Source organism: Natrix helvetica (assembly GCF_964273705.1).
Source record: "Natrix helvetica genome assembly, chromosome: 1".
In the NCBI taxonomy this organism is placed as follows: Eukaryota; Metazoa; Chordata; class Lepidosauria; order Squamata; family Natricidae; genus Natrix; species Natrix helvetica.
The window spans coordinates 344,166,980-344,231,593 of NC_138548.1; the positions used below are offsets into that span (position 1 = coordinate 344,166,980).

At 44.0% G+C, this 64,614-nt stretch overlaps 4 protein-coding genes across 4 annotated transcripts; all 4 read right to left on the reverse strand.

Annotated features, from left to right (window-relative positions):
- Positions 1-11,187: 11,187 nt before the first annotated feature.
- Positions 11,188-24,361, reverse strand: LOC309384155 (uncharacterized protein; the record flags this gene model as incomplete). Its single annotated transcript, XM_081937359.1, has 3 exons — positions 11,188-12,135; positions 18,506-18,757; positions 23,705-24,361. 3 exons carry the CDS (start codon positions 24,359-24,361, stop codon positions 11,188-11,190), a joined length of 1,857 nt encoding a protein of 618 aa, XP_081793485.1.
- A 14,100-nt stretch (positions 24,362-38,461) lies between these two features.
- LOC309384157 (olfactory receptor 2G3-like) lies at positions 38,462-39,406 on the reverse strand (the record flags this gene model as incomplete). The annotated part of the gene is made up of 1 exon (XM_081937363.1): positions 38,462-39,406. One exon carries the CDS (start codon positions 39,404-39,406, stop codon positions 38,462-38,464), a length of 945 nt encoding a protein of 314 aa, XP_081793489.1.
- Positions 39,407-49,600: 10,194 nt separating this feature from the next.
- Positions 49,601-50,530, reverse strand: LOC309383514 (olfactory receptor 2G3-like; the record flags this gene model as incomplete). Its single annotated transcript, XM_081936159.1, has 1 exon — positions 49,601-50,530. One exon carries the CDS (start codon positions 50,528-50,530, stop codon positions 49,601-49,603), a length of 930 nt encoding a protein of 309 aa, XP_081792285.1.
- Positions 50,531-63,566: 13,036 nt separating this feature from the next.
- On the reverse strand, positions 63,567-64,511 carry LOC309383508 (olfactory receptor 2G3-like; the record flags this gene model as incomplete). Its single annotated transcript, XM_081936146.1, has 1 exon — positions 63,567-64,511. One exon carries the CDS (start codon positions 64,509-64,511, stop codon positions 63,567-63,569), a length of 945 nt encoding a protein of 314 aa, XP_081792272.1.
- Positions 64,512-64,614: the final 103 nt, after the last annotated feature.

Consider the following 64,614-nt stretch of genomic DNA (forward strand, 5'->3'; position numbering starts at 1 on the left):
CCAAAAAAGAGCTTCAGGCACCATTGCCACCCTATTCTTTGTGCCAGCCATGCACGCACAATCCATTGCCTGCTCCTGCTACACCAGAAGAACCGGTTGGCCAGTGACAGTGGTGGGACTGAACAGAAGCTCTTTTTTGGCACATTCAAGAAGAGGAGGTCAGTGGTTTGCGGTGCAAGAAGCCTGCAGCCGCTGCTGCCGGCTCACTTCCAGCTTGCAAAGATGCGGTGGCTGGGAGGCTTCTTGCGCCGGAAACTACCAAAAACTACAGGCCAAAAAAGAGGCCTGAAGTCCCGTTGCTGCCATCAGCACCCTGTTCGTTGCGCCAGCTGAGCATATGCCCCTATTGCCTGCTGGTGCACATGCGCAGCCACACTCCACTGCCAGACCCGGCCAGGAGAATGGTCTGCTGTGCCAGAGGGACAGTGTTGCAACGGAGTTACTTGGAAGGCAGCCGGACTGTGGTGTCCCTTTAAGATACTTTGATGTGGTGGGGAGGGGGGGACCAAAAGGGACAGGCCACAGGAGCTGCCTTTTCTGCCAGTTCTTGGTAGGTGTGGCTTGGTGGGTGTGGCTTGGTGGAGGGGGCATCTTGTGACTGAGTGGGCATGGCCAACTTGATGTCACTCACATCGAATTGGCCACTCCCATTCAGTCACATGACCGCCACCAAGCCACGCCCACCAAGCCTCGCCCACAGAACCGGTACTAAAAAAAATGGAATCCCACCCCAGTGATCATGATTCTATCCCTCTGTTAATGTAACCTAAGAAAATGCACGTGAAAATAAATAGATCACCAACACAACATGCAAGGCTATAAAGAAGTGATATGGAAAGAATTGTGGCTTGACTGAGCAGCAAATATAGCTTGCGACATGAATCTGTGATCCAGAAATATAGTTAAACTTGGTCATACCTAACTGTTGTGGCCCAGCAGGAGCCGCTGCCGCTGCCACCAGACTCCGAGAGTGAGGGTTCCTATGAGTCGGCTCAAGAGGAGGTGGGGGACCCTGGACAGGGTTCCGACGCTGAGCAGGGATCGGAGAGTCTGGTCGGCCACCAGGAGGCGCCTGAGGCATGGAGCAGCGGTGAGAGCCAGAGGAGGGGGGCTCCCAATGCCATGCCTTGGAGCAGTGGGGAGGAGTCAGGAGACAGTGAGTCAGAGCTGAACAGGGAGTTCCTGGACGCTCGTTATCGCCGCGCTTATAGACGCAAGGAGCGTGGGCGTAATTATCGGCGGTAAGAGCTCTCAGCTGCTGATCAGGAGGCTCCTCTCCAGGTTACAAAAGGGTTGACTGTGCATACGCCCTTTGCAGCAGTCAACAGAGGACTTATGCCAGAAGTTCTAGTCTGGAATTCTAGCAAGCTGGATAGCTGCTTTCGTGTTTTGTTTTTGTGAGTTTTGTCTTGGTGGTTTACTGCCACGGAACCTTCTGTTTGTTTGTGCAATAAACTTTGTTACCTGGTACTGTTCCGGAGTGTGTTCTGTGTGGGCAAAGGAGGAAGGGGGGTCAGAACAGCTAACTATATCTTTTAGCGCTTCAATCCTCAGTGAATTACTATGTGAGAGGAGAATATAGTAAAAATGTTTTTGCTATCCAGATATTTGAACAGAATTCTTTGTACAGGATTGAACAAAATACGTTTCTTCTTACAAATCTTTCTATCTTGAGTAAGAGTCTAAGAAGTACAAAGGGAATGAAATAAATCAAATCCTCAATATAGTCATAGAACAAAGTTGAAACACCAATAAAATATGTAACCTGTTTGGATGTTAAAACCTAACAAAATCAACTCTGCTTTTGTGAAGCTATAGTTTGATTTAGAGTACCATTGTCAGCGTTCCAGATAACCTCCAAAATTAAATTAGAGTCCAAGGCAACATGCAGCTCGAAGTTCCAATTTATTAAGAGAGCCATCTTGGCACATCTGAGGGAAAACCCAAATCTGAAGCTTCTTCCGTTTCCCCCTCAAAGTTAAAGTTCAAGATCTTGCCCCCATACCCACAAGTCCATCACATGATCCAATCTTCTACTGCCATGCTGGCAGTTCCATCCATCCAGTTCCAGTCAGGTGCAGAGGTGCTGAGACAAAAGATGACCTTGGCAATCTAGAAAGGAATTTTATTTTTGCTACATCACATTCTACTCCTTACTATCCCCCCTCCCAACTCCCCACTAATGAAACAGCATAGTAGAAACAAGTGTGGCAGGCCAAAGATGCAAAAGGAACATGGCTGCAGGCCTGACAACCATTAATAATGTAATAAAAAAAACCAGCAAGCTTTTGATTGAGTCTACCACCTGCTGATTTCTTTATGGCTTTATTTCTGTTAGGGCAGGTGTTCCCACCTAATTTGATTCTTCTCATCGAAAAGCAGCCATTCATGTGAATTTCCCCTAATGCCTTCTCCATTTATCTTTTTCTCACTTCTTTCTTTAAATGTTTCCAAGGAACATCTTGCTTTCCCTTGCAAATTCTGTCTCCCCCTTTTCTCTCTTATGTTCTTATTTTCATCTTTAAAAAAAATTTCTGATGTCCCTTCCACCTTACATGTAAAAAATTCTCTGAACAAATGATATAAGACAGTGATGGCAAACCTATGACACGCGTGCCACAGGTGGCACGCGGAGCCATTTGTCAGGGCACGTGAGGCGCTGCCCCGTCAGCTGGCCAGCGCCCATGCGCGCGCTGGCCAGCTGAGTTCACCCTTTTTTAAAGCCATTTTTCACCCTCCCCAGGCTCCAGAGGCTTTATAGGAGCCTGGAGAGGGCGAAAAGAGCCTTCCCTGCCTCCCTGGAGGCCTTCCAGAGGCTTCATGATGCCTCCGGAGGGCTTCCGAGGGGGCTGTTTTTCGCCCTCCCCATGCTCCTATAAAGCCTCTGGAGCCTGGGGAGGACGAAAAAAGCATGCAAAAATGGGAGGGGCGCCTGTAGTATGCGCATGCACACTGGGGGGGTTGCACATTGCATTATGGGTGCGGCACTCCTGCAAACGACCCCCCTGCGCTCCTCCCGCTTATGGCACGCGAGCCAAAAAAGGTTCGCCATCGCTGATATAAGAGAACAGTATTGTAGTAAGCCTTAGCCCAGAAAAAAATTATAGGGAGAAAATTTTCATGAGAAACCATCTATGAAAGTACAGATCACATTGCATGTTGAAAGTACAGATTACAAATTGGAAAAAAAATATTCATATACAAAATACGCAATTAGGATGTAATGTAATGCAATAACATCATAACATAACAATAATAATTATATATGTAAGGGTTGAACTAGATAACCCATGACCCAATTAAAAACAAACAAACACAATTATGGGTTGTATACCAGACCCAGATCAGCACTTTCTTTATTGCTCATTCAGGGACTCAGTAAACTTCTCTATGTGTGGCCTCAAGATGATAAAACCAAGCTGGCCAGACTAAAACATTTTTGAAAAAACATTAATACTATATATTTAACCTCTGTCCTTTTTAGTCACTTCAATTACTTCTGCAACTTATAGTCGCATCCCACCCTAAGATACTGTATTTTCAATATTCCTCTGTCTTGGGAAGAAGCAGCTTCTTTCCCTCCATATTAAGTTTGTACTGAGGCTAGGAATATCTTTGATGCACCCATTTTGGAATGTGAAGGTCTACAGCTGTGTTTTTGTCTTACTGTTTGGATGAGACAGTAAGTAGATTTGTTCTAGAAGGCAGGGGACTGACCTTATGACTTCATTATCCATGGTTCAGCTCTGGATAGATGGAAGATTTCAACATTACAGAATAAAATGAGCATCTCTCGTACAAGATAAGAGGAGGAAGAATCTCCTGGGCTATCTCTGCACTGTGAAAGAGAGGAAGAGAAGCAAGCAAGCAAAAAAAGAAAGGAAAAGGAAAAAAGATAGTTGTAGAAGGATGCAGACTAATGTGGTGAGATGAGGGCAGTGATTTGATTTATTTGATTTATAGACCGCCCCCTCTCCCCGAAGGGACTCGGGGCGGTGTACAGACATCTCATTAAAAACCGTATACAAAAATAAATACCCTTAAGTTCCCATAAAATCGAATTAAACAATAGGCTGTACAAAGTGATAAAAATTAAAAACAACCTAAAAAGTGATGGGAAAATGAGAACTGGAAAGCTTGCTGAGAATGCAGTGGAAGAGTAAATGGTTAATCCAATATATTGAATTAATGAATAATTCCACTTTTGTGCATCTCCATCAGAGATCAGAGTATTAAGGTCTATATTGTGGTATTCTGTAGCCAGATGTAGGTTTTATGTCCTATTATCAGCATAGAGAATTCTCATACAACATGTTTCTAGTTGACATTCACTTATGCAATAAACTATTTTGTTGCTGGAGTATTTGTGACTTAAGCCATGAGATGCTGAAAACTCAGTGCCATTGGATTTGGACCCCAAAGAATAGAGTCCACCAATTCAGCATGAACTGAGTTTACTGGGGGAAAGATTCAAGGCACCAGAGGGTGGCCACAATATCACTTGGATCACCAAGAGTGGAAATATAGAGTTTGGTGTTATCAGCGTATTGTATATATCTCAACCTATGGTGATGGATGATCTTACCCAGTGGTTTCATATAGATTTGTGATGGAGAAACTATGGAGCCCTCTCTGCAGGCACATGAGCCAGTGCCCAGCTCAGCTCCACTGTGCATGGGTGCATGCCTCCTGCTGGCGAGCTGATTTTCAGATCTCTGCCGCGCATGCGGGAGAACCCGTTTGCATGCGTGGGGGATCGGAGGGACTGCGCGTGCATGTTGGGGGGAGCGTGTGGGGTACAGCTCCACCCATGGCTTGTTTTGGTCCAGGAGGCTTCAGGGAGGCCTGCTAGGCCCAGAACGGGGAGTGTGTGTGTCGCAAATGCATGCACAGGGTGGCAGAATGTGTGGAGGGGGGTGTTGTGTGCACATTGCATTATGGGTGTAGGCACGGATGTGTGCCCCAGTCAAATACGCATGCCAAGAAGGTGTCTTGTCCTGTTTGAGGAGAGCTTCGGGGAGATGATTGTCCTTCTTGGGGCTTGCAGGCGGTGCCCTATCCCATTGTTGGTTCCAGGTCCAGCTATGAGAACTTCCTGGGACCTCGGGGATACCCTTGAGCTGCGATATCCTGCCTTGTAGCCGGAACGTCGTGAGTGAAATGGGGTGGTTGGTGGTGAAAGGGGAATGGAGAGCGTTGGCGGCTGCTGGCATGGATGTGGTCAGCGGCTGCGGAGGGACGCCCGGCCTGGGCTCTCTGCAGCCAGTGTGGGTGTGGTCGTTGGTAGCGAGGGGATGCCCGGCCTGAGGTCTCTGCAGCTGGCGTAGGTGTGGTCGGCAGCAGTGGTGGCGTGACGCCCAGCCTGGGGTCTCTGCAGCTGCCGATCCCCACGCTGTTGTGTGATCCCGGTTGCTCCCCCCCTCCACCTTGCTTATGGACATGATAAATTGGATCAGCGGGGAGTGGCTGAGGCAGCTGGCATGGATATTGACGCGAGCAGAAGATGGCTTCGGTAGTTGGCGTGAGCGCAGTTGGAGTGGGGAAGTCCTTTGTTGTGGCTCCCTCCGGTATCACCGCCGTTGCCTGGGCCACCGTACTGTGCCATTTGGCCATTAGCCCCTCCTCCTGTGACACTATGGACTGGGTCAATGGAGTGCGGCCCTGGCAATGGATATGAGTGCGGCTGGCGGGGACAGAGCTTAGCTGTGGGAGTCGTTGAGGTTGGAGCAGCCACCGCTGCCACCGCTCTCCTCACCGCTGCCATCACTGGCCGTTTCATCACCTCGCAATCTATCATCCGCTGTGATTTTGACAGCTGGCCGTTACTCTTACATATTGTCCTTAACACTGACCATTTCTATGATGGACATAAGCTTCCCGCTACCCCCTTGAACACTGTCAGCTGCCCCCCCCATGGACATGTCATCTCCTCGTTCCATCACTCCATGATGTCATCCCGTTTGATTGATGCCACACTCTCCTCTATGTTATACTGCGACAGAACTTTACTCCCTTCGGGAACTCCCCCTTTCCCGGTGATGGCCTTCTTGCCTATCAAGGCGCTTCCTTAATGATGGATCTTGGGATCCCGAGAGGTGGCATGTGAAGAAGAGATTTCTTAGCGGTTTTTTACAGGGTTTTTTAAATCAAATTTAAAGGGGTGGGGTGGGGGGTTGATTCTGATGGCTCTGACAGGCTTGGGGACGAGTCTGCCAGGGCACAGGCCACAGCTAACTAATGGGCACGGGTCGGGAGTGCTGAGAAGGGTTGGGATTCCGGTGGAGACATTAAGCCATTCCATTGAGGGGTTCACCATCTCTACTGTTTGTGGGAGAGGCAGATATGGTGGGGGCCGAGGGCCAAATTATGTTCAGGGGACGTGGGTTCGCTGTTTAAGAGCGATCGCGCGTTCCGACCCTCATCGTCCTTCTCTCACCCCCGGTTGCTCGGGATTACAGGACCCTGGTCTCCGGCTGGTGTCGCTTAATGCCAGGTCTGTGGTACATAAGGCTCCCCTCATTTACGACCTAATACAAGAGGGTAGAGCGGACCTGGCGTGCATTACAGAGATCTGGTTGGGCCATGAGGGGGGTGTTCCCCTTCGTGAACTATGCCCACCAGGCTTCTGGGCCTTTCACCAGCCGAGAGCCCAGGGCAGGGGCGGTGGTGGTGGTGGCGGTGGTTATTAGGGAAAGTCTTGGACCTCAGGAGGTCACTGTGCCTCAGATAGGCGGGTGTGAGTCCCTTTTTGTGAAATGTGGTCTTGGAGTTCAGGTGGGCCTTTTTGTTATGTACCTGTCTCCCTGCTACATTTCATTAGCCTTGCCGGAGCTGCTAAATGTGTTAGCTGGATTGACGGTTGATTTCCCCAGGCTTATGATCCTGGGGGATTTCAATCTGCCTTCCATTGGTGAGACACCTGAGTCAGCTTGGGAGTTCATGGCTTCCATGACGGCTATGGACCTAACTCAGTTAATTCAAGACCCCACCCATAATAGGGGACACACACTCGACCTGATTTTTGTTTCTGGGCAGTGGATGAATGTTCTAGATTTAGGGGATATTTTTATTCAACTCTTGTCATGGTCAGATCATTTGCTCATCAGGCTTGACTTCCATACTGCTACCCCTCACTGCAGGGAGGCGGAACCGACTAGATGGTTCCGTCCCAGGTGCCTGATGGACCCTGAAAGGTTCCTGATGGAGCTTGGGACTTTTCCTGAATCTCTTGCTCACAACTCGACCGAAGTCCTAGTGGAAGCCTGGGATAGGGCGGCCACTGGGGCTTTGGATCGCGTTGTGCCCTTGCGGCCTCTGACCTGATGTTGATCCCAGGTGGCTCCCTGGTTTACCAAGGAGCTCTGGGAGATGAAACACTGGAAAAGACGCCTAGAGAGTGGTTGGAGGGCCAGCCGGACCGAATCTGATCGAACACTAGTAAGAATTCATATTAAATCCTATTTAGTGGCGATAAAGGTGGCAAAACGGCAACATTTTTCCACTCTTATCGCGTCTGCAGATAACTGCCCAGCCACCCTGTTTAGGGTGACCTGCTCCTCACTCAACCAAGGAACTGGGAAAGACCTCTTGCAGGTTAGGGCTGAAGAATTTGTTCAGTATCGGCAGGATAAAATTTCTCAGATCCGGACAGGCTTGGACTCTGACTGGGTAGATTCGGGCGAGTTGACGGGGATGAATCTTGTGGAGACAATCTGGGATGAGTTTGACCCTGTGACCCCCAAGGGCATGGACAGGATTATGGGGAGACTCAGTGCTGCTGCTTATGTGCTGGACCCGTGTCCCTCTTGGTTAGTTTCGGCTTCCCGGGAAGTGACATGAGGCTGGCTCCAGGCGATTACCAATGCTTCATTGAGAGAGGGGTTCTTTCCCACTGCCTTGAAGGAGGCAGTGGTGAGGCCCCTCCTTAAGAATCCTTCCCTGTACCCAGCTTCTTTAGCCAACTATCGTCCGGTCTCCAACCTTCGCTTTATAGCAAAGGTTAACTTTAACTTTAACTTTTAGTTGATTTCTAGACCGCCCCTCTCCCAGAAGGGACTCGGGGCGGTGTACAGTCATATTAAAAACAGTAAATATACATAATATAAATATAAAATAAATATAGATGTGGCTGGAGGAGGTAGCAATAGTTTACTGTACAATAGTTAAAGTTAGATTTAAAATTTTAAAAATTTAAAAATACATTAAAAAACACCCCTAAAAACTATCCCAGGGTAAAATATTTGCCAGGAGGTATAAATGGGACTATAAATGGGCCAGACCAGCTAATTGGAACAGGTGAGTCTTAAGTTTTTGTCGGAAGGAGCGGAGGTTGGTAGTAGTTCTGATATCGGGGGGGAGGTCATTCCAGAGGGTTGGGCCCATCACAGAGAAGGCTCTACTCCTAGGCGCCGCCCGTTGGCATTGCTTGGTGGATGGCACCCGGAGGAGTCCCTCCCTCTGAGAGCGAATTGGTCGCAGGGATGTATGCGGTAGGATGCGATCCCGCAGGTAACTAGGTCCTGTGCCATGGAGCGCTTTGAAGATGGTAATCAATACCTTGAAACGCACCCGAAAAACCACAGGCAGCCAGTGCAGCTCGCGCAGGAGAGGTGTTATGTGGGAGTACCTAGTACTCCCCATGATAGCCCGCGCGACCGCATTCTGAATTAGCTGTAGTCTTCGGGTGCATCTCAAGGGGAGCCCCATGTAGAGAGCATTGCAGTAGTCCAGACGAGACGCCACCAGCGCATGAGTGACTGTGCGTAAGGCGTCCCGGTCCAATAGGGGGCGCAATTGGCACACCAGGCGAACCTGGTGGAACGCCCCCCTTGCCACGGCTGCCACATGGTCATCCATCGACAGCCGGGCATCTAGGAGGATGCCCAAATTGCACGCCCGTTCCACAGGGGGCAGTTGCTCGCCCCCTATGGCCAGCGATGGAGTCCACTGGTTGAACCGAGGCGCCGGTAACCACAGCCACTCTGTCTTGGAGAGGTTGAGCCTGAATCTGTGGTCCCCCATCCAGACCCGAACGGCTTCCAAACACCGGGACATCATTTCGACAGCCTCGTTGGGGTGGTTTGCGGTGGAAATGTACAGCTGAGTGTCACCAGGTTGTCGAGAGTGTGGTAGCACATCAGCTTCCACAATACCTGGATGAAGCTGTCTACCTGGATCCGTTTCAGTCGGGTTTCAGGCCCGGGTACAGCACGGAGATGGCATTGGTTGCGTTGGTCGATGATCTCTGGCGGGCCCGGGACAGGGGCTGCTCCTCTGTCCTGGTCCTATTAGACCTCTCGGTGGCTTTTGATACCATTGACCATGGTATCCTACTGCGATGACTCGGGGGGTTCGGAGTGGGGGGCACCGTTTTACGGTGGTTCTCCTACCTGCCGGATCGGTCGCAGTTCATGTTGACTGGAGGGCAGGGATCGACCCCAAGGCGCGTCACTTGTGGGGTGCCTCAGGGGTCGGTTCTCTCACCCCGCCTGTTCAACATATATATGAAACCGCTGGGCGAGATCATCTGTGGTTTTGGGGTACAGTATCATCAATATACCCAACTTTTCATCTCTACCCCAAACCACCCAAACGATGCCCTCAACGTGATATCCCAATGCCTGGAGGCTGTGCGGATCTGGATGGGGAGGAACAGGCTCAAGCTCAATTCCTCCATGACTGAGTGGCTGTGGTTTCCGTCATCCCAATTTGTGCAACTTGTTCCATCTTTGATGATACGGGGAGAAATTTTAGCCCCCTCAAAGAGGGTCCATAATCTTGGAGTCCTCTTGTACACGCGGCTTAGTTTAGAAGAACACCTGACGGCTGTGACCAGGGGGACCTTTTACCAGGTTCGCCTGGTACATCAGTTGTGCCCCTTCCTGGATCGGGATGCTCTATGCACAGTCACTCATGCCTTTGTCCTTTCTCACCTGGGCTACCGCAACGTTCTCTACATGGAGCTGCCCTTGAAGAGCACCCGGAGGTTTCAGCTGGTCCAGAATGCAGCCCCGTGGGTTATCATGGGGGTACCCCTTTTAGGTGGCCTGCACTGGTTGCCGGTTGTTTTCTGGGTGCGATTCAAGGTTATTACCTTTAAAGCGCTGCATGGCTTAGGCCCAGGGTACCTGCGAGACCACTTACTGCCACCAGTAGCCTCCCACTGTCCAGTGCGATCCCACAGAGTTGGCCTCTTCAGGGTGCCGTCAGCCAGTGTTGGCTACCGACCCCCAGGGGGAGAGCTTTCTCTGTGGGAGCGCCTTCCCTCTGGAATGAGCTGCCCCCGGAGCTTCGCATAATCCCCAACCTCCGGTCCTTCTGACACGCTCTAAAAAGTTGGCTTTTCCAGCAAGCCGGCCTGGCTTGTTAATTTAATCTAATTTTTAAAATGTTAGTGTAATATTAATTGGGTTTGTTTTTTGGATTGTTTCTAATTTCCTTTTAACTTTTGTAATATGTGTTTTTTAATGTTGTACGCTGCCCTGAGTCCTTTGGGAGAAGGGCGGCATATAAATCCAATAAACGAACAAACAAACAAACAATCGTGCACATGTGCATGCTTTCAGCAAGCGAGGACAAAAAGGCTAGGAACTGAACCAAATATTATATTATAGATTGCTTTCTATATCAAGCCAACTCAGAGTAGTTCATCATAGAAAAACGATTAAAACACATAGTACAAAACTATAATGAAGCATTATAAAAGAAAAACATCCTAATACAGATGTGAATTAAATGTTAGTTCTTCCTTGTTATTCATCGGACAGCTCTATATATCTCTTTGTTTAAACAACTTCAGAAAGAAAGTCCTGATGCATCTGTTTCGGAGTTTATATGCTCTTTAATGTACGGTCTTGTGCACTGCTAGGGCATCTAAACATGTTTCTGTTTTGTTTCTGTTTATTTGGATTTATGTTATAATTTTATTATGAAAAGAGAGAGAGAAAGGAAGGTACGATCAAAACTATTGCAAGCAGTGGCAAGTTGCTAACCGGTTTATACTGGTTTGCTTGCATGCATGCGCAGAATCGTCCAAGTGGGTGGGCGGAGCCTCCCACCGCCACCACGAATGGTTCAGCCGAACCGGGAGCAACCAGGCTGAACTGGGAGCCACCCACCTCTGATTGCAAGACTAACAAAAATTATTCCTGTTGAACCTTCAAATGCAGTTTCCAGTCATGTGTTTGTTTATTTCTTCATCACTAGTCTTTGGAAAGCCTTATGCACTTCTTTGTTCCTCAAAGTATAGATCAGTGGATTAAATGTGGTGGTGACAAAGATATAGAAAAGGGAAAAGATCTTGCCTTGATCATCAGGGGTGTTGGAATGAGGCAGCAGATAACTGAAGATGGCCGTGCCGAACAAGAGCCAGACCACTATCAAGTGGGAGGAACAAGTGTTGAAGGCCTTCTTCCTGCCCTCAGCGGAGCGGATTCTCATCACCGCAGTTGCTATATAGCCATAAGAGATTGTGATGAGACAAACTGGTACTAGGAGGAACATCACACTACCCGCAAGTAACAAAGCCTCATTGAGGGAAGTGTCAACACAAGGCAATTTAATAAAGGAAGGAAGCTCACAAAAGAAATGATCTAACTGATTTCGCCCACACAGTGGAAGTCTAAGAGTCATCACTGTTTGAATTAGTGAATGGCTGAAGCCACTTATCCAGGAGACAGAAGCCAATGTGATACACACAGAGCGGCTCATAATGGTAGTGTACTGCAGTGGATGACTGATAGCGGCATAGCGATCATAGGCCATGACGGACAACAAAATGCACTCCACAGAGCCCAGAGCAAGGGAGATGCAGAGCTCAGCTACACAGGCTCCGTAAGAGATGGTCTTGCTTTTTCTCCAGAAAGTCACCAGCATGCGGGGCCCAATGCTAGTGGTGAAGCAGAGGTCAAGGAAGGAAAGGTTGTTGACGAAGAAATACATGGGAGTGTGGAGCAGTGGATCTAGTCTCGACACCACAATGATGGTTGTGTTGCCTAGGAGGTTCATCAAGTAGCAGACAAGAATAAGGGCAAAGAGCAACATCTCCAAGCGTGGCCGGTCAGCCACTCCCAGCAAGATGAATTCTCCCTGGAAGCTTTGGTTGCTGTTTCCCCACATGGTTTCCATGTTCATTGTCTATATAATTAGAACAAGTAATGTCATAAAAAAGGAATCCAGTACAAAACAGATAGGAAGCCAGCATGGTCCAATGGTTCCCATTTTTGGAGTGAGGCTTGAATGTGGTCTCCAGTAACCTAGATTGATGCTTAATTAATAGACTCTATGGAAATGATTGGAAGACCAGATCCATTGCAGGGGTGGGTTGCTGGTGACATTACTGCCGGTTTGGTGCATGTGCATTTTTGCTCTGTGCTCATGCGCATTTGCCCATAAACACAATTAAAATTGTTCTGCGCATGTGCAGAACTGAAAAACAAGATGGCAGTGTCACCCCCGCCGCCCGGGGAACCAGTTTGGGGGGCATGGCAAGCCTGAGTCGCTGTCGGTTCCAGTGACTCAGGCCGCCAAACCATTACCAGTTCGGCTGAATCAGTAGGAACCCACCACTGATCCATTGGGATCCCTGCATCGGCGGTGGCTGGTGGGGGGCCCCACGCTTCGCTCCAGGCACCTGGGAGCAGTATCGGAGGGCGCGTAAAGCGTCTTCGCAACAGGCTGATCGGAGAATGAAAAAGCAGAAGGAAGCAGCGGCGGTGTGGTCAGGCGCTTACCCCCCTTCACTCCCTTTGTGGATTTGAAAAACTTTTCAGCTTTTTAAAACCTTTACTCTCGGCTAACTTTGGAGGTGCGGCTGGAGGGAGGGGGATTTCCCCCCCCCCCTCGGACAGGCGGCTTGGAACAATTTTGCTCTCAGCCCCAGGGGAAGGAGGAGGGGGGAGAGCCAACCAATGATGCCACACCCTTGCTTAAAGTGACTTTCATTGAACTTAACCCCATAATTTACTGAGGATCTGAGGACTTTGGGAACTTTGAAAACTTTGTTATGCCTCTGAGCCATTAATGGTTTCTCATGCTTAGCGATCAGAGATATTTTCTCCATCACGTGAAACCAAACTCCCTTCTTTAGTTGGCTGAGGGAGACCAGGAGGATGATGTAACACTCAATGCAAAAGAAGCCCTTTCCAGTCAGTTCAATTAGTCTAAGACTAAAACAAACATACAGTATATAAGAGGAAAGAGAGGTAGATTTGATTATTCATAAAATCTCCGCCCTCCATTCAGCAAAGGAAAGAGAGCTGTATGGTCATGACTAGAGGTAGGTTTCACATAATTTTACCACCAGTTTGCCATGCACTGAAACTGTGAGTGTGCATGCATGCGCATGTGCATGGCCTTTTGCACATGCACTTTACTTGCATGCATGGCTTGCACGCATGCACCTGGCTTAGAAAACATGGCTAAATAGGGCCAGCTTAGGGCCAGGGTGAGTGGGCAGCCCACCTGCAGGTTGCCACTACTGGTTTGCCCAAACCAGTCCGAACCGGCTAAATACCACCACTGGTCATGACCTTCAATTCTGGAGGCCGGGGGGGCAGGTCTCAGCAACCCATATGTTTTATTAAGATTTCAGGAATTAAATATACTAAGATTTTGTCAATCAACTTTCATTTCCAACACCATTTCCAAGATATGATCACCTGTCTTATACAAGTAGGTTATCCAGAAGCTTCCTCCAGGTTCTTTATGACAGTGAAAAAAGGGTGTTCCAATTCTGTCCGTTCTGCTGGATCCTCTCCCAACCTGTGAGATATTTATTGATATGTTTATTCACTTATTTGTTGCATTGATGTCCCACAACCTCCCGCAAATTAATAATAAACTACAAATCAAATTAGTTTCTTCAATCTTTCTAGCACGAATATCAGTGCATGCAATGGAAATATATCCATTAAAAAGTGACATTTTACAACAAACAGATACATTCAAAAATAACACTGACAACTTGGAACAGAGACCATCAGACATCAAGACCCAGAAGAACGAAGACATGTATGCTAAGATTGGCGGCTAAGAAGTTTTATTAAAAAATAAAAGCTTGCCTTTGGTGAAGTTGGCTGTAAACAATGAAAAGCCAGATTGTAGCCTATTTCATGAACAATGTTTATTCATTCCAGAAAATATTCAAAACTATTGAAAATATATAAAATATTCAAATGAGTTCTAAAAGCAAAAAATTCTATGCCTTCATAATTTAGAAAAAGTAGTACTCATGATAGGAATATGACAGGTGTGTGTGTGTGTGTGTGTGTGTGTGTGTGTGTGTGTGTAAGAGAGAGAGAGATTGTGCAAGGTCACAAAAAACCCCACATAATATTTTCCACATAGAGAACCCCAGATGGATAAGATATAATTTAGTATGTAATGGACACTGACATCACACAAGGCAGTCAACTTAGCCAGATATAAGCCTTACTGACATTAAGCTTTTTCCTAAAGTCACCCAAATTACATATTAATTCTCCTCACCACCTACAACACCTCAACACTCTTAAATGAAAAGAAGAAGGGATATGAATGTTTATTCATTTCTGAAAAATATTCAAATGAGTTCTAAAATGAAGAGCATCTATGCTTTCATAATTAAGAAAAAAATACTCATTATGGGGTTACATAGAGATACGAAGAAGAGAGATAGAGAGAAACAGACAGTCAGACAGACAGAGACACAGACAGAAAGACAGAGAGAGTCAGAGAGAGAGACAGAAAGAGACAGAAGAGGTAATAGATATATATCCTCTCTCCAACCTCACCTGTGTCTGTGTAAGAGAAATGTTGCTACCTCTTGGCTCATCCAGATATGTTGGCTTGGAGGATCTTGGATGCCTGTATGATCTCAAATAAGAATCTGACTGTGACTCTTTTTCTACTTCTTATAAAGAACCAGCCCCTATTCAAGCAGAAGATGATACATTTTTCAGGTGAAAATAATTATTACTGGAGGATCTCTGAAAAGACTTTCCTATTCCACAGATTAGAGGCTGAAACACTTAGGAAACTAGACAGGAAAGGAACACAGAGTCCAGGGAAGGGAAGAAGACATGAAGTGGGCTAACAGGTATTAAGATTGAGGCAGTGACCAGCATGAAAATTGTAAGACTGAATGGCTTTCTCCTAAGCAAACGGATACAGCATTGCAGTAACATTTCAAGACTATTTTTCACTTGATCCTCTAGGGAAATAAAGATAAAATCAAAGATTAATGCAGCTTTCTGTTTAAAAAATGGAGAGAAATTATAACGGAGAGAAAGAAATAAGAAAGAAAAGGAAACCTTGCAGGTTGAGCATTTGGAGGGCTGAACAGGCAACATCAAAGCAGATGGGCAAAAGAGAAACTAAGGTCTCCTTCCACCCAACTTCAGCCTCAACTCCATCTCTGATCAGCCCACCTTCTTCAGCCCAGCATCTTAGCTCTTCCAAGTCAGCAGCGCTCCAGAAGATTTAAGGATATCCTACAGGCACACAAGCAATAGGCAACCCGAGAAGGCAAAAATGGATCAGGACAGTAGATTTTATAAGCATTTTCAGTAAGGAGAAAGTGGAGAAATGAAGGCATATTCCTGCCTATTTGTCCCCCTGTGGTGAAAGTTGCTATAGAACAAAGTTGTCATAGATTCCCAGGACACCAGGACTCAATATGAACAATTAGCACCAAACTAATCATTCCCCTCATGAGTTCAGTAGAGTCCTTGAAACAGTTTGCAAAGGTTCACCCAGGAAGGCTGGAGAGGGGGAGGAGAGGGGTCAGAAAAATGACAGGAGCAATGATTAAGCAGTGGGAGGAAAAGATCTGCAAAAGTTTGGATCAGCAAACAAAGGAGTAAATATTAAATAGTGCCAGAAAATAGTATTTGCTATTGCAACTGTATGATGAATCAAATTTCTGCACAGCCTTTTGCAGCACAAGACGCTAGATTAAGGATCGTGGGCAACCCACACACACACACACACACACACACACACTAACCCTTCAATTGTTTGCTTCTCTTTTTATTAAAGCTGTACACACACATCTACACTCAATTCTGGATAAAACATTTTAAATGTTTTTGGCCACCACACCCAACCTAGACCAAACCTGATGGGATTGGGGCATTTTTTGTCCCCTTATGGACTTTCCATCCAGTCTACATTCCATTACCACAAATTGTATTCCAAATATTGGCACTGTCATGTTCTGGCAACACAAATGTCAGCCCTGGGCCATCTGGTGGTCCCCACCCACAAGTCCCCACCCACCGGGATGGGAAGGGGCTCCTGCTTTGGACCCCCTGTGTGGTTGCTGTTCTCACCGGACATAAAAGGCTACTGTGGCACACTGGGTGGCTCTTACCAAGAAGTGGGGGCACTTTGAGCTCCACTGTAACAGGATTGATAACTCGTACAATTGGGGAGGGGCCTAGAAACTTCCTATTGGGTACTTTGAGCCTAAGCTATTTTGTGGATAGGTACGCTTGCTCCCCTACTTTAAATGGGACCTGGCCCTACATTTCTTATCAGCTTGAACTTTATAGGCTTCTGCCGAGTTTTACAAGGCCTCCTTGGTATTCTTCCACACCAGCCACATGCTTTCCATCCAGTCGCTCAGGCCGTTGTCTGCAGGGACTTCTCGAGGACACTCAGGTATCAGGACAAATTCAGTTCCAGTCATGATTTGGAAGGGTGTAAACCCAGTACTGCTATGCATTGTGTTGTATTCCATCTCAATGAATTGCCCCAGCTAGTCTGCTGGTAAACATAGCAGCTGTCAGGCCTGCAACCAGGTTCCTTTTGGATCTTTGGCCTGTCACACCTCTATCTACTATGCTGTTTTTGTAGTGGGATAATGGGAGGGGGATAGTAAGGAGTAGGATGTGATGTAACCAAAATAAAATTCCTTTCTAGATTGCCAAGGTCATCCTTTGTCTCAGCACCTCTGCACCTGACCGGAACTGGATGGGTGGAACTGCCAGCGTGGCAGTGGAAGATTGGACCATGTGGTGGACTTGAGGGTGTGAGGGCAAGATCTTGAACTTTCAACAGGGTGTTGAAAACCAAGAAGCTTTCAGATTCAGGTTTTCCCAGATGTGCCAACACGACTCTCTTAATAAATTGGAACTTTAAGCAATACTTTGCCTTGGAATCTGATTTAATTGTGGATGTTATTTGGAACCCTGACTCACCTGTTCCAATTAGCTGGCTTAACTGATTTATAGTCCCATTTTAACCTCCTGGCAAACATCTTATTGGGTAGTTTTTAAGGGTAATTTTAATGTTTATTTGTATTTTAATTTAAATATTGTACAGTCCATATCCTACCTCCTCCGTTTACCAATTTGTATATTTAAGTATTTCTATATTTTGTATTCATACTGTTTTAATATGACTGTACATATAAACTTATAAATTAAAGATTATTATTATTATTATTATTATTATTATTATTATTATTATTATTATTATTATTATTATTATTATTATTATTATTATTATTATACTGTTCCACCATTGAGGTGGTTGTTTTGGCTGCCCCATTAGTAGCAGGGTGGAACTCATTTCCATAGCAGTATCTACAAACAGGTCTTCTCATCAGTAACCCTATAAATTTGGGGTGCTGCCTCCAGTGAACTATAATTAGTGCTCTCGTATACAATAACAGAGTTGGAAGGGACCTTGGAGGTCTTCTAGTCCAACCCCCTGCCTAGGTAGGAAACCCTATACCGTTTCAGACAAATGGCTAGCCAACATCTTTTTAAAGACTTCCAGTGTTGGGGCATTCACAACTTCTGGAGGCAAGCTGTTCCACTGATTAATTGTTCTAACTGTCAGGAAATTCCTCCTCAGTTCTAAGTTGCTTCTCTCCTTGATTAGTTTCACCCATTGCTTCTTGTTCTACCCTCGGGTGCCCTGGAGAATAGTTTGACTCCCTCTTCTTTGTGGCAACCCCTGAGATATTGGAACACTGCTTGTAATACCAGACAAAGATATATTATTCTCCTGAGCATTTTAATAATATATATAGTACATATGTTTATGTAGTTTTTTTTATATTTTATTGCTACTTTTACTTTTTTCATTATTTGCTTACACTGGGCAACAAAGATTGAATGCTGTTGGGAGTATCTCATAGATTTTTTGTGACTAAGCACAAAAATATGCATCCTATCATGGATCATTTTATAAAAATCTAAAAATCACATGGGATCCAAATGTCTGAGATATCAAGAGACATAGTTGATAAAAGATGGAAGTGTGTTGTCCACAATAAGCTAAGTAGATTTCAGAAAGTAAATTCTTACTGTCAGTTTGGGGACTTATATACCCTTTAATTTACAGTCTGGTGTACTGCTATGGTATCTAGATATGATACAATTTTATTATGAATAAAGAGAAAGAGAGGTGCACTCAAAACTGCTGGAAGAATAACAGGCAAAGAGCATTTCTGTTGAATGTTCAAATCCACCTTTGAATTGTGTGCTTATTTCTTCTTTATTAGTTTTTGGAGAGCTTTATGTACCTCTTTGTTTCTTAGACTGTAGATCAATGGGTTAAGCATGGTGGTGACAAACACATAGAAAAAGGAAATCAGCTTGACTTCAACACTGGAGGAAGTAGCGCGAGGCTTCATTAAACTGAAGATGGCTGTGCCGAAGAAGAACCAGACCACCATCAAATGGGAGGAACAGGTGTTGAAGGCCCTCTTCCTGCCCTCAGCTGAGCGGATTCTCATCACTGCAGTTGCTATATAGCCATAAGAGACCTGTTAGATATTAACATATATCGAGATAAGTCTTCCCTCTGGTCCGCTCCTACAGCGGGAAACAGGTATTCCTCTGATTGGTCAATGGGCGTGCCTCATCCCTATAAAAGGGGAACCCTCCGACCACAGAGCAAGCTGGATCACTACTACTACTAATAAAATGAGCTGTTGAGTTACTTCGTGTCCGCAGTCTGTCTCTCGTTGCCCAGATCTAACATTGGCGACGAGGGTGGGATTGAGAGACAGATAGGACGAAGAACGCTACTTCAAGAATCTCCGGATTTGATCCAGCCCAGGAATTCGGCGGAAATTCCGGCAGCCATCTCAGATCACCGCAGCGCGGCAAATTCAAACTGAGAAAATGGCGATGCATGCTCCCCCCGCTCCTTTCGACCCAGCAACCGACGAATGGGAAGCCTTCATGATTCGTTTCGAGTGTTTCCTCGAAGCAAATGAGTACACGGGGATCACCGATGCAAGAAAGAAAAATATCTTCCTCGGCTACTGCGGAAAGGAAGTCTTCAATACGGCCAGAGACCTCACCGCGCCTACTCCAATACAAGCAGTACCATGGGCGACGCTGAAACAAGCCTTGGAAACACATTACGCGCCAAAACCGTCCCGCCATGTCAGCCGCAAAGAATTCAACATGAGGACTCAAAAGGCGGGAGAATCCATTAACCAATTTGTTGCAGCTCTACGAAGAATAGCAGCCCACTGTGAATACAGGGATTTGGAAGAGCATATCTTAGAGCAATTCATCTGTGGGGTAAGAGACATTTCGTTGCAAAAGAAACTGTTAGCCAACCCGAATCTAACCCTACAGTCAGCATTGAACAAAGCAAGAGCGTCGGAATCAGCGGAGAAATCAGCAGTGACCATACAAAGAAGGGTCAACGAAACCCAGCCAGCACCGAGACAAACCAGAGTCCACTACGAAGACGCAAGCCCCGACTACGTGGATCCCGAGTTCGAGGACAGTCACCTAATGCAGAGCAGTCACTGGAGGCCTGGGGGGAAACCCGGATCCCGTTTGCCGCCCTGCGCAAGCTGCGGAGGGAATCACCCCAGGTCTACTTGCAGGTTCAGGAACGTTGTTTGTTCGCACTGCAACAAACTTGGGCACATCGCACGAGTGTGCCGGAGCGGAGTCCCTGCCTCACGGCAGCCACCCATGTACCGCCAACAGAAGCCCAACCCAGGGGCTTGGCGAAATCAAAAAGGGCGCCCAGAGAGAAATCCACAAGTGTTTACCCAGAGAGAAACTCCCCAAAGAGCTGAACGAGCGTATTCCCAGAGAGATTACTCACAAGAAAGTGAGCGAGCGTATCCCCAGAGAGAATTCACACAGAGAGCCGAAAGAGCGTTCTACCAAGACGCTCAACGAGAGTATTTTCAGGATATAGACGATGAGATAGAGTTGACCCAGAGAGAGGAGTTGCGAACGTATCTCACCACGATACATCAGGTCCGCCCTAAGCGGCCCAAAAGGCTGAAAGTCACAGTCCTCTTGGAGGGCTCACCCTGCGAGCTGGAGGTGGACACAGGATCAACCCTGACGATCATTTCATGGGCATCCATGAAACAGGCCATTCCCAGCCTCAGAAAGAGCCAACTGCGCGCTCCTGACGTCCTGCTACGAGACTACCAGGGGAACCAAGTCCCCATCGTGGGCCAAGGCACATTCCACATCCAGTTTAAGGACATCGAAGCCCAGCTGCCCGTGACCATCTCCAGCGCGCCATTGCAGAACCTCCTGGGGCTTGATTGGTTTGAAGCCCTGGGATTAGAAGTCACCGGAATCAACGCCGTGAGAAACAGCAGCGCTGAAAAGATCTTTAAGGAGTTCGAGGATGTGTTCAGCTCCGGTCTTGGTAAGTATGTGGGCAAACCAATATCGTTCAATTTAGATCCAAATGTGGCGCCAATCCGACTTAAACCGAGACGAGTGCCTTTTGCACTCCGCCCAAAAATAGATAAAGAGATAGATAAGTTAGTGGAACAAGGAATCCTTGAGCCGGTAGATCACGCGCGTTGGGAGACACCTATCGTGACCCCAGTTAAGTCAGACGGATCAGTCCGCTTATGCGCAGACTATAAATGCACAATTAATGTCGCGCTACAACAGAGCGCATATCCGGTGCCCGTAGTACAGCACCTATTGCACTCATTGGGGCCAGGAAAGGTTTTCGCTAAGTTAGATATGGCACAAGCTTACCAGCAACTGCCAGTAGATAGCGCCACAGCGGAGGCCCAGACTATAGTGACGCACAGAGGAGCGTTTAAATGCAACCGGCTACAATTCGGCGTAAGTATTGCTCCAGGATTGTTCCAGAGCGTCATGGAACGGCTGTTGCAAGGGATACCGGGAGTCGTCCCATATTTTGACGATATCTTGGTGTCCGCTGCAAACGAGGAGCAACTAAACAAAAGAGTCAGATCTGTTTTGGCCAGAATCAGAGAGAAGGGCCTCCGCCTTAAAAAAGAAAAATGCCAAATTAACGTGCCTAGCGTAGAATTCCTGGGTTATAGAATTGATGGTCAGGGAATTCACCCCACTGAAAAGAAAATTAAGGCAATCCAGGACGCCCCCACACCACGAAATCAAACCGAGTTGCAGGCCTTCCTCGGACTACTTAATTTCTACAGCGTTTTTCTGAGACAGAAGGCGACCGTTGCTGAGCCACTACACCGTCTACTCCAGAGGAACGCACCATGGAGATGGGGACGAGCCGAAGCTGCAGCATTCGCCGGGGTAAAGCGCCTGCTCACCACTGACTCACTACTTGTGCAATACAGTCAAACCCTCCCGCTGGTATTGACCTGCGACGCATCGCCTTTCGGGGTTGGAGCAGTCCTCAGCCACAGGATGCCCGATGGGAAAGAAGCACCCATTGCTTTCTACTCCAGAACTCTTTCATCGGCCGAAAGGAACTACAGCCAAATGGACAGAGAAGCATTGGCTGCCGTTGCAGGTGTGAAACGTTTCCATGAATACCTCTACGGCCGCGATTTTGAACTCATTACTGATCACAAACCGCTGTTAGGACTTTTGGCGGGAAATCGCCCCACTCCGGTCTCCCTTTCTCCACGTATGACCAGGTGGACTGTTTTCCTGGCTGCGTACTCTTACAAGTTAATTCATCGACCGGGCTCCACTCTAGGGCACGCAGATGCGCTCAGCCGTTGCCCATTACCAGACATTTTGCCAGACCCCACTCCAGAAGTACCGGTATTGCTCATTGACTGTTTGGATTCGGGACCGGTTTCTTCTTACGATGTTGCAAGGTTCTCCTCGAAGGACAATTTAATAAAACAAGTGCAAACTTGGGTATGGAGGGGGTGGCCAAAGGGAAATGTGGGCCCGGAATTCAAAATGTTTTGGTCTAAACGGGACGAACTCTCCGTGTTACAGGGATGTTTGTTGTGGGGGGATCGAGTTGTTATTCCTTGTGCTCTACGAAAAAAGGTATTGAATGCTTTACATATGGGTCATCCGGGGATCGTGAGAATGAAAGCGTTAGCGAGAAGTTATGTGTGGTGGCCCAATATGGACAAAGAAATAGAGGAGTGGGTGGCCACTTGCGACCCATGCCAGGAGTCGAGACCAGCACCCCCGGAAGCGCCCGCCACAGAATGGGAGAAACCCAAGGCACCCTGGTCACGCATTCATATTGATTTTGCAGGGCCATTCCAGGGTCAAACCTTCCTCATAGTTGTAGATGCTTATTCTAAATGGTTAGATGTAGTCCTAATGACATCAACCACGGCAGAGGCAGTTATAAAGGTACTTAGGCGGCTTTTCGCCACCCATGGTCTACCAGATCTGTTAGTATCGGACAACGGGCCCCAATTCACGGCCATGCAGTTTGAAACATTTTTAGCAGGGTTGGGAATCAGACACGCCCTCATCGCGCCATTCCATCCAGCGTCCAATGGTCAGGCAGAAAGAATGGTGCGGTTCGCGAAAGAGGCCCTCGCCAGGATGGGCCCGGGGGATTGGCAAACACGCATTGACCATTACCTCCTCATTCAACACATTACCCCGAGCGCAACGACCGGTAGAAGCCCCGCTGAACTACTAATGGGTCGCCGCCTACGGTCTCACCTGGACAGGCTCCACCCGAATTATTCTACCTCGGCTCCCCCAGACTCTACAAGTAAGGTCAGATCTTTTAGAGAAGGAGACACTGTTTATGCTCAAAATTACACAGGGGGGACATTGTGGATACCGGCGAGGGTCATTGGCATCATGGGCCCTCGATCGTATTTGTTAGAGCTTGAAGATGGGCGGAATTGGAGAAGGCACATCGATCAGCTTCGAGGTCGCCTAGCACACTCCAACTTAAGGGATGAGGGCGAAAGTTTCCTGTCCACAGAAAGACAACCGCAGGGAAACTTCATCCCAGGAAACGACGACACCGGCGAGCTAAGCGGGGGACAGGACATCACGCACGCAGCTGAGCAACCCCCCGTCATCACAGCCGCTGAGCAACCCCCCGTCATCGCAGCCGAACAAGATACCAGGGAAAAGAGCATCGAAAACGCAAGACCTCCAGAAACAGAAAAAGCACCCGATCCTGCAACTACTTCAAACCAACAGGAAACCAGTCCTGCAAGTACTTCAACACAACCTGAACTCCGACGTTCCTCCCGAGCAAGACAAACACCCACCTACCTAAAGGACTATGTCACCTACCGCAACGTCCCATCTAGGAGGGGAGGGGTGTTAGATATTAACATATATCGAGATAAGTCTTCCCTCTGGTCCGCTCCTACAGCGGGAAACAGGTATTCCTCTGATTGGTCAATGGGCGTGCCTCATCCCTATAAAAGGGGAACCCTCCGACCACAGAGCAAGCTGGATCACTACTACTACTAATAAAATGAGCTGTTGAGTTACTTCGTGTCCGCAGTCTGTCTCTCGTTGCCCAGATCTAACAAGACCGTGATGAGACTAACTGGTACTATAAGCAAAACCACACTGCCAGAAAGCACCAAAGCCTCATTAAGCAAAGTGTCAACACAAGCCAATTTAAGAAAGGCAGGAAGCTCACAATAAAAATGATCCACTCGATTTTGCCCACACAGTGGAAGCCTAAGACTCATCACTGTATGAATTAGTGAATGACTGAAGCCACTGATCCAGGAGACAGCAGCCATGGTGATACACCGAGAGTGGCTCATAGTGGTAGTGTAGTGCAGTGGATGACAGATGGCGACATAGCGATCATAGGCCATGACAGACAACAAAACACATTCTACGGAGCCCAGAGCAACACCGATGTACAACTCAGCCACACAGGCACCATAAGGGATGGTCTTTCTTGCTCTCCAGAAATTGACCAGCATCTGTGGCCCAATGCTGGTGGTGAAGCAGATGTCAAGGAAGGAAAGGTTGCTGAGGAAGAAATACATGGGGGTATGGAGCCCTGGATCTAGTCTCGACACCACAATGATGGTTGTGTTGCCGAAGAGGGCCATCAAGTAGAATGCCAGGATTAAGGCGAACAGCAACATCTCCAAGCGTGGCTTGTCTCCCACTCCCAGCAAGATGAATTCTCCTTCATAGCTTTGGTTACTATTTTCCCATGAGGTTTCCATGTTCACTGTCTCTACACACTAGAACAAGTAATGACACACAGAAGGAATTCGGTTCAAACAACTGACTGAATCCATCATGATCAACTGATTCACATACTTGAAGTGCTGTTTGAGTACAAGTGACAGTTAGGTAGCCACTGTCAAAGACCCTTAGCCACACTTATACCTCCATTAACCCCCAAAAGGATATTATAATCAGTAATGGTTTTTTCTTACTTTTGCTGCCAGTTCGGAACTGGGAGCACACATGTGCGCACTTGCTTTGCTCGTGCACAGCACTTCTGTGCATGTGCAGAACCTTCTGTGCGTGCACAGAATGTCCATGGTGACATCTGGGTGGGTGGGCGGAGCCTCCCTTGGCTGCCGCTACCAGTGTGCCTGAATCGGGGCGAACCGGCAGAATACCAGCTCTGCACAGAATGCTGTCACCCTCCCACCGAAGTGGAACCTGCTCATCTATTTGCATTTGCATTCTTTTGAACTGCTTGGTGGGCAGGAGCTGGGACAAGGATGGGAGTTCAACCCATCACACAGTGCTTGGTCTCAGACCTCGTCCGTCAGCTTTCCAGCTGACAATCTCAGTGTCTTTAACCACAGAGCCATCATGCCCACCAAAGGATGTAGTTAGGAAGGTGCTAATATTTCCCTTTTCATATCATGAATTTTCTGTATGTATATTTCCTTTCTTTTCTAATGATACAAAACCTGCTCCCCTAATCCTCGTCCAGTTAGGTAGCCACTGTCAAAGACCCTCAGCAACACTTATACCTCCAATAATCCCCAAAAGGATACAATGTAGAACAAAGTGAAACTAGAGTCTTGGACTTTAAGAGAGCTAATTTCAACAAACTTAGAGAGAGCTTGGGAAAAATTCCATGTATGAGAATCTTCAAGTGGAAAACAACTCAAGAAGCTTGGGAAATTTTGAAAAATGAGATTACAAAAGCCCAGTCTAGCACAATACCAATGAAGAAGAAAAATAACAGCTCCCAAAAGAAACCAGCATGGCTGTATAAAGAACTCTCTGACAAATTGAAAGACAAAAAAGATAAGTATAAAAAGTGGAAAGGGGGGGGGGGAACATAACTAAGGCAGAATATCATCAAATAGCCCGAGCATGTAAAGATGAAGTGAGGAAAGCTAAGATTCACAATGAAGAAAGGCTTGCCACAAAAGTAAAAAAATAACAAAAATGCTTCTTCCAACATGTTAAAAACAAGAAAAAAGTTAGGGAAACAATTGGTCCATTTCTGGGAGAAAGTGGCAAGAAGGTGACAAGCAAGAGGGAGAAAGCAGAACTATTTAACTCATTTTTTGCACCTGTCTTTACACAAAGGGATAAAACAGTCCAACCTATCAAAAACAGCATCACAAAAATCAGATTAGGAACACAAGTTGAAATAGGGAAGAAAATGGTAAGTGAGCACCTGTCTACCCTAGACGAGTTTAAATCACCAGGACCGGATGGATTACACCCCAGGGTTCTTGAAGGAACTGGCAGATGAGATCTCAGAACCACTGAACTATATCTTTCAGAGATCCTGGAGCACTGGGGAACTACCAGAGGACTGGAAAAGAGCTGACGTGGTTCCCATCTTCAAAAAAGGGAAAAAAAACAGATCCAGGAAACTACAGGCCTATCAGCCTGACCTCAGTACCAGGAAAGATTCAGGAAAAGACAATCAAGCAACAAATTAGCAAACACCTAGAAATAAACAAAGTAATAGCCAAAAGCCAACATGGGTTTGTCAAAAACAGATCATGCCAGACTAATCTTATTGCATTCTTTGATAATGTGACAAAATTGGTGGACCAGAGGAATGCCATCGATATAGTTTACTTCTAAGCCATTTGTCTTAAACGGTATAAAGTTTCCTGCCTAGGCAGGGGCTTGGACTAGAAGACCTCCAAGGTCCCTTCCAACTCTGCTATTGTATTGTATATCTGTGAATGTAAAACAGAATCCTACTCTGGGCAAACTGAATATTATAGGCAGAAAACCTTAATCTGGCTACAGAAAATTGGGTGGCATGACACAATGAAAAGTCAATGAACATCAAACAGTGCCAGCAGCCTGCCAGAATCCTTTTTCCTGTCCCAGAATGGGTAGGGTCCAATGTTTTGGCTAGGGAAAGACAGAAAACTGCAGCAAAATTTAGTATGTAAGAAAGGAGAAATGCAACAACACTCCAGTCTCCCTGCCCTTTTCTCTTGACTATTCAAAGTCCTTGCCTGTCCAATGTCTAACAAACCTCTCTTTACACTCTTTATGCATTTACATTCATATCTCACCTTCGGTTCAGGAGCTCAAACCCCTTGTACATAGTATCCATTTCTCCAATTAAGTAAATTGACCTGGAAGAGAGGGGGGGCGGAGAGGGAGAGATTTGACAACAAGCACATGGACACAGCTAATAAAATCTTATTTTTCCACATAAGAGAAACCCCACATAATTAAGATAGAGTTGTATCTGTTTGGAGATGGCATTGCACATGGCTCCGTTACTTGTCCCAGCTTCTGCCAACCTAGCACTTCTAAAGCACGTAAAGATGCAAGTAGAAAAATAGGAACCACCTTTGGTGGGAAGGTAACAGCATTCCTTGCGCCTTCAGTGTTTAGTCATGCCGGCCACATGACCACAGCGACATCTTTGGACAGCGCGGGCTCTTTGGCTTTGAAACGGAGATGAGCACCCTAGAGTCAGGAATGACTAGCACATATGTACGAGGGGAATGATTACCTTTTAAAAATCTTACTGACTTCATGCTTATTTAGTGTTGTTGTTGTTGTTAGCTGCGAAGTCTTGTCTGACCCATTGCGACCCCCTGGGTACAGTCTATAGGATTTTCATGGCAAAGATACTGGAGTGGGTTGCCATTTCCTTCTCCAGTGGATCATGTTTTGTCAGAGCTCTCTGCTGTGTCCATTCGTCTTGGGTGGCCCTGGACAGCATAGCTCATACCTTCACTGAGCTATGTAAGCCCTTTCGCCATGAAAAAGCAGTAATCCATGAAGGGGAATTATTTAGTACTTACATATACATTCCCTCACCAACCCTGTACACTTAAACAAAATAAGAGAAGCCAGGTAGATGATTTTAGGCAATTTGTTTACATGTTGGGAAACACTGGAAATATATTAATTAGGAAGGAATTATATGTATCATAAGAATGATTTGATTGTGATTAAATTCTAATTAACTTTTGGGAGTGTCCTTTTCTCTTTTGACATGAATGTATAATTTTTGAAATAAAAAATGGACCCATTTTAATATGAATATTTCTTAGCATATATATTTTGGAGAACATTTCCTATGTACAAGGTTTTACACAATATAATAATTTTCCCTATGCAGATTTTTGAAATATAAATTTTGATACACAAATCCCTTAAAAATGATATCTGTGTATTGTTCTCTCTCTCTCTCTCTCTGTGTGTATGTATGTATGTATACATACATACATACATACATACATACATACATACATACATGGGAAAAGACCGAAATACAACAAAACCAGCATATATATATATATATATATATATATATATATATATATATATATATATATATATATATATATATATATATATATATATACCGTATTTATCGGCGTATAACACGCACAGGCGTATAACACGCACTTTCATTTTAAGAGGGAAATTTCAGGAAAAAAATTTAAATTTCAAATAAAGAACTTTGAAGCAAAATAAGGGTAGCTCAGAACTTTTTTTTATTAATATTATTACCACTTATAAGGTAAATAATGTAAAAGGACAGTAAAAGCAACTATGAACACTGCTGCTTTCACTGCTACTATCTTCCACCCTCCCTTCCTCCTTCCCTTCCTTCCTGCCTCCCTTCCAGTTCCCTCCTTCCTCTTTCCTCCTGCCTGCCTGCCTTCTTTCCCTCCTGCTTATCTATGCTTCCTTCCTTCCTTGCACCTCCCTCCCTTCTGCCTGCCTGCCTTCTTTCCTCTTTCCCTATCCTCCTATCCTTCCTTTCTCCCTCCCTCCTTCCCTGCCTCCCTTCCAGTTCCATCCTTCCCTCCTTCCTTTTTTTATTAACTTTTAGTCGGGAGTCCGGGGAGAGGAGAGACGGCTCATCCATTCTCTCCTCCTCTCACCCACACCCCGCTGTCTAAAGCGCTTCCTTTCGCCCGCCCAAACTCTTCCGCGGGCGAAAGAAAGTGTTTTAGTCGGGTGTCTGGGAGAGGAGAGACGGCTCATCCATTCTCTCCTCCTCTCGCCCACACCCCACTGAGTAGCGCTCCGTGATCCTTTTCTGTGCGCCTGGTGTTTAGATAGATAGCCGGATGTTTAAAACGCCAGGCGCACAGAAAAGCAGCTGCTTTTGGGGCGAAGCGCTCCACGATCCTTTTCTGTGCGCCTGGCGTTTAAAACATCCGGCTATCTATCTAAACGCCAGGCGCACAGAAAAGGATCGCGGAGCGCTTCGCCCCAACAGCAGCTGCTTTTCTGTGCGCCTGGCGTTTAAAACATCCGGCTATCTATCTAAACGGCTGCTTTTGGGGCGAAGCGCTCCGCGATCCTTTTCTCTGCGCCTGGCGTTTAGATAGATAGCCGGATGTTTTAAACGCCAGGCGCACAGAAAAGCAGCTGCTTTTGGGGCGAAGCGCTCCGTGATCCTTTTCTGTGCACCTGGCATATATCGTCTGGCGTATATCGGCGTATAACACGCATACATCATTTGCCCCCTATTTTTCGGGGGGAAAAGTGCGTGTTATATGCCGATAAATACGGTATATATATATATATATATATATATATATATATATATATATATATATGCATGAATCAAATTAACACCTTCCTTATTACTAGCACAAATGTTACTGTTTCTAAAGAAATACGCCCACAAAAATAATATTGTACAATGAACAAATTCAGAAATCATGTTGACAATTTGGATCAGCAGCTAGTAGACAATGATCCACATTTACAACTATTTAGATTTACTGTAGCTTAGGCTCACCTTTGCTGAAGTCAGCTCTAATCAATGAAAACCTAGGTTACAATATATTTCCTGACCAACTTTCACTTACGTCATATATAAATGTGTAACAGGGAAGCAAATGGAGATAACATTGCAACAATAATTTCAGAACAATTTTACCCTTGAGCCTGTAGGGAAAGAAAGCTAAATGCAAAGATGAATGCATTTTTCTGTTTAAAGGAAAAGAGAGATAAATTACAGTGGAGAGACAGCAGCTGGTTGGTTGGTTGGTGTGTGTGTGTGTGTGTGTGTGTGTGTGTGTGTGTGTGTGTTAGGAATCCAAAGAGCTGGAAAAGAGAGAAGTCCAAGTCTCCCTCCACCCAACTCTTCTCAGCTCACCTTCTTCAGACAGGCATTTTGGCTTATCCAGGTCTTCCAAAATATTTAGATTTCATGCAGACACACAATAATCAACCTGAGAAGGCAAGAAATGGAGCAGAATGATTTTCTGGGAGGGAGAGAAGAAAGGGAGGACTATTCCTGGACTGTTTCTCCCCATTTAGTGAAAATTGCTATAAAGTTGTCATTGAATCCCAGTGCACCAGGACTCAAGATGAACAATTAGCGGCAAGCAAGACAATTCTCTCCAGGGTCCAGCAAAAGCCTTTGAAACCATTTGCAAAGGCTCACCCAGGAAGGATAGAGGGAGGGAGGGTGTGTCAGAAAAGTGACAGTAGCAAAGATGCAGGAGTGAGAGGAAGTGATGGCAAAAGTTTGGATTAGCAAAGAAAGTAGTACATTTCAAATAGTGTAATAATAATTTCAAATAGTGCAAGAAATATATGATGCGACAAATTTATGTTCAGCCTTTACAACACAATGCCAGGCAAGGGTGATGGGCTAAAAATACACACAGACAGAAAGACAGAAACACACACACACACAAACAATTAAATTGTTTGCTTCTGTTTTTATTAATGTTATAGCCCACCCTTTTCAGCAGTTAAGAGGTCTATGGCACACCGATTTTGTAAAACCACTGCTGCCTAGGAATCTATTTGGTCTTGGACCTCAACCAGGGTGCCAGCAATTTGGTTTAGGCTTTCTGTAAATTCTTCCGACAGTTGCCTAAACTGAGTGATGGAGTGGGTCATTCCACCCACACCTGTTCCAACTGCTGTCCCTATTCCCAGAATCACTAATAGCGGGATTACGAGCGGCACTTTTTTCTGGACATGTCCCATGAGGGGTACAGAGAGAGCCTGTTCCCCACTTACCACCCCCATTTTGGGGAGTAGGTGTATTAGAGTGCATGTACCAGTCCAATTGGTGGGTAAACATAGATAGGCATTTCTCCCACATAGAAAGAAAACTTCATTTTCTCTTACACATACCCCGATGTTCATGGAGAAGGCATGGGCTCGGAGGTTCCTTTCATTAGTCCAGACCTGTAAGGTTCCTGCAAGTAGCATACCAGTCAGGGGCTGTAATGGAACTTCTTGGTTAGGGTCCATTTGCTTATCCCTGAAACTGGTCCTTCAAAAAGATAGTGGGAACTGGTGTTTTCAGGAGGAAAATGAACACACAATCCCGTAGTGGATTGTATTGAAAGCCAAACGGGAAGTCAGGGTGGCTGGAATAGCTTTGGACACCTTCCAGTAGTCAGATTCCCCTCCCAACGGTTAAAAACGAGTGGAGATGGGAGCGAGAAAGTGACTTTCTGTTGGAAGAACTTGTGAGCAGAGGGAGACACGTTGCGAGTTAATTTCATGTCCACGAGTGCTTTCCTAGGGGCAAGGTACATTTCAGATGGGCATTGTTCCTCTGACAGTGATCCCACAGGAATGCTAGGTTCCTGATAGCATTTGATACACAAGGAGGGTGACCCTATAATTTCTACACCAATGGCTATGGGGCCAACGATGGGGAGACGGCTCATCCTCAGTCTTTCAAGTGCATCATACAGATCACCATGCAGCTGGGCTTCTTCCGTTTTGGTTCCCCATCTACCTCCCTTGTCAAAGACTATTGTAGCTCTGGTTTTTCCCCAAAGATCTGGCTCAACTGGAACAGCATTGTAAGATGAAGGTCCAGCAGACAAACATAACCAGCATTTTTGACCTAGTGCAGGGTCAGACTGATTAATTAAGCTTTGACCTAATTCCAACACTCTTTAACATATAGTTCCCTTTTCTCAATTGTTGCAGAAGCCCATTTTCCCTATGCTCTGCCCTTTTTATAATTCAATAGTAGAGTTGGAAGGGACTTTGGAGGTCTTCTAGTCCAACCCCTGCCTAGGCAGGAAACCCTACACCATTTCAGACAAATGGCTATCCAACATCTTCTTAAAGACTTCCGGTGTTGGGGCATTCACAACTTCTGGAGGCAAGCTGTTCCACTGATTAATTGTTCTAACTGTCAGGAAGTTTCTCCTCAGTTCTAAGTTGCTTCTCTCCTTGATTAGTTTCCACCCATTGCTTCTTGTTCTACCCTCAGGTGCCTTGGAGAATAGTTTGACTCCCTCTTCTTTGTGGCAACCCCTGAGATATTGAAATACTGCTATCATGTCTCCCCTAGTCCTTCTTTCTATTAAACTAGACATACTCAGTTCCTGCAACCGTTCTTCATATGTTTTAGTCTCCAGTCCTCTAATCATCTTTGTTGCTCTTCTCTGCACTCTTTCTAGAGTCTCCACATCTTTTCTACATCGTGGTGACCAAAACTGAATGCAGTATTCCAAGTGTGGCCTTACCCAGGCATTATAAAGTGGTATTAACACTTCATGTGATTTTAATTCTATCCCTCTGTTGATGCAGCCTAGAACTGTGTTGGCTTTTTTGGCAGCTGCTGCACACTGCTGGCTCATATTTAAATGGTTGTCCATTAGGACTCCAAGATCCCTTTCACAGTTACTACTGTTGAACAAGGTACCACCTATTCTGTACCTGTGCATTTCGTTTTTATTGCCTAAATGTAGAACCTTACTCTTTTCACCATTGAATTTCATTTTATTAGATAGTGCCCAATGTTCAAGTTTGTCAAGATCCTTCTGTATCTTTAGCCTATCTTCTGGAGTGTTGGCTATTCCTGCTAGCTTGGTGTCATCTGCAAATTTGATGAGTTCCCCATTTATTCCCTCATCCAAATCATTGATGAAGATGTTGAAGAGTACTGGGCCCAAAACAGAGCCTTGGGGTACTCCACTGCATACCTCCATCCATGTAGATGCAGTTCCATTGAGGACTACATGTTGAGTGCGGTTGGTCAGCCAGTTACGAATCCATCTGGTGGTGATGCTGTCCAACCCACATTCTTCTACTTTATCTAGTAGTAGGTTATGGTCTACCTTATCAAATGCCTTACTGAAGTCCAAGTAAACTATATTGACAGCCTTCCTCTGGTCCACTAATTTTGTCACTAATTTTTTCTTACAGGGTTTGTCAGATAATTGACTTTAGGTGTTGGGATTGGCTTACGATTCTGTCCCCAAGTATAAATGATGCGCCGTTGATGGGAGCAGACCTGTTCCACATCCTGTAACTTGATTCCACTCTGTTCTCCAGGATTTTTAACATCCTCGGATCTTTCTTCAAGAGGAAGGGAGGTTGCTCAAGTATTTTCGCAACGTTAGGAACTATTATTCAGAATGTTATCACTTAGCAAGCCCTTTGCCAATAACAGCCAGAGCCACAAAAAGCTCATAATTGTCCCTCATGCAAAACCTCTCCTAACACAATTCTTTTAGCCTACTGAATCACCAAGTGAGGGAGAAGGCAGGGGTTATATATAATGTGAGGAATGGCAATATCAGCTTTGGGCAATCCATAAAACCAAATCTTATTTGCTAAACATATCACCCACAATCCAAAAACTCCTATTATACTGCAAAGAATCAATTCCCACGGTTCCTCAAACTTAAGTGTCATCAGAAAATTTGCATTTCTCTTTGTCACAGTCAATGATTTTAGCCTCAGCACCTGTCTTCCTCTGGAGGGGGCAATTCCTGAGGGATGAATATGCAATACAACAAATAAGTACATTCAGTAAAGTGAGAGATAGTGCAGTTATAACTATGAATACTTGGCTTGCCATTTCCTGACAGGTGCTCAAACTTTCTAATACATCTTATATCTAATAAATGGAACGTTGTCTTCCTCCTCCAAATCTTCAGCCATACGTCGAGAAGTCAGCTTCCAGGGGATGACTTCAGTAGGGCCTCTTCTGCCCCGTTAGTAGTTTGCCCATTGCTGGTAGGACAGTTTTTTTAGGGGGCATTTCTTTAAGCATATCACTAGAGAATGGGCTTCGTCCCGGTCAGCTTCCCAGTACTCCTCAGCGGCTGGCTTAACATGGGTCCAATGAATCCAAGACTTGGATTCTAAAACTTTTACTGCAAGTGGAGAACAGATGATCACAGTATACGGGCCCTTCCATCTAGGTTTCAAATTCTTCTCCTTTGCAGTGTTTTACCTATAACTATACTTTTCTCCCACCTGTCACCTATTATGACTAGGGATGGTCAGAAATGATGGACTGAGGGACACACAGTATTGCTGGATTTCTTGTATTTACTTATTCAGTTCCCCCACCATCTGACTCACCCATGAGGCCCCTATTTGGCCTAGGTCCCCTACATGGTTTCTCAAATTAGTACTTATAACTGGGGGTCTCCCAAACATCATTTCAAAAGGAGACAATTTAAATCTTTTTCATGGAGTGCTTGCACAGACCAAAGTGCCAGTGGCAATGCATTCATCCATTCAAGGTGAGTTTCAAGACACACTTTGTCCTTGAGTAGGATTCTAATCACTTCAACTCTAGTTGCCTGGAGTTCCTCTGCTTTAGAACATCTGGGGCTCAGTCCCATTCTCATTTCCAATGCTGCATAAGCTGTCATGTCACGGATGGCTCTGCTTTTCCCTTTTCTGCTGGATCCGACCATCCAGCTTGGAGATTGTGCAGATTCCCCATATGAGATCTTTAATTCCCCCGGGCAAGCACATTAGTTGCTCTTTGTTTCTAATACTCCACGAATTGCATGACTAGTAAATATAGTAATTAGCTACCTACAAGTCAATTTATTCGTTTCCTTGATCAGAAGAGCAGTTGCAGCCAGGATTTTAAGGCAATATGCCCCCCCCCCCTTTGCTAAGCTGTGGGGTGTTGCCACTTCCCTTTTCTTGTGTCAAGAAAGATTTCTCAATGTCGGGCAGTCCCTTAAGCTTCAGGCAATGCTTACTTTAAAATCTCAAATGCCTGTTTTGTGCATAACAGAGACAGGCAGGAGCAACCTGATTAACAATGGCATATGTGCTTTTTGCCAGCATGTATCGAGTGATAAAATCAGTGAGTATTTTCTTTCCAAATGACCCCGTGAACATGTAAAAACTCTAAATGCATATTTTCTGTCTGTGTAGACATTAACCATCTTCCTCTTCGCTAACTAGAGGGCTCTTCCTCTGACTGGGCATGGGATTCTAACTACTGACTCCTCCTCGTACATTCTTCTGACAGGTCCCCTGGCCTCTCACTCTTTCTGTCCTTCTTCTCTGAAATTTGAGCCCAATTAATATACGTTTTGTATGCTCATTCCACAAGTTCAGAGATGCCTTTCCTGGCCCTCCTTTTTTGCCTTCTGTAATTTTTTTACCCTTATGTCATCTGCAGAATGACCAATGAAGATCATATTGACCATTTTCTTATTTTCTTCAACCTCAGGATCTAATGTGGTATATTGCCTAAAGGTTTGATAAATGCATTCTAGGAATTCCCCTGGATTTTCATCCTGTTTCTGTTGAATTTAATAGACCTTCCCTAAATTCTTAACTTTTGTTTGAATCCTAACAAAACTAAGGTCCAATAGTTTTACAGCTGAATGGACTAAGGTTCCCAATCTGGTTCCTTCAATAACCATGTCCAGCCTGGATCTTTTGCATGATCCTTCTGCAATGGCTTATTTATGGTTACCTTCACCAGCCTTCTTTTCTCTGGGGTTAATAAAATTTCCATCAGACTTTGTATGTCAGTCCAAGTAGACTGATGAGTTCAGAAAAACAGATGCAAAAAGGACATGCATCTCATCTGGATTTTTTCTCTAAGCAGGAATTTGATGTTTCCAATTATATAAATCAGCCATTGAGAATGGAGCATATATCCATACCTTACGTAGCTCCCCCTCAACTCCTGGCAAAAAAATTCCCTTGGGGGCAATTTGAGTTTTTGTCTCAACTGCTCCTTTGGACCAGGTTTGTGGTCCACTTGATCTGTCCCTTTGGTAACCTTTTTGGTTTTCTTCCTCCTGCCCCATGGGACCTTTTGTTCTTTCTTTCTTTTTTACACAACAAAAACACTTAAACACATCAACAAGGACAAACACACAAGTTAAAGCAATACAGGAACTAAATGTTTCATAGAGACTCTCTTTTTCTTTTTTTCTTCTCTTTCCTCCTTGAGGCTTTTCTGGTAACTTGACTATTATCTCAGGGTTTTTCTAAGAGTGTTGTATACTGTCCACCCAGGACTACACAACTTACAACTCCTCCTCCTCCTCCTCCTCCTCCTCCTCCTCCTCCTCCTCCTCCTCCTCCTCCTTCATTCTGGGGCATTCAGTGTCTTGAATTGCTTGTACAGTCAGGGTGAGGATAAGTTCTCTGCCAGAAACTTTACTTGAATAACTAATGGTGTATGGTGACCTGCATATTCTGGAGGATTATCTTCTGCCATCATCGCTGCACTTCAAACTCCTGCCAGGTATCGAGGACTCAAACCTCTTGAGTCACCATTACTCGCCATATCTCATCGGGGGGGGGGGGGGGTTTGCCTCATTTACATACGGGCATTTTCAGGATCCAAGGGTTCAATTGGAGTATATGTCTTATAAGCCTCAATCAATCTTTGAAAGAAGGCTTCAGGACTTTCTTCTGCTTCTTGTGTTACTAGGGAAGGCTTGGACATATTCACCGGAGGCTCAGCAGCCTGTTCTAAGCCCTGAAGAATCAGTGCCTGATAATCTTGTAGGGAGACCATGTCTTGATAAGGATCCCACCGTGGGTCCTGCCTTGGATACCGTTGGTCTAACGTAGCCTGAAGGCTTCCTCTGGCTGTGGATGTTACCAATGGCACTGCTTAGTCTCTCTCTCTCTTCATCATTAAGGAGAGTGGTCATTAACTGTTCCAAATCCTGCCAGGTAGGGTTGTGGGTCTTGATAGTGACCATAAATAAGTCCACAATCTCTTGAGGTTTGGCTGATAGCGGTCCATAATGCTGTTTCTAGTTCAATAGGTCAGTTGTTGTAAACCGAACATATTGGAACAAAGGCTGAATTTCTGTCTGTCCCTGACTATAACTCTTTGGTCCACTTGGTGGAATGAGGCCAAGGACTGACTTCTGGTTCGGGCAGCAATGGGAGAAGTCCACTGGGGTGCAAGAGAAGGGGATCCACTAGAGGTATTTTCTACTTTGGGCATCTCTCTTTGGTCACTATGTTCGACTGCCCCTTGACTATTGTTATTGCCAGCATTTGGTTGTTGCCTTGAATGACAAAGAGGGGCATATGGAGGGGGACTTTCTTCCTCATAGGGGGCAGTCTTTAAAATAGGTTTCTTTTCAGGGTGAGTCTTTTTAACCTGACATTTGTCATTTCCGCTCGTTCGAGCCGCACAGGCCCTCCTGACTTCCACTCTGCATTAAATGTCGGCCACTCATTCTCACAGGACTTTTTTAAATCCACAGGGTTGGGCTTGGGGTCTCCATAATCTCCACTAAAAGATTTCTTAAAATTTTCAACATGCTCCCTTGCGCCCCTCCCCCAAATCTCTATTCCTAAGACATTGTCATCGACCTGGGGTGCCGGAGTATCACGGTCGCCTTCAGGAACTGCGGTGACTTAACCACCCACACAAATCTAGAGCCTCATTAGAATATGCCAGTTCCCTAATGAAAGGACGCTATCCCGGGCTCAGGGGGGTGATCAAGCCCCCTCTTCCACTCTCAACTGAGTGGGTCTACAATTCCCACAATACTTGTCTGCAGGTGTCTTCTTATCTCAGCCAGCATTGATTGTGCTGGTTCTTGACCGGTCAATGTACTCCGAGTGCCCAGGGAGGGGTCATGAGTCTCCCTACAGAGAAATCTCTGTCGGTGCCGAAAGGTCTGACTAGACGGCCCCTATTGGGCACCCGGTCGGTTCGTGCCGTCCTCAGCGAAATATCACTCCTTACCTCCTGAACTTGGCTTGCCAGAAATGTTGCAGAAAATCAAGAGATAGGACTGCGAGATCAAGATAAGCTTTATTTTGGTCAAAAGGTCCAGACAGAGATAACAATATCTCAGGGGTTGCCACAAAGAAGAGGGAGTCAAACTATTTTCCAAGGCAACTGAGGGTACAATAAGAAGCAATGGGTGGAAGCTAATCAAGGAGAGAAGCAACCTAGAACTGAGAAGAAATTTCCTGACAGAACAATTAATCAGTGGAACAGCTTGCCTCCGGAAGTTGTGAATGCCCCAACACTGGAAGTCTCTAAGAACATGTTGGATAGCCATTTGTCTGAAACGGTATAGGATTTCCTGCCTAGGCAGGGGGTTGGACTAGAAGACCTCCAAGGTCCCTTCCAACTCTGCTATTGTATTGTATTGTATAACAATTTCTAACATCTGGACAAAAACTTATAGAAAAGACAGTGAGCTTTATACCTTTCTAAGAGCAACGTACACGGAAATGCTTAACTTCACTTCTTATTGGTTACTTTGAGGAAAGAGCCTTATAAGTAGATAGGGTCCTACTTCTCCTTTTTATCTTGGGTCATAGGTACTGACTAGTGTCTCTAAGCGACCTTTAGCTAAACATTGTGGTTTTTAATATAGAAGTAAAGGGTCCCCAAGAGGCTGTCCAGCCTGACCCAGTAAGTTCACTCTTAATGTCCAAATCTCACTTTACGTCCTACTTTAATATCAAGGGACACAGTTGACGTAAGTTGGAAGTGTACCCTTTAATTTACAGTCTTGTATACTGCTGTGGTATCTAGATATGTTACAAACTTAACATGACCAAAAGGGAGAGAACAAAGCAATCAAAAACATTTAAATAATAACAAATAAAGAGTATTCCTGTTGAACCTTCCAGTACACCTTCGATCTCTGTGTTTATTTCTTCTTGAGTAGTCTGTGGAGAGCTTTGTGTACCTCTTTGTTCCTCAGAGTGTAGATCAGTGGGTTAAGCATGGTGGTGACAAAGGCATAGAAAAGGGAAGTTAGCTTGACTTCATCATGGGAGGAGGGGGAGCGAGGCAGCAGATAACTGAAGATGGATGTGCCATAGAAGAGCCAGACCACCATCAAGTGGGAGGAACAAGTGTTGAAGGCCCTCTTCCTGCCCTCAGCTGAGTGCATCTTCAGCACCGCAGCAGCTATATAGGCATATGAGACTGTGATGAGACTAACTGGTACTAGGAGGAACATTATACTGCACACAAGTAGCGAAAGCTCATTAGCTGAAGTGTCAACACAAGCCAACTTAATTATGGCAGGGAGTTCACAAAAGAAATGATCTAACTGATTTCGCCCACACAATGGAAGCCTAAAAACCATCACTGTTTGAATTAATGAATTGCTGAAGCCGCTAACCCAGGAGACAGCAGCCATGGTCATACACCGAGAGTGACTCATAGTGGTAGTGTAGTGCAGTGGGTGACAGATAGCGGCATAGCGATCATAGGCCATGGCCATCAACAAAATACACTCCGTGGAGCCCACCCCAAGAGAGACGTAGAGCTCAGCCACACAGGCACCATAAGAGATGGTCTTGCTTTTTCTCCAGAAGTTCACCAGAACGTGGGGCCCAAGGCTGGTGGTGAAACAGAGGTCAACTAAGGAAAGATTGCTGAGGAAGAAATACATGGGGGTATGGAGGCTTGGATCTAGTCTTGATACAACAATGATGGTTGTGTTGCCCAATAATGCCATCAAGTAGCAGACAAGAAGAAGGGCAAAGAGCAACATCTCCAAGCGTGGCCGATCAGCCACTCCCAGCAAGATGAAATCCCCTTGGTAGCTTTGGTTACTGTTTTCCCACGAGGTTTCCTTGTTCATTGTCTGTACACATTAGAACAAGTAATGACATAAAATTTGTTTTCCTATTGCCCATTCTTTATCAAAAAGTATAATATAAGTTCAATGGCTTCTGGACACCCTATCTAACTCTTCTGATTGGATGTAGTTAGCTAAGTACAATAAATTCATTTTCTTTCTAGCTATATAAAAGCTACTCCACTAATCCTAGTTCAGTTAGACAGCCAATGTCCGGGATCTTCACAAACAATTATGCTTTCAGTAACCCCACAAAGTTTATGATCTTCTCAAAATAAAGCACAGTCCTATTGTTTTCGGAACTTTGTTTTGACATATCTGTTATAACTAAGAGGCTGAAGGAAACTATAGCTGTAGCTGAAACCCTATGTAATAAATTTAAATAATGAACATCAAACACTGCCCCGCCCTCTGCCAGAACCCTTTTAATAGCCCCAGAATGGGTAGGGTCAAAAGTTTGGGCTATTATTTTTATAGGCTTAAAAATAAAGTTAAGGGACAGTTATCTGAAGCCATGAATCTTTTGGATGAGTGTCCCTTGCCATAAGATCAGCACTCTGCCAGCTGAAAGCAGCACTCTCCCTGCCATTGGCCGTTTTTGGCTGGCAGAGTGCTGCAGGAGGCCATGGTAAGCTGAAAACAGGCTGTGCGGGGAGCCTCGCGAGAGAGTGAAGAGAGGGAGTGAGCCCCCTTGTACCACTCAGTTTGTCATCTTTTATCTTAATCTTTTACCTGTGATTGATTTAATTTTAAATTGCTTGATTGTTGTGAGCCACCCAGAGTCATTGTGAATTGGCTGGTATATCAATTTTGTAAATTGTTACTAATATTAAGTCCTCCTCTAGGACTGTGTCAGAGATAGTAACAAAGATTGATAGACTATTGGACAGACAGTTTTTAGAGACATCTGGAAAAATTGTGAGTTCATTTATGCTCTGCTCCTATAGAAAGGAGTCAAGCCCCTTAGCAGCTGGGGACTCTACATGTCTTTAATCTCTATATTATGGAATTGAGACTATTTGTGCCAGAAAGTAAATCCTCATTTGTCTGGAATAGCTGTTTTGAATGCAAAGGGGAAAAAATGCCATCTTGAACCTGTGTCAAACACCCACCATGGCCATCCCCACCCCAGTCATGCCCCACAACCACCCCTGGCCCTCCAAGGTCAAACACAACCCAGATGCCAAACATCACCCACATGTTGAAATGAATGAAATTGAGCTTGATACTCCTGGCCTAATACATCAGTTTCCCTCTTATCATACAAAAAGCCCTTAAAGCAAGGGTGTCAAACTTGTGTCATCATGGCGGGGTCACATGATGTATCGTGACTTTTTCCCGCTTCACTAAACAGGGCGTGGCCAGCCTGTGCCGCATTCATCCTGCTGGCAGCAAGTTTGACAGCCCTGCCTTAAAGCATAACTAGTATCACAATAGCTTAATTTGTGGATATAAATATTACATGAATGGGGGTGGGAGGGAAATGAAGGATGTTTATTATATCCACACTATTTGTAAAGTTCTTGCAGTTACTATTTTGCCTCTAAATGATCATCCTGATTGTGCATGGTATGACTAAATAGTAATATTTAGCATAGAATCCTTATTTTGGAAGAACTTCCTCTGTGCAGAAAAAATCAGGGACAACGCCTTATGTCCCCTGCTCTTCTCATGGATATTGTCTATGAATTCATAGATAGTTAGAGTCCAATCACAACATTGGGCAGTGATTTTTGCCCATCTTTAAGATGTGATCACCTGTCTTACATGTTTCCAGTAGCTTTTCCAGTCGTCTCCTTCAGTTTCTATATTCCAATGTGTGGTGCCAGATTCTTTCCCCACCTGTAACACATTTCTTCCTTTATTCAGGAATGCATTCACTCATTTGTTACACTTATATTTCATAAAATCTGGATATTCAGAGACTTAAACAATAACACTTGTTGAAGTGCTTATAGCAAAATGAAGGAAAGTTTCAAGAAATGGGGAGAAAAGATGTCATCTCCTACTCCAACTCACCCCAATACAGGTAGTCCTCAACTTACGACCACAATTGAGCCCAAAGAGAGAGAGAAACAGAGAGAGAGAGAGAGAGAGAGAGACAGAGACACACACACAGAGAGAGAGACACACACATACACACACATGCAAACGCAGAGAGAGAGAGAGAGAGAGAGAGAGAGAGAGAGAGAGAGAGAGAGAGAGAGAGAGAGAGAGACCATGCAAGGTCACAAAAAAAAACCACATTATATTTTCCACATAGGGAACCCCAGATGGATAAGATATAATTTAGTATCTATGGACACTGGCATAACACAAAACAGTCAACTTAGCCAGATATAAGCCTTACTGACATTAAGCTTTTTCCTAAAGTCACCCAAATTACATATTAATTCTCCTTATCACCTACAACACCTCAACACACTTAAATGAAAAGAAGGGAAATTGACAAATTTAGTCTTTTAATGGGAAACACTGAAAAAAATACTCATTAGGGAGGGATAATTTGAGTATGATCAATTTCTCATTAACTTTTTAATTTGTCTTTTTCATTTTGACATCAGTGTATAATGTTTGAAATAAATCGACACATTTAGATTCGAATATTTCTTAGCATTTTTGTGCATATTTTGTGCATATTTCCTATGTACAATGTTTCTGATGATGTAATTTTAATATGCACAATCTTTCAAAATATATATTCCTATGTACATGTCCCCTACATTGGATATTTGTGTATTGATCTTTGTGTGCATGTGTCTCTATGCATAAGTAAAAATTGCATCACAGTTTGTGGATTTATTATTTAGAATGTAGACTCATAGGGCTGGAAGGGACATTGGAGGTCATCTAGTCTAGTTCAATTGAATTCCAGTTTGTATCTAAGTTGGGAACTGTAAATTGCCCGATTTCATATTAAAATGCAAGCCAAATTAATTTCTTCCTTATTTCTAGCACTAATCTCAGTGCTTGTAATAAATATGTCCCTTAAAAATTGATATTTAAAATGGACAAACACATTCAAAAACAGGTTGACAACTTGGAACAAACTATAACATTTATTACCGTTTAGGATTACCTTTGGTGAAATCAGCTGTAATCAGTGAAATTCTAAGTTATAGTGTATTTTGTGAACATGTATTCATTTCTACAAAATATTCCAATGAGCTCCAAAATGAAGAAATTCAATGCTTTCATAATTAAGAAAAAAGTATTCATTATGGGATTAAATAGAGAATACAAAGAAAAGAGAAAGAGAGAGAGAGACAGAGAGAGAGACAGAGATAGATCGATCATGTAAGGTCACAAAAGAAACCACATTATATTTTCCACATAGAGAACCCCAGAAGGATAAGATATAGTTTAATATGTATGGACACTGATACCACACAAGTCAACTTAGCCAGATATAAGCCTTACTGACATTAAGCTTTTTCCTAAAGCAACCCAAATTACATATTAATTCTCCTCACAACCTACAACACCTCAACACCCTTAAATGAAAAAGAAGATGAAGGGAAATGAATATTTATTCATTTCTACAAAATTCAAATATTCAAATGAGTTCTAAAATGAAGACATTCTATGCTTTTATAATTAAGAAAAAAAGTACTCATTATGGGGTTAGATAGAGAATGCAAAGAAGAGACACCCCCCCCACACACACACACAAACAGAGAGACAGATAGACAGACAACGTGATAGATATACGATAATCCTGAAACAATCCACTCCCCAACCTCACCTGTGTCTGTGCAAGAGAAATGTTGCTACCTCTTGGCTCATCCAGCTTATTGGCTTGGAGAATCTTGGATGCCTGTATGATCTCATATAAGAATCTCTAACTGTGATTTTTTTTTCTGTTACAAAAGAAGAACCAGCCTCTCTCTATTCAAGGAGCAGATGACATATTTTCAGGCCAAAATACTCCTCACTGGAGCATCCCTGAATGGACCTTTGTATTCCAGAGGCTTGAGGTTGGGCTGAAAGGTGGGGACAAGAGACAGATTGGTGGGGAGAGGAAACCCCCTGAAAAAGGGAACAGCAAGAAACACCCAGGAAAGTAGATGCAAGCTAAGAAAAATAAATAGGTAGGAGCAGTGTCTGAGGAAAGAAGGAAACATGAAAAGAGTTGACGGGAATGAAGATGAAGGCAATGATCAGCATGAAAATAGTCACACTAAATGGTCCACACAATCCCATATTGAACTGGCTCCGAACCTTTTTGGCATCAGGGGCTGGGTTTATGGAAGACAATTTTTCTATAAATGGTGTGTTTGTGGGGAGAGCATGCAACCTAAATTCCACACATGCACAGTTTTTCTCACCCACCGCATTCCTCCAGCTATTCTGTTCTGTTCCTAACAGGCCCCAGACAGGTAGCCTCCATGGCCCAGGGATTGGGGACACCTGCCATAGGCCTTATTACTAAGCAAAAGGATATAGCATTGCAGTAAACATTTCAGGATGGGTTTTCACTTGATCTTCTATGGAAAGAAAGGTAGAAGCAAAGATCAATGCTTAATGTAAAGAGACAGAGAAAACACACAGAGAGATAATAATAATAAGGAAGGGAAAACAATGATGGTCGAGCATTTGCAATGCTAAACCATCATTGTTTTCCCTTCCTTATTATTATTTGCAATGCTCAACAGGCAACATAAATAAAGATAGGAAAGACAGAAGGTGAAGTCTCTCTCGCCCAAAGTCAGCCCACCTTCTTCAGCCCGGTATCTTTGCTTTTCAAAGTCTGCAGTTCTCCAGGTTATTTACAGATATTCCACATATGCACAAATAAACAACCCGAGAAGGAAAGAAATGAAGCAAATGAAATAATAGATTTTATAGGCATTTTCAGAGATGATGATGAGAAGAAATAGGGGACTATTCCTGCCTATTTCTCATTATTTAGTGAAAGTTGCTATGCAATAAAGTTGTTATAAATTCCCAGGGCACCGGGACTCAAGATGAACAATTAGTACCAAGCAAGACATTTCCCTCCCGAGTCTAGCAAAATTCTTCAAACCAAGGTTCTCCCAGAAAGGATAGAGAGGGTCAGAAAAGTGACAGGAGAAAAGGTGCAGAGGTGGGAGGAGTGATGTGCAAAAGTTTGGATCAGCAAACAAAGGAGTAACTTTCAAATAGTGTCAGGAAATTGTATTTCCTATTGCAGGAACGGTATGATGGAACAAATTTATGTGCAGCCTTTACAGTAGAAGACACCAGGTTAAGGGCGGGGGTAGCACATATACATACAAGCAAACACACAAAGTTTAATTGTTTATTTCTCTTTTTATTAATGTTGTACACACATGTATCTGCAATTCTTGATAGCACTTCTAAAACATCTTTGGCCACCACATCCAATCTAGACAAACCATGTCCTCGCCATGGACTTCCAGTCTACATTTTTTTTGCCACAAATTGTATTCCAAATGTTAGCAGAATTGCTAAAAACACAAATGACCCCAGCTACTTAGCAGTATTTTCTCTCTTTCTCTCTTCATTGAGGTGTGGCAAGAAGTGACGGCATCTTTAGCATTGTCAATATATGGTAGGCTGACTACCCACTGCCCAGAGGTTTTCTTGCTTCATCTGATCAAAGTGGCCCTTGATTTGGTATTGGGGACTCCGAATACATTATTCTTAAGGTGACCAACTTTTTTACAATGAAAAGGAGGATAAATAAATTGGAAAAAAAATATCATAAATAAAGCAAATATTTTATTCATTGCAACAATAATACACTAAAATATGATATATGCACAATAAAAACATTTGTAACATTTAATGTTGTAATTATGCTTACATGCCTGTTAATTATTATTTAAATGAGTACTTTTCCATTGAATTGCCCCCTACTGCAATACAAAATTCTCCTCTGCAAATATTGCAGAAAACAATGGCATCTTTCTTTGATATGAGGAATGGAAATTCCTTTTTCAATTGATCGTTGGAATGGCATTTCCTCTTTTTTGATTTTTCCATCCCTAAATGAAATTTAAAATTAAAAATAAAATATAAAGCTACACGAACGATGCAAGGACATTATGAATAAATAAAATTAATTATTACAACTGACACTTTAATAACATAAGCAAATAAACTTCACTAAAATTTAAATTTAAATTATTTTACACTTCTGTTGACAACAGGGTTGTATAAACTTGTAAATAAAATTATACATATTTGGAAATTATTAAATAGATAATGAATTAATAAAACATGAATTGTACTTACCTCTGTATAATTGAATATTCACTGAGAAATAAATAATTACCGTGAGTCATTCAATTGCCGACGTGCCATGAGTCTACTCCGTGCGTATGTGCTGTGTCGTGTTTCCGTAAGAAGTAAACAAAGCCACTTGCATGTGGCGCTTTCTCTCAAGGTCTCCCGTGCGGAGCGCATACGTCTCATATGGTTTGGTTTGGTTTATTTGGATTTATATGCCGCCCTTCTCCAAAAGGACTCAGGGCGGCGTACAACATTAAAAAACACACATCTCAAAAGTTAAAAAAGATTAAATCCATTTCCAAAAAAACAAACTGAATTTTTTAAAAAAACAATGCATTTAAAATAAGTTAAAATTAAAATTAACAGGCCAGGCCAGCTTGCTTGAAAAGTCAATTTTTTAGGGTGCGTCGGAAGGACCGGAGGTCAGGGATTATGTGGAGCTCCGGGGGCAGCTCATTCCAGAGGGAAGGCGCTCCCACAGAGAAGGCTCTCCCCCTGGGGGTCACCAGCCGACACTGCCTGGCCGACGGCACCCTGAGGAGGCCAACTGTGGGATCGTACTGGACGGTGGGAGGCTACTGGTGGCAGTAGGTGGTCTCGCAGGTACCCTGGGCCTAAGCCATGGAGCGCTATAAAGGTCATAATTGATACCTTGAATCGCACCCGGAAAACAACCGGCAACCAGTGCAGGCTGCCTAAAAGGGGTGTAACATGGGAGCACCTAGGTACCCCCATGACAACCCGAGTGGCCGCATTCTGGACCAGCTGAAGCCTCCGGGTGCTCTTCAAGGGCAGCCCCATGTAGAGAGCATTGCAGTAGTCCAGGTGAGAAATTGTGTCTTATACCGCACAATACCGAGCCTTGACAAATTGTCATGTCAAATACAAATATAACGTGCAACAGATTAGTCTTCAAATATCAAAAAGGAGGACATGTAGGAGGACACTTTTCGAGGGAGGACAGAACTTACAAAAGAAGGACTGTCCTCCCTAAAGGAGAACGATTGGTCACCTTATTATTCTGGAAGACTTCAGCATTCCTTGTGGGACTTCCTCGGTGAGTCTGTTTAGGGATTCCTGACTGCTATGGTCGCAGTGGCTTTAGCTCAACTTGTTAAGGCCTCAAACACATGGTATCTCTTCAGCTCCATTCATCCATGGCCTTCTTAGTCTTCCCTTCCGCTCCAGCCATTTATTACTCCTTTATTTGTTTTACACTTATCTTTACATACTCTTTTTATGGGAATCAACTGCCTCAGTGTTCCTGTTTTACTGTATATTCAGCTCAGACTGCTCCTATCAATTGGTCTACCACAGATATTTCTGATGTTCCCCATTTGCAACACGTTCAATTTATTTGTATTTCTGTCTTGTCTTGACAATAGCTGGTTCTTATTTCCACATCATTGCCTTCTCATTGATAGGCCCATAAATTTGGGATGCTCCCTCCAATCAACCATAACTAGTACTATCTTCATAGTCTTTTACTATCACACAAATATATATTAATCTCCTAAGCATTTTAATAGCATGCTAATTTTGCTGTGTTTCTTTACTTTTCATTGTTTATATTTTTTAATGATTGCTTCATTTTATTACTTATTTTTATTGATTGACTGTGTAACAAAAAAATTATGTCCTGAACACTTTTGGGTGTTTTTAATAAACTTTTAGCTGCCAATCATGAAATTAACCTGTAATTTGATGAACATGGTAATAGCTTTCACCAGAATTATGTCACAATGAAAAAAGGTTATCAAGACAACCAGATTCCAGCAATGCTGACTGACTATTGTTGGATGCTGTAGCAAGATGCATCAAATACTGAATACTATGAAAATCAACAGCAAAAAACTTTTAGTCCTGTTGATCTCATGGAGCATGTCAGAAGCATTAGGCAATTGTTGTAGCCCAGCAGGTTCCGGTTCAGCTGATTCTGGACTCAGATAGCGAGGCATCATTTCAGTCGGCCCTGGATGATGTGGAAGACCCTGTGCAGGTTGCAGATTCAGAGCAGGGACCAGAGGGGCTGGTTGGCCACCAGGAGGCGCCTGAGGCATGGAGCAGTGGGGAAGATCAAAGGCAGTCAGTTCCTGATGCTAGAATAAGACGGGCTGAGAAACAAAAGCAGCAGCTTCGTAGGCAGGCTCACAGACGATAATTAGCACAGGTGGTTGTAGATTGGCCCCTCCCAAGAGAGCTTATAGGTGAGGTGTTGGGAGGGGACATTTGCAGGAAACAACTGTTCGAAATTAGCAGTGAAGAAAGTCGATGTCTTAGATCCGTGTCTGAATATCTGGTTTGTTTCTTGTATTCAGGCATCTATCTTAATCAAAGATTTTTCAGGGAGCTTTTTTTTTTTTTTTTAAATGGTTACCCAGTGTCATTCTGCATTTTAATCTGCATTTACTAAAATAGTTCAGTAATTGTTGCAATCAATACATTTAATTTCAGAACACCTTCAGCTTTATTTTCTAATAGCAAGCGGCATAGGCACAATTTATACTGAATGAGTGAAATGTCAACTGTTTAGTTTTATGGATCTACAGACACCATGGAAAGGCCTTTATATATATGGAATCCTCAAATACTGCATTGCTGTCTCAGGATTATATTAGTCCTCAAAAACTCATCATGGCAATGCCATGCTCTGCATAAAGAAAAAAAATAGGAACTCATAAAGGAAGAAAATCACTAGGAAACTCTTTTAGGTTTGGGAATTAGGAATGTCCAAGCAGGATGAAAGAAGCACAATGCAGATAGGATTTGGTAGCAGTGGCGTGCGGTGAGGTTTATGGCTGGTGAGGCTGGTGACATCATCAAATGATCATCATGAAGGGAGGACTGTGACAACTTTGATCTTTGCAAGCGTGCAAGCAAAATACCCCAGGATCACGGTGACGGGGACAGCAACTCCTTCTGCTGAGCTGCGGAGAAGAGCCATGCTGTGCTCCTCAGCGCTATCCTCAGACCAGCACGAGCCGCGGTCCCCTTCATGTTGGCTCAGTAAGGAGGGGAATGGGACCCCGTGTGCAAGGGAAGGGGACGGTGGCTCATGCTGATTTGAGGCTAGCGCTGAGGAGCCTCCTGCACAAGCGGTCCCATTCCCCTCCTTCCTGAGCCAACATGAAGGAGACCGCAGCTCACACTGATATGAGGCTAGCGCTGAGGAGCCACCGTGATCCTGGGGTATTTTGCTTGCACGTGCAAGAAAGAGATGAAAGAGAAAAGGGGAGATTTTTTTTCTTTTTTTTTCTTTTCATGATGAGAGCGGTGAGGCTCTGCCTCCCCTGCCTCCCCTGATTGCACATCACTGTTTGGTAGAGTAGAATAATACCAGTAGGATCAGTTCAAATTTGCATTAGAAGAAAAGAGAAACTTTTAGAAGAACTTAGAACTGTCATGGCGAACCTTTGACACGCATGCAGAGCCATCTCTCCAACCCTGCCAGCCATCGCCCATTGCTCTTCTGGGCTCTGGCGCATGCATGCACACTGGCCATCTGGTCTTCGCACATTCATGCATGCCAGAAACCCGAAAACCAGATGGCCAGAGAGCATGCGCACACTGGAAACCAGGAAGCTCAGCTTCCCGGTGCGTACATGGACACCGGGGAACTGCTCTTCCAGACTCTTGTGCTGCCATGCATGCACGCCAGGATGCTGCTCTTCCGGTTTCTGGTGCTCCCCATGCACTCGTGCGCGCTCCCGTTTCGACAGTATTGACTTAGAAAAATTTCAGAAAATGCCTTTTTCACAGGGAAACAAAATTGCTAAGACCATCATGGGGAAGAGGTTTTTTTAAAAACTTTTTTATTTATAGTCTGTGTACTGCTGTGAAACATAATGTGTTTGTTGTGAAAAAAAGAGAGAGAAAAGATGGCACAATGAAAAGCACTGCTAAAATAATAAATAAAGAGTATTCCTGTTGAATCTTCAAAGGCAACTTCGAATTGTGTGTTTATTTCTTCTTGATTAGTCTGTGGAGAGCTTTATGCACCTCTTTGTTCCTCAGAGTGTAGATCAGTGGGTTAAGCATGGTGGTGACAAAGGCATAGAAAAGGGAAGTTAGCTTGACTTCATCATGGGAGGAAGTAGAGTGAGGCAGCAGATAACTAAAGATGGCTGTGCCATAGAAGAGCCAGACCACCATCAAGTGGGAGGAACAAGTATTGAAGGCCCTCTTCCTGCCCTCAGCTGAAGGGATCCTAATGACTGCAGCTGCTATATAGCCATAAGAAACTGTGATGAGACTAACTGGTGCTACAAGAAACACCACGCTACCAGTCAGCAATACAGCTTCATTAAGGGAAGTGTCAACACAGACCAGTTTAAGAATGGCAGGGAGCTCACAAAAGAAATGATCTAACTGATTTCGCCCACACATTGGAAGCCTAAGAATCATCACTGTATGAACTAGTGAGACACTAAAGCCGCTTACCCAGGAGACGGCAGCCATCGTGAAACACAGAGACTGGCTCATAATCAAAGTGTAGCGCAGTGGATGACAGATGGCGGCATAACGGTCGTAGGCCATGGCCATCAATAAAATACACTCCGTGGAGCCCACCCCAAGAAAGATGTAGAGCTCAGCCACACAGGCACCATAAGAGATGGTCTTGCTTTTTCTCCAGAAGTTCACCAGAACGTGAGGCCCAAGGCTGGTTGTGAAACAGATATCAACTAAGGAAAGATTGCTGAGGAAGAAATACATGGGGGTATGGAGGCTTGGATCTAGTCTTGATACAACAATGATGGTTGTGTTGCCCAGGAGGTTCATCAAGTAGCAGACAAGAAGAAGGGCAAAGAGCAACATCTCCAAGTGTGGCCGGTCAGCCACTCCCAGCAAGATGAATTTTCCCTGGAAGCTTTGGTTGCTGTTTCCCCACATGGTTTCCACGTTCATTGTCTATATAATTAGAACAAGTAATGACACATTCAAGGAATCCAGTTCAAACAATTGACAGTAATCCAATATGATCAATTGATTCACTTAGAAGTGCTGCTTGAATTTTGTCTCCAGTAATCTAGATGGAAGCTTAATTAGTAGAGTCTTTGAAAATGATTTGCGGTCCATATCCACTTCTTTCTAACTATTTCATGCCTTCCTGACCACAAAAGAGGAATTGTGTATGGATAACAATTTAGAGATTTACCTCTTCTATGTTGTTTTTTGCTAATTGCCCAGTCTTTATCTAAAAGATTGATAATATAAGATCATTCCTTTTGTACACCCTGTTGAACTCTCCTGATAGGATGTAGTTAGCTAGGTACAATTAATTTCCCTGTTTCATACGTTGAATTTCCTGTGCAAAAGTTTTCTTTTTGTCTTAGTGATACAAAATATAATCATTGTTCAGTGAGATAGCTATTGTCAAGGGCTCTCACAAACACTTATTCCTCCATTAACCCCTAAAAGCTTATTATATCTGTAAAGTACAATCTGACTATGTGAGAAGTGAAGATGCTAATTACAGGGCACAAAGCTTTGCATCATTTGGCGGTATGATACAATGAATAGTTTTTGAAACTCTTTTTTGACAGATCTGTCCTAGCTAAGAGGCTGAAAGAAGCCATACTTGTAGCACATGTCATCATTATAAATGATGAACATCAAACATGGTCCACAGTTCACCAGAATCCATTTTCTGGCGCCAGAATGGGTTAGGTCAAAGATATTGGCTATAATTCTTATAGATAAGTGGCAAACTTCACCTCAATCCATGAGGTGAATTGTAAGGGAGATCTTTGAGGTGGATATCCCTTACCATGGGATCAGTGGTTTAAGACATTAGTTTCCCTTTTATTTTTTTTAACAAAAGCCCTTAAACTAGGACCACAGTTACTGTTTTGCCCCTAAAAGATCATCCTGATTGTGCTTGATTTCCAACTAAGTAACAATATTTAGCTTAGAACAGTGATGGCAAACTTTTTTTGGCTCGCGTGCCACAAGTGGGGGGAATGCAGGGGGGTTGAGTGCGGGCGTGCCGCACCCATAATGCAACGCGCAACCCCCCCAGTGCGTATGCATGCACAACGCGCGACACCCCCCCATTTTTACATTTTTTTTGCCCTCCCCAGGCTCCAGGGGCTTTATAGGAGCCTGGGGAGGGCGAAAAGAGCCTCCCCCGCCCCCCCGGAGGCCCTCCGGAGGCTTCAGGGACTGTCCGGAGGCTTCCCTGAAGCCTTCGGAGCGCTTAAAACCACCCTCCGAGGCTCAGAGGGTTGTTTTAAGCGCTCCGAAGGCATCAGGGAAGCCTCGGACGGTCCCTGAAGCCTTCGGAGCGCTTAAAACCACCCTCCGAGCAAACCGGAAGTGGCTTCCGGGTTGCTCGGAGGGTCGTTTTAAGCGCTCCGAAGGCATCAGGGAAGCCTTGGACGGTCCCTGAAGCATTCGGAGCGCTTAAAACCACCCTCCGAGCAAACCGGAAGTGGCTTCCGGGTTGCTCGGAGGGTCGTTTTAAGTGCTCCGAAGGCATCAGGGAAGCCTCGGATGGTCCCTGAAGCCTTCGGAATGCTTAAAACGACCCTCCAAGCAACCGGAGGGTCGTTTTAAGCACTCTGAAGGCATCAGGGAAGCCTCGGACGGTCCCTGAAGCCTTGGGAACGCTTAAAACCACCCTCCGAGCAACCCGGAAGTCACTTCCGGTTTGCTCGGAGGGTGGTTTTAAGCGTTTCGAAGGCTTCAGGGACGGTCCCTGAAGCCTCCGGGGGGGTGGGGGAGGCTCTTTTCGCCCTCCCCAGGCTCCTAATAAAGCCTCTGGAGCCTGGGGAAGGCGAAAAATAGCTTTTAAATGACAAATGGCTCCACGTGCCACTTGTGGCACACGTGCCATAGGTTCGCCATCACGGGCTTAGAACATTCTTTGGGAACAACTCCCTCAATGCAGGAAAATTAGAGACAATACTGTATGTCCTATGTAGAGGTGGTAAGGCATGGGGAAAAACAGAAAAAAATTGGAGAAAGCCATTTAGAAAAAAAAATGGGGAAAAACTGGGTTCCCCCACCTCCCAATTTTTCTAGTTTTTTCCCAGGCCTTCCCATCTCTAGTCCTATGCTCATCTCATAGATACAGTCTATGAAATTCCCAGACAGTTGAAGCCCAATCACAATGCTCTGCTGAACTATTTGGAGCAGGACAAAAAAGGGAGGCAAGCCTGGCTGAGATGGGTGTCCAATTTTGTTCAAAACGGCTGAGCTTTCTAGAAGGTCATAACCCTAAGCCTCACCCTGATCTAGGGTCAACGGCCATATGCAGTCTAGAATGATGGAGGTTGCCCATCCCTGTTTTAAAACTGAGTGTGAGCAAAGATTGGATAACCATTTGTCGGAAATGGTGTAGGATTTCCTGGCTGAGCAGGGGATTGGACTAGAAGACCTCCAAGATCCCTTCCAACCCTGTTATTCTATTCTATTCTATTCTATTTATTTATTTATTTTATTATTCATGCTTCTAGACCGCCCCCTCTCCCAAAAGGGACTCGGGGCGGTGTACAGTCCATGCAAAATATATCAAAATACAATAAAAATTGAATATGTACAGTTCTATTCTATTCTATTCTATTCTATTCTATGAATATCCTCATTATCAACTGATTAATTGATAATGTATCATCAAGGCATCCTCACCCTTAGTGGTCACATAATTTTTCTCCATGACATGTTACAAAACTGCCTTCTTTAATTGGTTGAGAGATATCAGGAAGAAGATGTAACAAGCCAGGGAAGGCAGGGGTGAAATTCAGCAGATTCTGATAGGTTCTGGAGAACGGGTAGCAGAAAATCTGAGTAGTTCGGAGAACCGGTAAATGCCACCTCTCACTGGCCCCAAATTGGGTTGGGAATGGGGATTTTGCAGTATCTTTCCCCTGCCACACCCACCAAGCCACGCCCACCAAGCCACACCACGCCCACCAAGCCACGCCCACAGAATCATTAATAAAAAATTTGAATTTCACCACTGAGGGAAGGAAACCCTTTCCAGCCAGTTCAGATAATTCTAAGACTACAAACAAACTTACATAACAGGGGACTTCCTCTTCTATGTTTTTATGTTTCCATGTTTGTAGTCTATTTTATCTATTTCACTTGACTGTACACCGCCCCGAGTCCCTTTGGGGAGAGGGGGCGGTATAAAAATCGAAATAAAAGGTAAAGGTAAAGGGACAGACAGAGGTAGATTTGATTACTTATAAAATCTCAGTCCTTTGTTCAGCAAAGGAAAGGGCATTGCATGGACATGAGCCTCAAATCTGGAGGCCATGGGCAAATCTCAGCACCCCATAGATTTGATTAGGATTTCGGGCGTGAATTATACTAAGGCTCTGTGACTCAATCACCTGCTTCCTCTCCATCACCATGTCCAAGATGTGATCACCTGTCCTGCACAAGTAGGTTTTCCAGAAGCCTCCTTCACGTTTCTATATGACAATGAAAAAAGATGTTCCAGTTACTATAGGTCTGTTCTGCTAGATCCTCTTCTCATCAGCAATACATTCATTCCTTTATCCAGGCATTTATTCATTTATTACATTTATCTCCCACTAAAATATGGACATTCAGAGATTCAAACAAAATGCTTGCGAAAGTGTTCCTTGCAGAATAAATGAACATTTCAGGAAATGGGGAGATAAAATGCAATCTTCTACCCCATAATAATCACATGCCCATTAAGAAAGACTTTTAGAAAATGGACAGCCACATTCAATTGGAAGCTCTCCAGCTGGACAGATGTGGGGAGGGGTGAGCTCTCAAGAGCCTCACATGAACCCTGTCTGACAAACTACTCCAAGATTCTTTTTGGATCAGAACCCCCTTGGAAGGGGGGGCGAAGAAGGGGCAGCGTTTCATCAGACCCAGAGGGAGGCAACAGGTCCCCCGCAGGTCAGAGATTTGCCCTCTGAATTGGAGTAGGGGCAGCAGCATGGTTGCACAGAAGCTGGCTTCCAGCCAAAGCACTGAACAGGAGTGTATAGGAGATGAGATGAAAGACCGGTATGAAGATTCATTTAACCCATAATCATAAATCAAAACTTGGAAAAGGCAAAGAATTTTGAGAGTACAAATAATATTAATAGATAGATCTGGATTTTGGCAAAAGGAAAGAAAGAAAGGGAAAATGGAGGGTTGAAACACTAGCCCCCCAAAAAAGCTATTTGTTTGAAATAATTCAGACAGAAAGGGAGAAAGCCAGAGAAGTGACAAACTTACTCAAATATAAACTCTACATTTGGTTTTGGATTTGAAACAGAAACCAAATATTCCGAGGGATTTCGTCTGAACTTCTTCCAACTAATATATCTTAAGCAACTCCAATTAGGGAGAAAAATCAAGAAAAAAGCACTTCTCACTGATAACTGATAACCTAATCTTGACCACGTGGGAAGTTTTAATTAACCAACTGCCATAAATCAGAATTTTGAAAAGCAGGAGGCAAAGAGTTCAAGCTGGCCCCAGCTTCTCTTCCGTTTTCACATAAATTGAATTAGCTAAATTCAGTGACGTGCGGTGAGGTTTATGGCTGGTGAGGCACTGACACAGTGGTGGGTTTCAAATTTTTTTTAGACTTGTGGACTTCAACTCCCAGAATTCCACAGCCAGGCACGCTCAGTTCCGATTTAAAGCGACAGCATTTGTTTTTCAGAGCACAAGCGAGCCAGAATCCTTCCCTCCAGCCTTTGCCCAAAGCCCCGCACCAGGAGGATAAAGTTTGAATTCCTCCCCCTCCCTCCGACCCACACGTACCTTTTCCAGCTGTTTCAGAGAGGATTTCAACTCTGCTCTTGCCTCGGGTCCTCTGAATAAGCCCCACCCAAACAAGCTCCCTCTACTATGAGGTAGGAGAACTGTGTGCCTCACCTAAGTCAGGAATTTTTAGGCTCTTAACCCTTGCTTAACTCTGCTGGAGTGATCATAAAACGCCTAAAGTCAGACTAGATGAGGCATGCAGTTCTCCTGCCTCATAGTAGACGGCACTTTTTTAGAGGCTTTTTTGAAAGTTAAGCAGAGTCATCCACGGTGAGGCAGCAACTATCTCAGCCTGACCTCAGCTCTCGCCTTTTTCCTTTTACATTTTTTTTTCTTTTCATGATGACAGTGGTGAGGCTGTGCCTCCCCTGCCTCCCCTGACTGCACGTCACTGCTGGGAATTGTAACCAGGTCTACATCTCAGCCAAAAATAGGCTGGGGAGGAGGGGTTTAAAAGCACAATGACTTTATATGTATACTTTTTTGTTCTCTTTTTTTTAAAAAAGGAGGAAGATATATGTCAAAATTAAATATGTATACCAAAAAGGAATTATAAATCCCATCAACATAAAATGGAGCTCGCTCAGAAGCTGAAATGCACCAAGTAAATGGGATAATGAGTATGAAGTAGAGGACAGAGGTAAGGGAAGAAGAGAGTGATAGGAGAGTGATAGGAGAGATGGCAAGGGGGAAGAGGAGGAGAGAAAGGAGGAGTGGAAAGGGGAGAGAGGAGAAGGAGAGAGGAAGGGGAAGTAGAGAAAAGAAGGATGACAGAGGGAAGAAAGGAGGTAGGGAGGGGGTGGAGAGAGGGAGAAGAAAAGTGATGGATAAGGTACAAATATGGTATATGGAGAGCAAGGTGAATTGATGTAAATATTTAATAATGCAATATGATGTTGGCTATGTAATAGTATACATGTGGTTTTATGTTATGAAAATGAAAAAATAAAAAACTTAATAAAAAAGAAAATGGACAGCCAGCTACAAAAGAAGATCAATTTTTGGTAGTTTTAGCAGTGAAGGGATTTCAGCAGATGCAGTATCAAAGAAAGAGAAAACTGAAGAAATATTTAGTATGCAAGAGAGGAGAAATTAAAGAACATTCCAGTCCCTCTGCCGTTTTCTCTTGACCATCCAGCAGACTTGTCTGTCTGATATCTGACAAATATACTTTTCTCTCTTTCATGCTATTTATGCATTACATTCATACCTCACCTTCCATTCAGGAGTGCAAAGCGATCTACATTCTTCCCCTTACACCTTTCTTTCCTACAAGAGACACCCAGTGAAGTAAGTTGGCCTAAAAGGGAGAGGGAGAGAGAGAGAGGGAGAGGGACAGATTTGACAAGAAGCACATGGCTACAGCCAACCAAATCTTATTTTTCATGCAGAGAAACTCTCCACGAATTCTAGTTTCATATGTGTGAATATTGGCACTGCAAAAGCTAGCCAACTTTACTAGGTATAAATCTTACTGATTTTATGCTTTCTTTTAAACTTTGGAACTTACATATTAATTCTTCCATCGCCCCACAAACCCAGCACACTTAAATGAAAAAAAGAAGAGAGATTGATGATTTTAGGTAATTGGTTCATAAGGTGGGAAACATTGGAAAGATATTCATTAAGAAGGGACTATAGGTCTGTTATGTATGATTCAGGTGTGATCAAATTCTACTTAACTTTCCATTTTGACATTGATCTGTAATTTTTGAAATAAAAAATGGGCTATTTTAATTTGAATATTTCTTAGCATATACATTCTTGTGCACATTTCCTATGTACATTTTTCCATAATATAATTTTTACTGTGCAGATTTTTTAAAAAACAGGTTCTTAACTACTTGTCCCCTAAAACTGATATTTGTAGTTTGTTTTCTGTGTGAAGGTGTATCGATGCATAACTAGAAACTGCATCACAGTTTGAGGATTATTGCTTAGCTGTATTCCAGTTTGCATCAAAGTTGTAAATTGCCCAATTTCATATTAAAAAAACAAATCAAATTAATTTCTTATTTGTTGAGTTAATATCAGTGTTTGTAAAGCAAAATAGCCATTAAAAGGTGACATTTTACAAAGAACAACCATTAACATTAACAACTTGAAACAGTCTAGCAAACATTCAGATTCATTATACCTTCAGATCACGTTTGGTGAAGTCGACTGTAATCAATGAAAAACTAGGTTACAATATATTCCAGTATCAACATTCACTTTCTTCTAGAAAATATTCAAATGTTCTAAAATGAAGTAATTCTTTGCCTTCATAATTAAGAAAAAGAAGTAGCAGTACTTATCATAGATGATTTGAGAGAGGGAGAGAGACAGAGAGACAGAGAATATATTGCAGGAACTGGATATGTTTAGTTTAATGAAAAGATGGACTAGGGGAGACACGATAGCAGTCTTCCAATATCTCAGGGGTTGCCACAAGGAAGAGGGAGTCAAACTATTCTCCAAGGCACCTGAGGGTAGAACAAGAAGCAATGGGTGGAAACTAATCAAGGAGAGAAGCAACTTAGAACTGAGGAGAAACTTCCTGACAGTTAGAACAATTAATCAGTGGAACAGCTTGCCTCCAGAAGTTGTGAATGCCCCAACACTGGAAGTCTTTAAGAAGATGTTGGATAGCCATTTGTCTGAAATGGTATAGGGTTTCCTGCCTAGGCAGGGGGTTGGACTAGAAGACCTCCAAGGTCCCTTCAAACTCTGTTATTCTATATAAACGTCTTCTTCCCTGTTACATACATGCAGAATCAGGCAACTTGCCACAGCCAACTCGGTGCTGCTAACTTGCCATGGCCAACTCACCACCGCCAACTCACCAGGGGACAACTTGTTGAGGGACAATTTAACAATTCTATTTAATTATTTAAAATAAAGCAATTATTTTAATTTTTGCAATTCGCATTTCATTATATTTCTCCTTTTGCATCCTTTCTTTAATTATTCAATTCCACTATTTCTTTGATATTAGTGTAATCCTTGTCTTGCAGAGAGTTGGCCATGGCAAAATCTCATAGTTCCTCATACATGTGTATGTGTGTATTATATAAATTATATAAAGTTCAAAGTTCAAATCCTTTATTGTTAATGTACATCATGTATACAACTAAATTGGTTTAGCCTCTACTGATTCAGTCCATACTAGAATACAAGGCAACATGAGTAATATAAAGAATAATCTTTATACAAATAGTTAGAAAAAAACCTAGTCATACGTTTCCATATGTATGTCATATTCTGTGCAACATGTATATTATCCTGGTGTATGATCTTATATCATGGTATATGCATATTACACACTACACTGGCACCAGTGAAATTCATCATATTAATCTGTTTGTGGTGCTATATTGTGTTTACCATGGGTAGAAGCTGTTTTTAAACTTGTTTGTCTGGCTGGCTATACATCTGTGTCTTCCACCCGATGGAACAAGTGAAAAGAGACACTGGCCAGGGTGTGAATCCTCCAACTCATTCCATTTCCCAAATATTCCATTTCCCAACTGTGTCTAAGTAAGAGAAATTTGCTACCTCTTGGCTCACCCAGAAAGCGTTGACTTGGAGGATCTTAGATTCCTGTATGATCTCAGGTAAAAATCCCTAATTTTGACTCCTTGTCTTCTTCTTAAGAAGAACCAGCCTCTACTCAAGGATCAGATGACATATTTTCAGGCCAAAATAGTTCACACTGCAGCATCTCTGAATGGATCTTTCTACTCCAGAGGCTAGAGGTTGGACTGAAATGTGGGGACAGGAGACAGATTGGTGGGGAGGAGAGCCCCCCTAAAAAGAGAACAGAAAGAATCACTGAGGAAACTAGATCCAAGCTAACAGAAATATTTAGATAGGAACAGAGGAAGAGAGGATTGAAAGAACGAAGGCTGAGGTAATGAACAAAATGAAAATAATCAGACTGATTAATGCATTGTCTCACAAGGCTTAATCTCAAGCAAATGGAGATAACATTGCATCAATAATTTCAAGACCATATTTCACTTGATCTTAAAGGGAAAGAAAGCTAAAAGCCAAAATTAATGCATATTTCTGTTTAAAGAAAAAAAGAGAGAATTACACTAGAGAGACAATAATATGAAAGAAGGGGAAATCTTGCAACTTGAACATTTGGAGTGTTGAATAGGCAACATCAAAGGAGATGAGAAAGGCAGAAAGCGACGTTTCCATCAGCCCACCTTATTCAGTCCAGCATTGTGGCTGTTCCTGGTTGCTGGTGCTCCAGAATATTTGATATCCTACAGACACAGGATAATCAATTCGAGAAGGCAGAACAGTAGACTTTGTAGGTGTTTTCTGGGAGTGGAAGGAGAAAGGGAGGACCAATTACTGAAAGTTGCTATGTTACTCTATAGAAAAGTTGCCACAGAGCCTCACAGGGCCAGGAGTCAAGATGAACAATTAGCAGCAAGCAAGACACTTCCCTCTAGAGTCCAGCAAAGCCCCTGAAACCATTTGCCAAGGCTCACCCAGCAAGGAAAGGGGGGGTGTCAGAAAAGTGACAGGAGCAAAGATGCAGGAATGGGAGGAAGTGATGTGCAAAAGTTTGGATCAACAAACAAAGCAGTAACTTTCAAATAGTGTCATGAAATTGTATTTGCTGTTGCTGGAACTGTATGATGGAACTAATTTTTGTGCAATCTTTGCAGCACAAGATACCAGTCAGGTTAAGGGTCGTGGACAAGAAACACAGAGGAAATGTAATTGTTTGCCTCTCTCTCTCTCTCTCTCTCTCTCTCTCTCTCTCTCTCTCTCTCTCTCTCTCTCTCTCTCTCTCTCTCTCTCTCTCTCTCTCTCTCTCTCTCTCTCCCTCCCTCCCTCCCTCCCTCCCTCCCTCCCCCTCCCTCCCTCCCTCCCTCCCTCCCTCCCTCTCTCTCTCTCTCTCTCTCTGTTAAATTAAAGTTGTACACACACATCTACACACAATTGTGGATAAAACTTCTAGAATGTCTTTGGCCACCATATCCAATTTAGGCCCAGTAGAAGGGGACTGAGGAACCTATGTCCTCTGCATGGACTTTCCATCTAGTCTACATTCTTTTGTCACAAATCATATTCCAAATGTTGGAAGCATTGCAAAAAAAAAACCAGCTGATTGGGAGGGAATGGGGATTTTGTAGTAAGTTTCCCCCGGAGCGGGGAGGGAACGGAGATTTTACAGTATCCTTCCCCCGCCACTGCCACAAAGCCACCCCCACCAAGCCATGCCACGCCCACAGAGCCCCCCCCCCGAAAACCGGTAGTAAAAAATGTTGAATCCCACCATTGAAGTGAACCCAGAGGGCCTATATCAGTGATGGCGAACCTATGGCACGTGTGCCACAGGTGGCACGCAGAGCCATTTGTCAGGGCACGTGAGGCGCTGCCCCGTCAGCTGGCCAGCGCCCATGCGCGCGCTGGCCAGCTGAGTTCACCCTTTTTTAAAGCCATTTTTCACCCTCCCCAGGCTCCAGAGGCTTTATAGGAGCCTGGGGAGGGCGAAAAGAGCCTTCCCTGCCTTCCTGGAGGCCTTCCAGAGGCTTCATGATGCCTCCGGAGGGCTTCCGGGGGGGCTGTTTTTCGCCCTCCCCATGCTCCTATAAAGCCTCTGGAGCCTGGGGAGGACGAAAAAAGCATGCAAAAATGGGGGGGGCGCCTGTAGTATGCGCATGCGCACTGGAGGGGTTGCACATTGCATTATGGGTGCGGCACTCCTGCAAACGACCCCCCTGCGCTCCTCCCGCTTATGGCACGCGAGCCAAAAAAGGTTCGCCATCGCTGGCCTATATCCTTCCACCCTGCTACTCAGCAGTGTTTTCTCTCTTTCTACCTCCATTGAGGGGGCAGTAAGGAACAACTGCATCTTTAGCATTGTCAATATATACTAGGCAAACCACCTACTGCCCAGAAGCTTTCCTGCTTCATCTGAGCAAAGTGGTCCCAGATTTGGCATTGAGGACTCAGAAGACATTATTCTGGAAGACTTCAGCTCTCCTAGAGGGACTTCCTTGGTAAGTATTTTTAGGAATTCCGGGCTGCTGTAGTTGCAGTGACTATATCTCAACTTATTATGGCCCCAAACACATGGTATCTCTTCAGCTCCATCCATACAAGGTGTTCTTAGTCTTCCCTTTCTCTCCAGCCATTCACTACTCATTTCTATATTTGTTTTTCGCAATTATTTTTAATATACTCTCTGTCAACTATAAAACATTCCTGCCCTGCTCTTGAGTTGCCATAGGCAGGAGGGGGAAGCTGCCATGACCAGAAGCACATTCCACGCATACCTTTCTCCAGATTGTATCCCAGGTTACCAGAGCCAACTGGAGAGGCGTGGTTTTTAAGCCCACGAAAATGCTCCATTGGAGAATGTGATTTATGGGACACCCTGTGAGGAGAGGGTGGAAACAGGATCATGGTTGGGCCGTAAATCACATGGGGCAGAGGTAACTCCACTCAGGAATGTACTGACATGTTGCTTCTAATAAATCACTGAATTTCCTTTGAAATGTGGCTCGAGGCTCATAAATTAATTAGGGCATCCTTCGGAACCCTGACAATGCCTCAGTGTCTTCTTTTATCCTGGTCACTCAGTACAGATGGACATTATTCATTCTTGCACCACACACATTTCTGACATTCTCCATCTGCACCATGTTCAATTTATCAGTATGTGTCTCTTGATGTAACCAACTCTCATTTCCATATGAGTATCTACACACAGGCCTTCTCAGCAGTAGTCCCATAAATTTGGGATGCTTCTTCCAGTGAACTATAATTAGTGTCGTCGTCATTGTCTTTTGATGCCGGACAAAGATATATTATTCTCCTGATCATTTTAATAGTATGCTAATTTTGCTATGATTCTACCTTTCATTGCTACTTTCACTATTTGGGCCACAAAGATGTTATTTCCCGAATACTTTGGGGTGTTTCTTATTGATTTTTGGCTGCTAATCATGCAAATAATCTGTAATTTAACCTATCATGTACCGTTTTATAGAAATCTTCTGTTTTTACGCAATGTACAGCCTTCCATAGTTGTTGGCTGTGCCGCTCACATGCCAGAAACATATGAAAACATGGAACTTTTCTTGAAGTGCATCCAGTACACCATGTAAAGCTAGAATATCTGTGAAGATCTAAAAATGATGGTTCTGCTGCTTGGAATACAGCTCATATGTACCTAGCATATTTGTTACATTTGTGAATGGGACAGCCATGCAAGAGAGTTGCATTACATTAAAACACAAAAACTGTTGTCCAATGTTATTTCATTCTGTGTTTTATTGATAATTGTTACAAGCAACGCATGTGATTTCAAAGCATTTCTATTTTTATTTTCTAATGCAAGAAGCATAGTTCATATCAAATAAATTAAATGTCAATTGTTTACTTTTTGGGTCCTGTAGACACCGTGGAAGAGCCATTATATACAATATATAGAATTCCTCAATAGGCCATTGTTTACTCTGGACTATATTAGATTATATTATAGTCTTCAAAAACCGATTATGACAATCTCAGGGTCTCCATAAAGGGAAAGTTTGGGAACTGGTCTCATGAGGGAAGAAAATCATAAGCAAACTCTTCTTCTTAGTTCAGTAATTTATAATGTCCAAGGAGGAGAGAGATGCAGACAGGATTTGGCTTAGCAAAGCCACAATGTAGATAGAATTAATGTGAAATAGAATGTGATAGCTTATTAGTAACCTTGACTATCACTAAGTGTTGTATCTTTTTATTTTTGATGAATGTATACATCAGACAAATTCCTTGTGTGTCCAATCACACTTGGCCAATAAAAAATTCTATTCTATTCTACATTTGCTAGGGTGGAGTAATAACCTCAGTAAAAAAATTCATTAAAAGAAAATTTCAAGAACTTCAGAAGATGCCATTTTCACAAGGGAATATCAAGGGACAGAGTTGAAAGAAGATGAAGTATATTATCCACAACAGGCTAAACACATTTCATAAAGTGACTTCCTATGGTTACATTTAGGTGTTTGCATACTTTTAATTCATTCGTTTTGGGTAGTGTTGTGGTATCAAGATAAATTGCATATTTATTATGAAAAAAGAGAGAAAAGAAAGGAAGGTACAATCAAAAGTACTACAAAAAAAAAATAACAAAAACCATTCCTGCGGAATCTTCCTGTGGAAGCTTTGAATCATGGGTTTATTTCTTCTTCATTATTCTGTGGAAAGCTTTATGCACCTCTTTGTTCCTCAGAGTGTAGATCAGTGGGTTAAGCATGGTGGTGACAAAGGTGTAGAAAAGGGAAATCATCTTGCGGCGATCACGGGAGGAGATGGACAGAGGCTGGAGATAATTGAAAATGGCTGTGCCATAGAAGAGCCAGACCACCATCAAGTGGGAGGAACAAGTATTGAAGGCTCTGTTCCTTCCCTCAGCTGAGTGAATCCTCAGCACTGCAGCAGCTATATAGCCATAAGAGACCATGATGAGACTAACTGGAATTAGAAGGAACAATACACTAGTAGAAAATATCACAAGCTCATTAAGTGAAGTGTCAACACAAGCCAATTGAAGAAAGGCAGGGAGCTCACAAAAGAAATGATCTACCCGATTCCGTCCACACAGAGGAAGCTTAAGAGTCATCACTGTATGAAGTAGTGAGACGCTGAGGCCGCTTACCCAGGAGACGGCAGCCATCATGAAACACAGGGAGTGGCTCATAATCAAAATGTAGCGCAGTGGATGACAGATGGCGGCATAGCGATCATAGGCCATGACAGCTAACAAAGTACACTCTGTGGAGCCCAGAGCAAGAGAATTGTACAATTCAGCCACACAGCCACCATAAGTGATAGTCTTGCTTTTTCTCCAGAAATTCACCAGCATGTGGGGCCCAAGGCTGGTGGTGAAGCAGATGTCAATGAGGGAAAGATTGCTGAGGAAGAAATACATGGGAGTATGGAGCCCTGGATCTAGTCTCGACACCACAATGATGGTAGTGTTGCCCAGGAGGGTCATCATGTAGCAGACAAGAACAAGGGCAAAGAGCAACTTCTCCAAGCGTGGCCGGTCAGACACCCCTAGCAGGATGAATTCTCCTTGGTTGCTTTGGTTACTGGTTTCCCACAAGGTGTCCCTGTTCATTGTCTATACACACTAGAACAAGTAATGACATAAAAAAGAAATTCAGTACAGAACAGAGAAGAATCCAGAATCCAGATGAAAATGTTTGGAGGGGCACAACCTC